The 60948-nt window shown below is 45.8% G+C and overlaps 3 protein-coding genes across 3 annotated transcripts in view; 2 read left to right on the plus strand and 1 right to left on the minus strand.

Moving 5' to 3' along the window:
• The window catches only part of LOC135387094 (uncharacterized), a 5936-nt gene extending 4307 nt beyond the window's left edge, over positions 1–1629 (plus strand). The window contains exon 1 of the mRNA XM_064616483.1: positions 1–1629. This exon is cut by the window's left edge and continues 4307 nt beyond it. The gene's annotated coding sequence lies outside the window, so the exon portion shown is untranslated.
• Positions 1630–37383: 35754 nt separating this feature from the next.
• LOC135387095 (uncharacterized) lies at positions 37384–38571 on the plus strand. The gene is made up of 3 exons (XM_064616484.1): positions 37384–37774; positions 37862–38083; positions 38323–38571. The coding sequence occupies exons 1-3, from the start codon at positions 37599–37601 to the stop codon at positions 38468–38470; spliced, it is 546 nt and encodes a 181-aa protein (XP_064472554.1). The 5' UTR covers positions 37384–37598; the 3' UTR covers positions 38471–38571.
• A 575-nt stretch (positions 38572–39146) lies between these two features.
• LOC135388478 (uncharacterized) lies at positions 39147–46994 on the minus strand. Its single transcript, XM_064618059.1, has 16 exons — positions 46354–46994; positions 45661–45697; positions 45435–45518; positions 45060–45218; positions 44703–44988; positions 43837–43902; positions 43722–43778; positions 43382–43658; positions 43244–43312; positions 42938–43102; positions 42323–42509; positions 42010–42255; positions 40746–40917; positions 40531–40673; positions 39621–39768; positions 39147–39537 (listed from the first exon to the last, which is right to left on the minus strand). Exons 1-16 carry the CDS (start codon positions 46660–46662, stop codon positions 39519–39521), a joined length of 2424 nt encoding a protein of 807 aa, XP_064474129.1. The 5' UTR covers positions 46663–46994; the 3' UTR covers positions 39147–39518.
• Positions 46995–60948: the final 13954 nt, after the last annotated feature.

Raw genomic sequence — 60948 nt, forward strand, 5'->3', positions numbered from 1 at the left:
CGACACGGCACCAACTCTGAGCCAACATGTCTGTACAGGTATATTAATTTGCATTACACAACTTATTAGCCCATGTTGCAGTTATATATCATCAAGTAAGGACATCGATATGCAAATTTCTTGTATTATAAGGTTTTTTGTCAAAATTTGTTTAACCGACATCAAGCCGACACTGCCAACTTGCCTGGGGACATCGGTCACAAGTTGGCAGTGTCGGGGTTATGTTGGACCGACATGCCCAACTTGGTACCGACATCGGTCCGATGTCATGTGCTGCTTGGGGAGTGACCCCACCGGGTCTCGAGTCTGGTGGTACTGTGTAAAGCATAGCTGTGCTGCGTGTTTGGATAGCTCTGTCAAGGTAATGTTTATAGTGCCTGAGTAGGATGAAAATTCTATATTCTTAGCTCGCAAGGTTGATTTTATGAGAGTTCAAAAGATATATTATTTCAATTTCAATATTGTAATGTTTGATAGTTTGTTTCGCTATTATTTTCCTGTGTGTTGTTTACATGTTGGCAGATGCATCGTTCAAATCGTTTCTCTGCTATTCATCCGTGCATGTTTATCGTTTTGATTGATTGGTCTTCAACTATTTATCCTTGTGTACCTCTTGTTTACGTGTTGGATTTTGGCTCTCTATTAGCTGTTGAGCCTGTTTCAATAATATTTTCCTGTCTGTTGTTTACACGTTGGCAGATGCACCGTTTATAGTGTTTCTCTGCTATTCAGCGTTAGCTCTGTGCTGTATTAAATTATTCGTCTTGTGCCGTTCAAAGTGTTTCTCTGCTATTCGTCCGTGCATGTTTATCGTTTTGATAGATTGTTTTTCAATTATTAATCCTTTGTGTACCTCTTGTTTACGTGATGGGTTTTGGTTCTCTATTAGCTGTTGATCGTGTTTCTCATTATTTCCGTATGTCTATGCTGTTTACTTAATAAGAAATTGATTAACGGTGTAATGTTGGAATAATCTTCCCTGTTGCGCTCGAAAATGTTCATAAGTGTCAGGTGTACGCCTCCCGTCTTCAATAAATGAGGGCAGATATTATTAGAGCTGATTGTTGGCTAGGAGCATGCTATGTGTTGAAGTTCATTTTTTAATATATTTTCTGTGTTGAATTCATAAAACAAAGTAGGGTTTGTAGTGTCTCTTAGAGTGAAAATTGTATGGGGAAGTCACGAGGATGATTTTATGATAGTTAAAATGATAGATTATTCTCCTCCTCTGTTGTTTTGATTAACCAATGTAGTGTTATAGATTTTATTTCCTCTTGTGTTCGTGTCCCATGGTCTTCCAGGTTCTCTGCTGTTCACATACATCTATCAGCACTTGTAATTAAAGCACCACTATGGTGGTCACGTATAATAATGTTAGACTTTTTATAATAAAACTTTAAATTTTGATTGTAATCATATTGATTAAAAATATCTACTTTGATTAAATGTGTCATAATGGAATACTGGCTATTGTTCTTGAAGTTACATATCGGCACTTGTAATTAAAACTCCACTATGGTGGTAATGTTAGACTTTTTATAATAAAACTATTAATTTTGATTGTAATCGTATTGATTAAAAATATCTGCTTTGATTAAAATGTGCTACAAATTCTGCTTAAATGAAAACTTGCGTGATTATCACTAATAAAATACCCATTCAGTGCTATTGCATTGCTATTTTTGGCTAAGTTTTTCTCCTTCACACAGACTCATAACATAATTCTCGACACTAATGACTTTAATAAATATATTTCCACTTGTACTTTTGTGTATGGCTATCCTTTGCATGTAAACAGCCTATTGCACACCCGTTGTAGATGAAAACAAATTACGATTGAAATCGACACAGATTGATAAATGACGAAAGAAGTCGGCCCAGGCTGAAAAATGTGAGCGACTAAACGCGCACGCAGCCCTCCGGCCACGCTCCGCCCACCGGTAAGAGCCTCTACCCGAGCGCCGCCTGCCGCGCGCGAGGAAAAATACGCGAACGAAGTCGACCAAGGCTCAAAAATGACGAAAGAAGTTGGCCCAGGCTGAAAAATGTGAGCTAGTAAGCGCGCACGAAGCCCTCCCCCCGCCGATAAGCGCTCGGACAACCTCGGAGTCGGAGAACAAGGAGCAGTCTAAACAAGGACAACGACACAAGAAGACACACAAACAGAGGCTCCTTCTTGTGTCTTCTTGTGTCGTTGTCCTTGTTTAGACTGCTCCTTGTTCTCCGAGTCATGTACCAACAAGCCCATCAAGCTACTCTAGTCACTACTCGGACAACCCTCCGCACAGGCGCCGCGCGGGGAAAAATACGTGCAGGGCTCAGGGGGTCCATGTTTCTAACTGGACCACCCGAAGCCTGGACCCCACCTCCTACTACTAAAATATCACATGAGCGGGGACTGAACTCGGAACGGAACTGAAAACCACTTTAACCAAAATTTTTTTTCAGGAACCAGAACGTAACTGCAATACCCTGTCGGCAATTAAATGAAACCGTAACCCAAGCCAAAAAACTTGATTTCGGTTAGCAGTTCATCGAATCAGTTTAGTCGTGAATGCAAACCTCAGATGCCATATCTGTATAGCTTTACAACTCTGATTAGTCGTGTAGCATGTGCTTCTGTTAAAGCGGATCTCTTCGTCATGTGTTTTTCATTCAGAAGCTGTATGCATCCTATGGCCTTGCACTCCTAATTGGATGACATGCGCATCGTATGACATGTATTGCGTTCGTCGCTTATGAGTTTTGAACTGTATTGTGGTGATAATTTAGGACACCACACATTGCACATTGTTTGTTTTCACATCTGTTTGCTTAACCACTGAACACACAAAGTTTTCTTGCCTTGTAGCTTGTTACAGCACGAGCGAAATGAATGTGCATGAGACAATAGGAGACCGTAGCAAGTAATTTTACGGAGAATGTCGCAAACGGCAAATGTATGTTGAAGAACGAGTTCGCTCTTTCTTGGACGTGCCAGATGGCAGTGTACCATCCTTTCAGAGCGCAACAGATAAATATGTTCATTTTTAGCTGTCTGCACTTTGTAGCTCATTTTGCGACATTCACACAGCCTGTCATATGCGTCCTAATGCAACGAAAAAAATAAACAAATACCAGTTCAACTGTTTGGTTAGTGGTAACGGCAAACATTAAAACGGCGAATCTGGTAACCGCAACCTCCTTCAGAGTTCTGAGCCGTAACCGAACCTAAATTTGTTTCACTTGCAGTCCCTGCATGAGAGTGCAAACCTTGCTTTCATCATGTCTAGGGTACCAAGAATACGTGCTACATGAACATCTCCATCACCAACGTTCATCGAGCGTGTATAGCGTCCAGAATACCGTTCAACAATGTTGAGATTTTGAACCACCTGCATTGAGCAATTGGCGAGCACGGCATGCTGGCGTGGGTAGACTTTTATAGGGTAACACCCTGTGTATAATCACTAGGGGTGTTCACAAAACACATTTGCAAGAACCGCGCAGCATGTGTAACATATATGTCTCACAACAACCTTCTAAGGAACTAACACCCTTTTGCAGAAACAAATACGCGCCAGCTCTGTTCCCGTATCTGTCATTCCAAGCCACAGCTAAACCGTACTACACGACGTCGTCGGTCACATATAGCTGCCAGGGACGCTGAAATTCGTGGTCGAACCAAATATCACAAGGTTCCGACAGACGATGTCTTGTACAAAGTTCATAGATAACACCTTGTTAATTATAGTCAAATTTGTCTACACTGCAGCAGCCTCTCCGACGCACATATCACTTTCTTTACTCGTTCTTCTGACCGATAATTACCTAATCACAGACCAACAGAAACCGCACCACACACGCAACCACCATTTTGATTGGATTGCATTGGTTTGGATGGTTTCGATGTCAATCCTAATGAGCGCACAGATACCGAGTTTGCTTGTTTTAGCGCTGTTCGTAACTTCTCGGAATAAAAATATCTCTTTCAATTGTAGTATACAAATTTTGCCCCCTATTCAGGCAGTTTATATGGTGCAGATGGTGCACAACAATTTATTTACTGCGGCTCAGTGGCGTTTCCCCTTCCGGCTGCTTATAACTTTTGGCGGTTCTCTTTGTGTCGTGTGTGCTCGCCGTGGTAGTTCGTACTCATCGCGACGTTGTTATTTTAACCTTGTCTGTTTTTGGAAGTTGCTGTGGTACAGCCACCTACTGTTCTCTTGTCGCAATGTCCGACGAACGTAAGCCTGGATTTGTTTGAAATGATAGATGACATGAAAAGCAGGGGCGCGTCTTGAATTGAACAGCTTCTGGAAGTATGCTGTTGCGAGCCGCTGAGGAGGTAGGTGGCCAGATCCCCAGACAAATCGAGGCAGAGGCCGGTTGAGAGAGAGACGACGTGTATATATTTACATGATTGTACAGACAAAGACAACCCGTAGGTTGCAGGTGGCGGCTTAAATAGCCAGCGCGTAGTGGGAATGAGGTTGCAGCCTTGAAGGATTCCGGGAAGCCGTCCTCGTTTTCCCTTTTCATTAGGGAGTGGAAGGATTCCAGTGATCCTCGGGAAGATGTCCGCTCGCGTACCCCGGGAAGCTCAATATGGCGATATCTCAAGTCGCAACAATGCCCAAGTCTTCGAAAAGAACATTGTATCGCCGCGTTCAAAAAGGCGTTGAGCGATCTCGCGAGCTATTATCCGCTACGCATGATAATGTTCCTACTGAGATTACTAATGTTGAGATTGCTAATGCTCCACCTGAGATTAATACTGTGCCATAAATGCCACCGTCAGTTTCGCGAGGCGACAGTGAGGATGAGAGAGGAGTTTCGGAACTCGAATCGATAGAATCAACGGGTGGCTCCCAATTCATTCAGCATGTCCATCCAAGCAACGGCAATGTCGTTGCGTCGGGTTCGGAGGCAGCTGCAACTTCTAGTATCCGAGTGCCATTCGCCACTACTGGAAGGTCCGGAACTGGAACAATATTGGAAGAGTTAAGGACATGGGCTCTCTCGGGTGTACAACAGAAATACGTGATTTCAATGCTGAAACTATTGCAAAAACACTCCGTTTTCATGGGCCTTCCAAGTGGTGCTCGAAGCTTGTTGAACACCCCACGGCAGAACAACATCGTAAAAATGTCTAATGGGAAATACTGTCATTTCGGGCTTAGGTCAGGATCGGAGTATGTACTCTCTGCAACAGAAAATGTCCGCAGCACGATTATACTGCATGTGAACATTGATGGTCTCCCCCTGACAAAGAGTACGAGAGACCAGTTCTGGCCTATTTTGTGCAGGGTAGTTAACTGTGGTGAAGGCATGGCTCTATTCCCATTTGGGGTCTATTACGGGACATCCAAAGCGTTAAGTGCAAATGTATTTCTGAGTCCATTCGTCACGGAGCTTCTAGAGTTGTATAGGGATGGCATCCAATTGCGAGAGAAGACGGTGAATGTTGAGGTTGGTGCATTTGTCTGTGATGCACCAGCCAAGTGATACATCCTAGCTATCAAAGGCCACTCGGGCTACTATAGTTGCACGAAGTGCACTGTTGTGGGCCAGTACGAACAAGACAGGGTGCGCTTTCCTGATACAAATGCACCCCTTAGAACAGACGCGGGCTTTCGCGCGCGCGAACTGGAGGAGCATCATTTAGGAACATCGAAACTAGAGGAGCTTCCCATTGATCTCTTAGACAAGGTGCCACTTGACTATATGCATCTCGTATGCCTAGGTGTGCAGAAAAAGCTTCCGTCCTTATGGTTCAAAGGAAGCAAAGGACATCGTCTCAGTCCTGCTCTGCGTGAGACGATTTCTGTGAAGCATGTGTCGCTGGCCCCTTCATGCCAGTTGATTTCGCCAGGAAACCTAGGTCCATCTCGGAACTTGATAGATGGAAAGCTACAGAGTTGCACATGTTTCTTCTGTATACAGGTTCATTGTCACTGGCATCGTCTTTGCCCAGAAGTCATTACAAACACTTCTTGGAGCTCCATGTCGCAATTTCAATACTGGTGAGTCCAAGTCTGTGCAAAGAGCATGCTGACTATGCAGAAAGGCTCTTCCAGCACGTTGTAAAGACTCATGCTAGAACCTACGAGGAAGAGTCAGTTTCTCACAACGTCCACAGTCTGGTCCACTTAGTTGCCGACGTTAGACGACATGGGCCACTTGACTGTTGCAGTGCGTTCCCTTTTGAAAGTTTCATGCAGGTGCTCAAACGATATCTTCGCGTGCCTGAGAGGCCCCTGGAGCAGCTCCATAACAGGATAATGGAAGAAAGGTGCATTCCTTCTATGAGGCCTCCTTGTGTGACATTCGTCTGTCACATGAGATCAAAGGCTCAGAAATTCCTGCAGGGTGCACTCCTCCACTTTACAGGCGACTTGTGGTAGCCGGACGTTTTCAATTGCAGAGCAACTCTAGTGACTCCACATGCTTTTTGTTTCATGGAAGCCTTGTCAGGATTGAAGGGGTTGCTCTCAGTTCTTTGACGGGGCTACCATGTATTCTGGGCAGAAAATTCAGATGCGTCGAAGATTTATACGTGCATCCATGTGCTTCCTCTCTACTGGGAATTCATGTCGTATCACGTCCTTCAAAGGTCTTGCCTTTGAGCTCTGTGCGAATGAAGTGTACGCTCATGCCATTCAGAACAACTTCCTATGTGGCATTCCCACTCCCTCGCACTGAAGAGCAGTGATGTCACCACGTAGAGATCTACATACATTAGCCCCATTAAGCCTGTCTCTATCAATGTACTGTCTGTGACATGACTCTCTGAACTCCACCGTTCGTGGAAGATCAGTCTTCCATCGGAAGTATTGCAAGCTGTAGACCTACGTTCCCGTATGGCACTGTGTGTCCTCGCATATAGGGAGAGCTAATCATGTAATGTACTGAATCACCCACAAGCGTACGCTGACTTCTCAATAGTGGGATAGCTGCGTCACGTTCAGCATTTCCTATTGGAGACTACTTTGGCCATGAGCTGTAGACTTTAGGCAGCTATTTCTCAGACAGTACAATGGTGAACAAAAGTTTAGGAACCTTGGAGTGGCATACTAGAAGTGAATGGGACCATGCACTTTCAAACAGGTCATTCATTATTGTGCGTCTTGTCTCATTTGTTCCAAGACACAGCGTGAATGAAGAAATATGCTAGACTGGTATTCTGTAAACTTTCGTTCAGTTTTATAATTGGTGTAGCATAGAGGTAGCCTGTGAAGGATCATGGTGCACGCAAAGCACAAAACAGTGGGCACAAAGCAGCACATGGTTAACCCTTTAACAGTACTTTTGGAGGTGAAATTCTTACATAAAGTGTACGCTTTGTAGCCTTTGCTTGAATCTGCACTTTTCCTGCAGCTCCTGCGAGTTACAAAATCATTAAATTTACGAATGAAGACAATCAGGTGGCAGTGGTGCTCTTCTTCATGGGTGGTGGGAAGCTCATGTTTTTGGCCACCGGAGAAAGAAGAGAAAAAAGTCGGTTTCTATGTGCGTAAGAACAAAACCTCCGGCATGCATTGGGAGTTCTTGGACTGCGAGGAAATGGAATCGTATGGTAATTTGTTTAGGTAGTGCTTCGTTGCTCTCTCAATTCTAACAGCTGCTGCCATTTTAATTCAACAGAAACCTATGAAGAAGCACAGAAAATGCTCCCACTTGCGGCAAAGTATTCCCACCTGAATGGCGAGCAAGAGTACGGGAGAGGGAAAAGGAAAAGGATCAGAAAGCTGCCATTTGATGACGATGGTTCTCCGCCTGTGACCCCACCTCGCAGACAAAACTCGAGCTGTAATCGTTTTGTCATCGCTCTCATAACCCTGCTTTCTTTCCCTCTTGCCGTCTGGGAAAATGGAAAAGGGAGAAAAAATAGTAGCAAGCTAGTGTACTGGGGCACAGTGTTATTGTGTCATCATATGCGTGATAACAATTTAGTCATATCTTTGCAACAGGCACCTCAATGCGTATGCCAGAGAGTTCGGATGAAGAGGTTTCACCGATTCCAACACCACCCCGTAGCCAAAACATCCAAAAACGTAAGCACGTCATTTCCTGTAATCATTGTAGACACCTAAGTCCAAGTTACATTATCTATTAACAGGCTGCAGATTTTCATTCCGAATAATTTACACTTTACATTTTTGCATTTGTTTCTTGTTATTACAACATGTATTTAGGTAAAGACTACAAGAGGCCTCCATTGAACTTCAGCCAGTCAATGAGCCAGCCTTCTTCCTCTGCAGGCTGTGAGTCATGATTATGTATTGTTACAAGCTCACACTTTTACCACTTTTGAAATATGTCTCTTTGCTGTCTCGTTGAAAGGAAACAATATATGGTTCACATTAGTAGTTTGCATGCAACCTGATTTGTGTGTGTGTGTGTTTTTTTTTTCATGCTTTGCTAAAAAATCTTACCAGTGCTCCTTTGTGTATCAGGCACCTCACATTCAGAGTAAGAACCATGCAGGAATAGTGACAAAAGTAAATTTGCTTGTACCTGTTTATGCATTCAGTTATTTTTGCTCATCTAACTGTATTGCTCTTTACAGGTATGCCCAGATGCTGTACCAGTTCTAGCTACATACCATATTTATTCTCCAATTGAAGAATTTGCTTTGCAGTTTCAAAGCACCGACAGCGAGGACATGGGCAGACAACACAACTAGTCAAAAAGCCTACATTTTACGCCTGCAGAAACCAACATGAATCACATCATCGTAATTACATTTTCCTGGGTTATCAGTTAGGTTCTTAAAGGGGCACGAAACTGATAGTCGTGCTTTGTCTAAAAAACTATGCAGTGTGGAAGCACGGTTTTCACTCTACCTAAATACGTGGAAGACTTTGTGCAGCTCAAGCACTTTAACTATTTAAAAAGCAGACGAAAGAGCGAAATCGGTGCAAGTCTCGCCCTCGTGTAATGTGTCAGCAAACGTCACTCGGCTACAGCAAACTGGGTAGGCTCATCTCCGAATGACGTTCTGCGTCGTCAACGAATCCTGGACCCCCACAAGGTCAGCCGCAGGGGAGAACCTGCCGAAATTGTTTGCAGTAGCATTGTTGCGGAAAAAAAAGATAATCTTAAAGAAATCTTATTTCTGTTAGTGAAGACGGACAGACAAGATGTACAAATAATATGTTGTGGAAGGACATTCCTCGTGAATGTAGTGTAGTGGCTCTGAAAAAAAAAAACTTATTCAAAAATGGTTGCCCGCACGAAACGTAAAAATGGCTTCGCTCCTATTGTTGTGAGACTTGCAAGGCGGAGCAAGTTCAAGAAAGAGTGTGTAACGAGTTTATGTAATTACTGCGCTACTGTGTTGTTGCCGACCTTCATAATTTAAGAAAATATGTTTCAGAGTTAAATGGACATATTCCTACTGATACATCATTGCTCTTATATCTGTTTAGTGCCCCTTTAAGTACCAGTAGGTGCAGTGGACCGTGCTTCATGACGATTTCTAATCCTTATCACCCCTAATTTTTCCTATAGTTAGAAATCTTGGTTTTCGCATCTTATTTTTACTCAGATTTGGATTCAGTTTTTTGGAGATTGTTTTTCATTTCCGTTCAGAAAAAAAAAATTCTAGGCTGTTGAAGGGCTAGGAAGGGCTGTTGAAGGAGCTTGAGACAACATACGTACATTCTGTGTTACTGACAAATGTTTTATATAATCTATGATATCCAGCAGTTTCCTGAAAGCATGAAACAAACTAACTGACTGTGACAGTTATAAGACTGCGACTTCGCTGCTGAAATCACAAATACAAGACACCTTAAAAACCAGTTCTTCAATGAATTTAAATTTAAGTAAATTTTACCAGCATATGTTTATAGGACCCAGAGCCATAACTATATGCCATATTGTTATTGGGATGTATTCCCATAAATTAATACATATCGGGTGTTCCACATAAATGCCCCAGCTGAATAATTCGTAAACGGTTGTTACTACCAGGGAAATTTCTAATTAGTAAAGCTCCTTGAGACATCGGTTATGAGCAGAGCTCGTTAATTAAAGGGACGGTCTGGTACAACCTGCCCCGTTCATAAAGTGTAGCATTTGATTGCGCTCTTGAAAATGCAATGCTGAAAATTTACCAGAAAGGCACGTCACGACTATTAAATTGATAAAGGTTGCAGAGCATACCATGATCTGCATTGGCAACAATAAGAATGGCTATGTCATGCATGATGTGCAGCAGAGTGAAGCACAGGCTTTGTTTAGCTGAAGGCCCTGATATGTAACAGAGTTTCTAGAAGAGGTCTGAAGTACAATTTTAAAGTTAGAATTTTTATTGAACGAGTGACCACATGCAAATGAGCCGCTTACTGCTCAGGTCACAGACGATGTCTCAAGAGTCTTTACCAAATAGTAGTTTCTTGGATAGTGCCACTGGTTTACGAATTATTCAGCTGGGAGATTTATGTGGAACACCAGGTATATGATTAGCATATGATGGAGTGCATTGTTAGCTAATTTTAGCATGAGTACCAATGCAGTACACTGATCCCTATTATTCAAATTGCTAAAACTTTTGGTGCTAGAACTCAAAATTAAACACACACAGATCACATGTGTGCAGCTTTTGTCCAAATTTTAATAAATTTTAGCATCAAAATTTCTCAGAGATCAATATGCATATGCTTTTGAGACCCATATGTGCGATGCAGCCTGTACCATATTGTTTTGTGTCGTCCCGTGTTTCCATTCACATGCAGATGATATACACGAAGATGTGACTGAACTTTTCGAAATCACTAAATCGCAATGTGCTGTGAGGCCACAGAACATTCATGGTATGTATCGATTCAGATTATGAGTCCCGCTGTTGTCTGTGGAAGAAAGTACAATGTACCTTGCTATGCTAAGTCACAAAAGTTTTTGGAGTTGTAACTGTGTTCCTCCACACTATGAGCTCACAGATATTATTTTCCGTCTGAACTGGGCAATTTGCCTTTCACCGCGGAAAAATGCAGAATTCATAGTTCCCTGCTGCGGAATTCAGGATTTGCCGCAGCCGAAAAAGAAGGCCCTTATTTATGACCTATCTTCATGATAAATGTTTGCATACCTATGCAAAGCATTATATCCCTCTAGTTTCAGTATTTTGAATTTTCAGATGACAGTGTACCAACAACTTCCAAGGATCACAAACAAAGTCTTACTCACCCAGAGAAACACTGCACATGTACACAGACTGTGCACGTTTATTGTTCTGTAAACAATACATGTCTTTCCTGTTGAATGTAATTGTTTCCATCCAGCAGCTCTTCATAGTACTGGACATTTGTGTGTACCACTCATCTTGCAATGACTTATTTTACAAACATGTTCCTCATGTGTATGAATATTCATACAGAAAAAATATTTTTCAGTGTTTGAAAAGATGGTACTGCGAACTCTGCATACTCAATCACTGCGGCAGCTTCAACACACTGACCTGCTAGACACCATTCTATCGCACTTGCAAGAACCAAAGGCTGCAGATGACACATGCATCATCGGACAACCATTTACAGACTTCGAAAGTTTTATGAAGTTTGCGGAAGAACTGCTGGCATCCCAGAGGATGAAAGAACAGTTGGTGTGTTCTATTGTAATACTGAACTTCAGTGGTTAATTATGTCAGTGGACGTGACACTTGCCTCTTAATGATAGAAAGAATTCCATAAATCTCATACATTAATGGACATGCTGTGCCATACATAGGCTTCAGATTTATCCGATAAACTCCCTCGCACGTTTTTTTGCCAAAAATAGGATTTGTCCGAGTCTATGATTTTTCCATGGCCCACATGGCGGCCTTATGGACCAATGCGTAAACGAGTAAAAACTATTGAATGGAGACGATTTTTAAAACTCGGTATGCTTCCCAAAATTGTGTTTTTTGACAGCCAAAGCTTGTTGTTTTCTCGTGTAGCCCACTCTCGTTGTCATTTAACATTAATTTTCCTCCTCAGGACTGACCTAAGGTCTTGAGAGGGACTCTCCAAAAGGCTCACTTCAGAAGAGAGCGCAGCGGCAGCTGCTGCATCTGCGAGTTCATTACCGGGTATCCCAACGTGGCTGGGCCCCAGCAAAAACCTAAACAAAGACCTTTTTTTATTACCTTGGTCGCAAGATATCGGGCTCTTAATACAAGATGATTTTTCTGTTTGTGTATCGTACAGGTGGCTTTAAGAGAACTCAGTGAATCGCTGTAGATGATCGAAGACTTGATCTGACGGTCTAAGACGAAGCTAAGCGCCATGATTATTGCATATAGCTCTGCAGTAAAAACTGATGCAGAGGTTGGTAGCCGCTGTGACTTCGTGCAAGACTCAGTAACCATTGCACAAGAAACGGATGTGTGTGTCTTTGACCCATCGGTATAAAAAGCAGTGTGATCTCCAAAGCTTTCGGCTACATAATTGAATTCTTGTTGGATCACACAAGGCGGAGTGCCATGTTTGTTATATTTAGCTAAATAGTAATTGCATTCTGGCAGTACGTCCCACGGAGGAGCTCCCACACAAGCCTGCAAGATTGGGGTGTGATACTCAATGAACTCATACGTTTCGATTCCCTGTAGCACATGCATACTGAAAGGAGGTATAACCGTGGGTTTGCTGAGAAAGAACTGTTTAAACCGTGTCTCCCTCACAGACTGAAGCGCAGGATGTTCCGGATAGCCTCTCACTCTAAGCGCATATGATGCTGAGAGGTAGAACCTACGTCTCTCCAACGACCACTCCTTGGATTCGACATATAGGCGCGCAACTGGTGATGTACGAAAGGCACCAGTTATTAAGCGTAACCCTGGTGGTGTAGTGGGTTCAAAATCTTGAGAGCAGATTCGCGGGCAGATCCATACACAATCCACCCGTAGTCCAATCTTGACCTCACTGTCGAAATTCTATGCAACGTGTCACGATCTGCGCCCCAGGATCTGTGTGACAGCACCTTTAAGAGACTTAGGGACTTGATGCATTTAGTTTTAAGGCTCTTAATATGCGGTAGGAAAGTAAGTTTGCTATCAAACGTGGCCCCAAGAAATTTGTGTTCACTCTTAACAGTGAGGTCCTGCCCATTCAGCTTAAGAGTAGGTGGAGGAAGCATTCCTCTGACCCTGGAGAAGTGAACACAGACAGTTTTCTCGTGCGAGAACTTAAACCCATTCTTGAGGGACCATGTGGTCAGCTTGTTTAGAGAACATATATTTCTAAAAACATAGGGCGTCTTTTTTAGGCGATAATCATTTTTCATAAAAAAAAGAACTATAAGGGCTATAGACATGCTTTTTTTACTTCTATCATCTCTGGGCCGGCCGACGTTGTTGGCCATATGTTGCTCGACCGTCAAATGACTGATAACCTAAAAATCGTTATATATAAAGTAATAAATCTCTCAATTTCGTAATAAATCTCCAAATTTTGGATGCTTCCTACGTCGTCCATTCTCAAGTATGCCTTTGTGACTTCGACATTCTTCATTGTTTTCCTCGTCAAAAAATCGTTCATTAACTTTTTAATTATAAAAGCTACGAAGTTGTCCCAATGAGAACATCTGATCCTTTTTGGGTGACCTGATATCGTAGCCGTTTGCAGAAAACAAATCCGTTCGGTAGATCGTCCGCAAAAAACCATGAAGGAACACCTTTTTTTTCTATATTTTATTCATTGAGCATCTTCCAAGACCCATCTTTCCTTTGCCCCAAAGAGAGAGGGTGAAAGTGCGTCCTGGAAAAAGATTGACAGAAAAGGAAACACAAGAAAAGGGCAGTTCCAATAGCGTCACCCGATACATGTGTTTTTGTTTTGTTTCCGCAAGTTAAAGCTCATCTTCGACGCGTGAGGCGGCACTGTGGCGGCATCTTTGACGCATGAGGCTCCTTTACAATCTCACATTGGAGGTGAAGGAAAGACGCGTCTCCGAAGGTGCGCAATGAACAAAATCAAGAAAAAAATGGTGCTCGTTCCCGAATTTTTGCGTACGATCTATCGAACGGTTTTTTGTTCTGAAAACAGCTCCGGCATCAGGTGACCGAAGGGAGCAGATGTGCTCATTGGGACAACTTCGTAACTTGTATAATTAAAAAAATAATTATTGAAAATTTATGACAACATTGCCTTAGGCGATTGTTAATGCCCTCCTAAGGAGTGCCCTTCAGCTATGATATATTGCAATTGATTTCATCTCTGAAAAAGTTCGAAATATGTTCGCATTTAGCTGGGACACCCTGTATAGTAAACACTGTGAACAATGATAATTCCTGTGTATTCACACGAGCGCCTCTTCTGACTACGCAGCGACTGAACGAGGAGGAGGAGGAGGAGGTATCAACATAATCACGCAAAATCATCCAACCATTTGGTCGCGGGCGGGGCTTATCGTACAGCAGAATCTGGGAAGCGGGCATGTTTTTATTTTATTTTTTGCGAGATATGAAAGAGCCCTGTGCAACATCACTGCGCTCAACAGCTCCGTCCGTCAGGAAGAACCACACAGACAGGTTGTCCGCGGGGCACAGAATCTGACGACTGACGCGCAGTGCCTTCCAGGAGGACGAAAAAAAATGCTACCTTCTGTTGCCAATGTGACAAGCTGCTATTTTTGATTTAATACACCTGGTAGAGCAACACCCGATTTTGAGGAAACTTGCCAATGAGCAATACTGAAATGTACCAAGGAAACATGCCATGTGGGAAAAGTTTTCTTTTGAAATGAAAAAGAGACACCCGGATGTCAAAGCATCGGTAGGTATGTACATCAACACACTTTTTGGGTCTCCATATTCAGGGCGCAGTCGTTGTATCAGCTGACAACCCGTTAATTATTAAGAACGAGTTGGCAGCATGCTCGAGTTCCAAACCAAAACGTATCGGCTCAGGGTGCTGTCAGCTTCGTTACGTTCTGACAAGCATCAACCAAAACGAACTGTTGTAATAAAGGGGGCCACTTTTCCGCAGTGTCACTATTCCTACGTGTTTCCCATCAATCGCGGCCACACAGTTTGGGAGCTGCCACAGCGCTTCACAGTAACGCGATTTATCCAGCCTGTTCCTCTGAATAACGTGGCAGATAACGTGGCGAGATACAAGCCCTCCAACACACTCCTGAGCTTAGCACCGACATCAGAGAGCTCAGAGTTGCGTCCATTCCTATTGACAGCCGTAAGCACGTGACTTCTCCTGCACTGCCTCACTGGCAGCGGCGTGCACTGTGATGTTAGAGCCGCATGAGTTTCGGTATTCATGATGCCAATTTTCTCCGATTCTATTACTCTTTCCGCTGTGAAACCTTCCATGCGGGTTCATACTGGTGCAAAGAACCGTCTTTTACGTTTATCTGGGATAACGTGAAATGACCTGTCTCAACCCCTTTCAGCATTTACGCTAAGGGTTTCAAAGTTCTCTAGCGGATGTGATGACTTCAGGGCCATATAGTTCACCAGTTTTCGGGGAGATATTGGGTGATACCCATCTATTGCTACTTTGAGGAGCTACTGCGATTTGCTAATGTCAGGCGTAATGGTGTATAACCCCAAAAAGGTAGGCCCTTCTAATATCATGTTACACACAAATACACGGGGTTGATGCCTGTATATAAAACTTCAAACTGATCTAGTATGGCAGCTGTATAGACAAACACAATGCACAAACCCGGTGGCAAAAGTCAGTTGCAGTGTCCTCATTTTGCCAATGTGTTGTGAGTAGTATGGGATCAACTCAAGAAGCCGGCAAGTCACACAGTCATCTGGACGCCATTAATTAGCAATTAGAGCAATTTGGAACCCCCCACAGTAATTAGAATCATTCAGGGAGTCATTACACTAATTGGGGAGCATCTAAGACGTGTCCAGACCACTGTGTGAGTTGCCGGCTACTTGAGCTGATAAAAAATAAAAAATAGGTAGAAAATAAAATGAAAAGATAGAAATATAGTGGAGAGAAGGACTTTAGTTGAAGATCAACGGCGCCATCTTGAAGAAAGCGGTCCGGAACGGCCGCTGACCGTCGCTGGGCGACGGAGCACAGAGGCAGGTTGCAAAGCATCGCAGCTATGACCACCAGTTCCGGGCATCCTGTGACATCATCATGGCATGTCTGGGCAAGTTAGGACAGCTCTGGACATGCAAGGAGAAAAACACTCGTAATACGGAGGCTGGGAAAGCAAGAGTATGCAAACCATCAATAGCTAACAAGAAAATAGAATTAGTTACACAACAAATGATCCTACCACAACAGGAGTGCAGAACGATGCAACTGTTCTATCCGACAGCCAGGCAGAGAACTGACTCGTAATGGTTCTTTTCTCCTGTATAAAGCCCCGCACCTGCACACCCTAGCGGTTACTTTCTCAACTAATCTCACAACAAAATTATTAAGAATCACACCAGCGCTACTCCCATTCCCAAGGCAGAAGAAGATAGAAAATGGCGGGGATGCCCGGACAACAGCAACCAGCACCCGACGTTAACTGGCACGAAAATCGCAAACAAAGTGGGAAGAAAGTTGGCGAAAGCATTAGTAACACAAGAAACCAGCTCACCACAGCAGGAGCGCAGACCGATACGACTGCTCTCCACGACAGCCAGCGAAAAACTGCTGAAACGCCGCTCCGCGGCCGCTACGCATGCGCACTCATAGCGCCCTCTGGGCCGACCACCTCATAGAGGCTAAGAGAGAAGAGCATTCCTGCGCCCCCTGCTGGCCGTTCTCATTGGTCGTGACGTCATCCCATTGTCTCAGGGCTACCCTGTTTTTTTCCACTAATGCTCCTTTGGGACAACAGCAACCAGCACCCGACGTGCACTGGCACGAAAATCCCAAACAAAGCGGGAACAAAGTTGGTGAAAGCATTAGTTACACAACAAATCAGCTCACCACAGCACGAGCGCAGACCGGTGCGACCGCTCTCCGCGACAGCCAGCGAGAAACTGACTGCGACGCCGCTCTGCGGCCGCTACGCATGCACGCTCCTAGCGCCCTCTGGGGCGACCACCTCCGAGAGGCTAAGAGAGAAGAGCATTCCTGCGCCCCCTGCTGGCTGTTCTCATTGGTCGTGACGTCATCCTATTGTCTCAGGGCTACACTGTTTTTTTTTTTCACACAGTCGACACAACTGGACAAGGTCAATCTACAATGACGTCATCATGCACCTGCGTGGCTCAAGGAGGCGTGTGCTCTAGACAGGGGCCCTATTACTTATTGAATCACTATCCCAAGATTATTTCCTTTATACTTCTATAACGATTGAATAGGAAACTATTGCAGAAGAGCACCATGCATGAAAGCTGATCGTAGGAATTCCAAAGTCTTACTAAATGAGACTTGCAAAAGAACAAAATATCCTAACACGTAACTCCATCGACGGCTAATAAGAGGACTAGGCACTCAACAAATCAACACAGAGTACGGGTAACAAGGAGCGCAGAACTCGGGGCAGCACTATCGTCAAGACAACAATGTTCCTTGTCAAAAAATAAAAAATACAAAGCGTGAACAAAGGAAAGCATGCATATCGGGGCATTTCAGAACACGTCAGGCCAAATTGCACAACTGCTGGGCAACAGAGGAAAACAAACACTTGAACAGAGTGAAAAGACAGTCACCATCATTTTTCACGTTCACAGCATCCCCCATTGGAAATCCGCTCGTCACAAAATCCACCTGCATCGTCGAACACCATTCGCCAGTGACGAACCACACATCCGCACCCCATCAGAGGCAGACAGAGCCCCAGCGAAACTAAGCTCTTCCACTGACGGCCAACGCAATTGCTAGGAGCAGAATTGACGTGTCCAGACCCGCCAGTGTCCAAGAGAGAAGTGAATCCTTGCGCCCCCTGCAGGCCGTTCTCATTGGTCGCGACGTCACCCTATTATCTCACGGCTACACTGTTTTTTTCCACTAATGCTCCTCTAGACAAGGTCAACCTGAAACAATAGTGTTGCTGTATGACGCCATCATGCAGGTGCGTGACTCAAGGACGCTTACACTGTAGACAGGGGACCTGTTATTCATTGAATCACTATCCCTAGATTATTTCCTTTATTCTACTATAATGATTGCATAGGGAACTATTGCAGAAAAACACCATAGACAAGAGCAGATTGTAGCATTTCATTCCCAAAGTCTCAGGAAAAAAAAAGGTTCAGCAAGACATCTCCATCCCAGCCAAGAGCCATGCACCTAACTGAATAATGACGCTTTGTTCCTCCTGAATAAAGTCACACACCTATCCCTCTCGCGCTTACTCTCTGAACTAAATGAATCGCAAAAATTATTAAGAATAGCTCTACTTCCATTCAAGGCAGCACTATCGTCATCGTCAAGAATATTCCTTGTACAAAAAGAAAAAAACTACATGTAGAAGGAAAGCATGTCAGAACAGGCCCAGGCATGTCAGCGCATGTTTGTCAGACAACAAGGGGGAAAAAAGCGAAAAGAAACAAAGAAGAAAACCAGTATCAAACTATTTCTAAGCACACGCACTCCTCTTATTCAAAAACAGTGCTCATCATAAATCCGTCCAGGGCAATACACACCATTTTTGTATTGCTACACTTTTTTCCAGTAATGGTCAATGCATTGCTACAGACTGTGTGACGTCATCACATCCTGTCTGAAGAAGAAGACAGCGGCAAAGACTCCTATTATTTATTGAATCGCAAGATTATTTCCTTTGTGCTACTCTTAATGACATTCATTCTCTCATTAAAATTCAACAAAAAGCACCCTGCATATTAACGATTTTCACCCCAAAGGCTCATCATGGTCATTAGAATTACAGTAAACTGCCACTGCTCTTTTAAAATAATAAGTGAAACCACTCAACATCACCTCCAGGCTTATGTAATACATGACCCTTTCTATGCTCACACATTCGTTGTCTGAGGCTACACCTGCGAGCAAAAAGGCGCGAAAGCCGGGTGGGCAAAGTTCCATTCGCGCATTGCGTGCAAAAAGACGCGAAAGCCGGGAGCAGAGTTCCATTCGCGCACGCCAAAGCACAAGACACAGAACGCCTTTACGGGAACATGATGGCATTCCTACCATATTAATGATTTTCTATCTTGCATTGCAGTTTAGAAAAGCTACTACAAAACTATAATTTTAGGAGCCCATTAAAATTCTACTTTCTATGGAACCTATAATTGCCCTAGTACTTGGATCGCAATTAATGAAGCGCTCCAATTTTTTCTCTCTTCCCATTTCAGCCTTGTCATGCAGTGAAGCAGACTCACATCCAAAGTAATTAATTTACACTGAGGGTCCCGTGCTTCAGCAATTCCTATCCTGCGCTCAGATGCAAGCATTCCTTCAGGGATACTTTTAACAGCTGACTTCCTCAACATACTCAACTGTACCATGCGACTTTCTTCTGCGTAAAATCGGTGATTTGAGGAAGAGAGCAGCGAAAAATGCAAAAATTCAGACTTTATGGTATTAAGCTGTTCGAGTAGAAGTGACTTCCCTGCTCGCTTAAGATAAATTGTGTATCCCTGTCCTGTGCTTTCTTCACGCAGGGACAATGCAAATGAGTATTAGCATTATGCAATAATTATCTGATAGCAGAAATGGGTGTCTTTGTCACAGTTTATTAGCGTGTGCGTCGTTATTTTTTTTTTCTCTTATAGCTATATATGCGAGCAAAAGTGCGTGTAATTTTTCGCTGATTGCTCTTTTCTTATTTTCTCTACTTTTATGTAGAAGAAAGCCTCCTGCGTAAAAGCTGAATAGTGTTCTATCAGTGGAAGTGGGGTTGTTTGTTTGATTTTGTTGGGTGTTAGATATCTTGACGAAGTAAGCAGTGCTTAATTTTGCAGGTTTTTGAGCAGAAATGCTGGTATCTGAGAACGGAGTAGAAATTTCTATATTTCTCTGCTCCCTAAGAAAATTTGTACGTCGTTTTCCAAGCAGACCGCGTTTAGTTTACGCGAAATAGAAAAATGAAGTTGTGTATGCTCTATGATGATGATGATCCGCTGCAGGCTTAGGCCTTTTCCCCGATGAGTAGTGTTTTGTATACGATGTCGCATATCTGGACTTGTTCAGTAGTGTTGCAATTTTTACCCTTCGCTAATATCTTGTTGATATCGTCTTGTGTTAGACGTTGAGCTTCGTAGCGATGTGCGGTAACGCTACGATTATTCCTGAGCGCACCGTGTGTTTAATGCGTTGTCCTCTGTGCGTGCGTGCATGCGTGTGCCTTTTTCCTGATTTGTGACGTCATCATGGCATGCCTGGACTTGTTCAGCAGTGTTGCAGTTCTTCCCGCTGCTAGTATCTCGTTGGTGTCAGGTTGTGCTAGCCGCGTGGCGATGTGTGGTGACCTGTGGTCTTAAGCCTTTTCCCTGCTCACCTAAGGAAAATTGTGTATCCCTGTCCTGTGCTTTCTTTACGCAAGGGCAATGCGTCTGTGTGTGTGGCACTATCAGATACCAGACATGAGTGACTTTTTCTTAATTTATTAGCATATGCTTCAGGTTTTTTGAGTCAAGCACAAGTGCGCGAAATTTTCCGCTGCTCTCTTCCTCAAATCACCGATTTTACGCAGAAGAAAGTCGCATGGTACAGCTGAGAAGAGGGTTTCTCTGATTGTTTGTTAGATGTTGTTAGGAGCTCGGTATGTTGAGGAAATCAGCTGTTAAAGGTATCCATGAAGAAATGCTTGCACCTGAGCGCAGGATAGGAATTCCTGATGCACGGGACCCTCAGTGTAAATTAATTACTTTGGATGTGAGTCTGCTTCACTGCATGACAAGGCTGAAATGGGAAGAGAGAAAAAATTGGAGCGCTTCATTAATTGCGATCCAAGTACTAGGGCAATTATAGATTCCATAGAAAGTAGAATCTTAATGGGCTCCTAAAATTATAGTTTTGTAGTAGTTTTTCTAAACTGCAATATAAGGTAGAAAATCATTAATATGGTAGGAATGCCATCATGTTACTGTAAAGGCGTTCTGTGTCTTGTGCTTTGGCGTGCGCGAATGGAACTCTGTTCCCGGCTTTCGCGCCTTTTTGCACGCAATGCGCGAATGGAACTTTGCCCACCCGGCTTTCGCGCCTTTTTGCTCGCAGGTGTAGCCTCAGACAACGAATGTGTAAGCATAGAAAGGGTCATGTATTACATAAGCCTGGAGGTGATGTTGAGTGGTTTCACTTATTATTTTAAAAGAGCAGTGGTAGTTTACTGTAATTCTAATGACCATGATGAGCCTTTGGGGTGAAAATCGTTAATATGCAGGGTGCTTTTTGTTGAATTTTAATGAGAGAATGAATGTCATTAAGAGTAGGACAAAGGAAATAATCTTGCGATTCAATCATAGGTGGGGAGTAACGCGTTACAAAGTAGTGCGTTACCGGTAACACGTTACATTCGGGTAGTGAAATATGGTAACGCATTACATTTGGGAGAAAAGTAATGAGTAACGTAACGTCATTACATTTTTACGAACTAACGCGTAACAGCGTTATGCGTTACTGCGTGTTTGGGAACATTGCTGCATCGTCTAAACTTGAAAGCTTGAGCGAGGACCGTGCCTGTAGGCTCCGGGAAAATCTCCTATTTTTTCTATTCATCTTCAACAATGACAAGAAGGTCACATCGGCACCCGCGAAGAACGCAAAAGGACTATTGACCTACCCTGGTTGAGATGTCACCTTTGTTTACCACCTCTATTTTTCACTCCCTTTGGTATTTTTCGGACGAATGGGGTAAAAGCGACAGAAAAATATCCTCTACCGTCTGAACAAGTAACAAAGTACCAAGGAATTCGCTGTTTGGATTTATACTGTGTGAGATAAAAGGTCACCGTCTCTATCAACCTTCACAAGCAGCACGCACGTGTCATTAGGAGTCTGCTCAGCCACTGCCACACACATGAAAATTTTGAGCGTCAACTACTTCTGCGTTGCAATAAATCATGCAAGTAAGTTTTGTTCATGCGTGACCCTTGTTCGTGCACAACATTGCGTGTATTGATCTGCGGAACGCACTTGTGTGACTCAACCGAATATGGTAGATATTATAACGACAACTAGCGAAGTAATGCAAAAGTAACGGCATTACTTATCAGAAATAACGGCGTTAGTAACGTGTTACCTACTATCGCAACAGTAACGAATAACGTAACGCGTTACTTTTTGAAAAAGTAGTGAGTAACGGTAGTGCACTACAAAATAAAAGTAACTTCCCCACCTATGGATTCAATAAATAATAGGAGTCTTTGCCACTGTCTTCTTCTTCAGACAGGATGTGATGACGTCACGCAGTCTGTAGCAATGCATTGACCGTTACTGGAAAAAAGTGTAGCAATAGAAAAATGGTGTGTATTGCCCTGGACGGATTTATGATGAGCACTGTTTTTGAATAAGAGGAGTGCGTGTGCTTAGAAATAGTTTGATACTGGTTTCCTTCTTTGTTTCTTTTCGCTTTTTTCCCCCTTGTTGTCTGACAAACATGCGCTGACATGCCTGGGCCTGTTCTGACATGCTTTCCTTCTACATGTAGTTTTTTTCTTTTTGTACAAGGAATATTCTTGACGATGACGATAGTGCTGCCTTGAATGGAAGTAGAGCTATTCTTAATAATTTTGCGATTCATTTAGTTCAGAGAGTAACCGCGAGAGGGATAGGTGTGTGACTTTATTCAGGAGGAACAAAGCGTCATTATTCAGTTAGGTGCATGGCTCTTGGCTGGGATGGACATGTCTTGCTGAACCTTTTTTTTCCTGTAGAGTAAGACTTTGGGAATGAAATGCTACAATCTCCTCTTGTCTATGGTGTTTTTCTGCAATAGTTCCCAATGCAATCATTATAGTAGAATAAAGGAAATAATCTAGGGATAGTGATTCAATAAATAACAGGTCCCCTGTCTACAGCATAAGCGTCCTTGAGTTACGCACCTGCATGATGGCGTCATACTGCAACACTATTGTTTCAGGGTTGATCTTGTCTAGAGGAGCATTAGTGGAAAAAAACAGTGTAGCCGTGAGATAATAGGGTGACGTCACGACCAACGATTGCTCCTAGCAATTGCGTTGGCCGTCAGTGGAAGAGCTTAGTTTCGCTGGGGTTCTGTCTGCCTCTGATGGGGTGCGGATGTGTGGTTCGTCACTGGTGAATGGTGTTCGACGATGCAGGTGGATTTTGTGACGAGCGGATTTCCAATGGGGGAATGCTGTGAACGTGAAAAATGATGGTGACTGTCTTTTCACTCTGTTCAAGTATTTGTTTTCCTCTGTTGCCCAGCAGTTGTGCAATTTGGCCTGACGTGTTCTGAAATGCCCCGATATGCATGCTTTCCTTTGTTGACGCTTTGTATTTTTTATTTTTTGACAAGGAACATTGTTGTCTTGACGATAGTGCTGCCCTGAGTTCTTCGCTCCTTGTTACCCGTACTCTGTGTTGATTTGTTGAGTGCCTAGTCCTCTTATTAGCCGTCGATGGAGTTACGTGTTAGGATATTTTGTTCTTTTGCAAGTCTCATTTAGTAAGACTTTGGAATTCCTACGATCAGCTTTCATGCATTGTGCTCTTCTGCAATAGTTTCCTATTCAATCGTTATAGAAGTATAAAGGAAATAATCTTGGGATAGTGATTCAATAAGTAATAGGGCCCCTGTATAGAGCGCACGCCTCCTTGAGCCACGCAGGTGCATGATGACGTCATTGTAGATTGACCTTGTCCAGTTGTGTCGACTGTGTGAAAAAAAAAAAACAGTGTAGCCCTGAGACAACAGGATGACATCACGACCAATGAGAAGAGCCAGCAGGGGGCGCAGGAATGCTCTTCTCTCTTAGCCTCTCAGAGGTGGTCGCCCCAGAGGGCGCTAGGAGCGCGCATGCGTAGCGGCCGCAGAGCGGCGTCGCAGTCAGTTTCTCGCTGGCTGTCGCGGAGAGCGGTCGCACCGGTCTGCGCTCCTGCTGTGGTGAGCTGATTTGTTGTGTAACTAAAGCTTTCACCAACTTTGTTCCCGCTTTGTTTGGGATTTTCGTGCCAGTGCACGTCGGGTGCTGGTTGCTGTTGTCCCAAAGGAGCATTAGTGGAAAAAAACAGGGTAGCCCTGAGACAATAGGATGACGTCACGACCAATGAGAACGGCCAGCAGGGGGCGCAGGAATGCTCTTCTCTCTTAGCCTCTGGGAGGTGGTCGGCCCAGAGGGCGCTATGAGCGCGCATGCGTAGCGGCCGCGGAGCGGCGTTTCAGCAGTTTCTCGCTGGCTGTCGCGGAGAGCAGTCGTATCGGTCTGCGCTCCTGCTGTGGTGAGCTGATTTCTTGTGTTACTAATGCTTTCGCCAACTTTCTTCCCGCTTTGTTTGCGATTTTCGTGCCAGTTAACGTCGGGTGCTGGTTGCTGTTGTCCGGGCATCCCCGCCATTTTCTATCTTCTTCTGCCTTGGGAATGGGAGTAGCGCTGGTGTGATTCTTAATAATTTTGTTGTGAGATTAGTTGAGAAAGTAACCGCTAGGGTGTGCAGGTGCGGGGCTTTATACAGGAGAAAAGAACCATTACGAGTCAGTTCTCTGCCTGGCTGTCGGATAGAACAGTCGCATCGTTCTGCACTCCTGTTGTGTAACTAATTCTATTTTCTTGTTAGCTATTGATGGTTTGCATACTCTTGCTTTCCCAGCCTCTGTATTACGAGTGTTTTTCTCCTTGCATGTCCAGAGCTGTCCTAACTTGCCCAGACATGCCATGATGATGTCACAGGATGCCCGGAACTGGTGGTCATAGCTGCGATGCTTTGCAACCTGCCTCTGTGCTCCGTCGCCCAGCGACGGTCAGCGGCCGTTCCGGACCGCTTTCTTCAAGATGGCGCCGTTGATCTTCAACTAAACTCCTTCTCTCCACTCTATTTCTATCTTTCCATTTTATTTTCTACCTATTTTTAATTTTTTATCAGCTCAAGTAGCCGGCAACTCACACAGTGGTCTGGACACGTCTTAGATGCTCCCCAATTAGTGTAATGACTCCCTGAATGATTCTAATTACTGGGGGTTCCAAATTGCTCTAATTGCTAATTAATGGCGTCCAGATGACTGTGTGACTTGCCGGCCTCTTGAGCTGATCCCATACTACTGTTGTGTACATCAGGCGTCTACATGCATCAATCCCCATGAATATCGGTGTCAAACGACAACTGCTACCTGCCTTTCAAAACATGAAGACTGCTGAGGAGAGGCGAATATATGGTGAGAAATGGCTCGTCTGTCATAAAATACTGCCATTTTGATTGCTTTTTAACTTATCATGGCCAATATTACTTATAGGTAGGCATTATAAGTAGACACAAGAAATTTCCACCTACATTGACTAATTATGAGTACGGTGTTCATTAATAATAATTTGTGCCTTCGTCGAGAGACAATAATGATCATGAGCGACGCCACAGTGTCGGTCTGTGGATTAATTTTGCCCAGATGAGGGTTCTTTGGGAAATATTGATTGATTGATTGGGGTTTTTTGGCGCAAAAGCTCTTTAGGAAATCTGAACGGAAACCAGAGGAAATCTTAACGCAGGGCACACCGTATTCAAAGCCCCTTCTAACGGAGCAAAACTTCCCTTGGTGTTCCTTTCCCGGGAATTCGGATCTACCTGGACACAGTCATTTTTCCAACGGACGTCCCCCACATCACCGAGTGGTCACGGTTTGCACTTCCCACAAATTTCCGTTGTTTGTCATCACACGAAGTTACATGGAGATGCCCGGACATTGCACGGACTTACTTACGTACGTGCTCAGTGCCCTGTATTTTATCATTATTATCGATACTGTTTTATTGAGCCGTTGCTTAAGCGGACAGATTCTTACTAGGTCTGTAGGTATTTTGTTTCAGCTTCGGACGCTGCACCTTTCTTTCTCTCTTGCTTGTTTTTCCTCCAGTATGTTCCCTCCCCCGCACTCGTCGTTCCGTCCACTGGGCTCCTGTCCTGGCACCCTCTTCTTCTTCTTTGTAAGGGGTAAGAGTTGTCAGCCACAGTCAAGTGGCTTGCTACTCTCCTCTCGCACGCTTCGCCTACTCGCTAGCGAACCGGCCGTCATCGTTATCCGCTATCGTCATGCGCCGGTGCCGGGCTGCGGCCGCGCAAAAAATAAATCGCTCCATCTCCGATCACCTATCATGAAGCTTGTGTAGTTCCATCACATTCTATGAGTGAAGGTGTGAGTGTTATAAATTCTTCAGCAAGCACTATAAATAAATAAGAAGAATCAGTAAGTGCTATGCTCAATTTTTTTGAATGATGATTTAAAAAAAACTGAGGGCAAAAACATAAAGATTCAGGCAAATTTTCAAATAATTTAACCAATCTTCTTAGGGTCGCTAAAAGGAACTATTACTTTGGTGAAATTGAAAAATATAAAAGCGACCCCAGGAAGAGTTGGAGTGTCATCAACAATTTTCTAAGCAGAAATAAGACTCATGCATTCCCCCCTCCTCCCCCGAAATGTCCTCGGGTGAAAATCTTTTAAAAGGTGTCAGTGAAAGCGCCAACGCTTTCAGTGTCCATTTCGCTACAATACCCAGTCAGACTTGTACAACTTCGCCATTTGTACCGCCATATGCTTGTTTGTAGGCGTCATAATTCTTTCTACTTGCGACCCACTTACCCTGAGGAGGTAACGAATGTGATACAGATCTGCGTAATATCGCTCCTGGTCTTGGTGGTATTTGCTCGAGTCACATGAAGCTTGTAAAGCACACTCTTGCACCCGTATTAGCTCACATTTTTAACCTAATGTTTAAGACCGGCACTTTCCCTGTTGTTTTTAAACTTGCTAGGATTACACCGGTCTACAAAAAAGGTAAGCCTACCCTTATCGCTAACTATCGTCCCATTGCCATCCTGCCATTTTGCGCCACTCGTCCGTCGTCAATTAAATAGCTATTGCATTTGTTGTCCAGCTTACACACTAATATCTAACTATCTTTCGAATCGCACCCAGGTGGTTAAAATTGATGATGACTTATCTTCTCACGTCACAATCAATAGAGGTGTTCCCCAGGGCTCTATTCTAGATTCCTTGCTGTTTTTACTATATCTCAATTACTTACCCAGCTCCACCATTCACTCACAGTGCATCATGTACGCTGATGACACCACCATCTTCTTAGCTGAAAATGACATTAACTAACTAAAGGCTAAACTAAATGAGGACCTTATTAATGTTGTTGACTGGCGCAGCACCAACAAACTAACTACTACTAATAAAAAAAACTGAATTCATTCTCTTTCATAGCCCTCAGCTACGCTCTTTTTCTCTCTCACCTACGTTCCTGGGAGTAACATTAGATACCCATTTGAAGTTTACATCACACATCTCAAACATATGTCGTCGCGTTGCTTTCGGCCTCCATGCGCTACCCAAGGTCAGATTTTTTTCCACTCTATATACTTGTGACATTATATTACGCTTTCATACATTCCCACCTGTCTTACTGCATCACATCATAGGGATCCACATATATCTCTCATCTTTCGTCTCTAAACCGCTTACAAAGAACAGCTATTCGCATCATTACATTCACTCCCACAATATGCAGCTGTCGCCATCTCTTCATATCACTCCGTATTTTGCCACTCATATAGCTGTTTCATTCCGTCTCTTCGACAATCGGTGTCTTCCAGTAGTCATTCTATCTAGATCACCTCGCTTCGGTAATTATCTCGTGCCACGTACAACAACCAACTACGGGAAGCAAACATTCATCTTCGTGGCTGCCAAACTGTGGAACGCCTTGCCTGCTTATCTACAGTCTGTATGTTCATTCCATCGCTTTCGGATCGTCTTAAGGAACCACCTCATGAATTAGTTCCTTATTTTCATCCACATTAGCTTGTTCACCTATTTGTCTTGTTTCTCCCATGGGCATTTGCGCTTACGCTGTTCACCTTCATAAGCGCCACAATTTTGCTGATTATCAGTTGTTTTTGTTTCTTATATTTATTTACTTTGTTTGTTTTTCTTTCTTTTTCTCTCTTGTGCTTTCTCCCTTACCGTGACAGTGTAGTGGACGACGATGACTAAGCTCGCGCCACGGCCCCGCTTTCCATCGGTGGCTCATGCCGCGAAATAAATCAATTTCCTTGCGGCATTCGTTGTGGTAGCCTGCGTTCTTTGGCTGCCAAAATTCTGGTGACTTGAACATAGCTTCGCCCTTCAACAATGCACTCTGGAGACGAGCCTTCCCCACAAACCCCGGCTACAACCCCTCTTCAACCAGACGTGGCTCATGTCGGCATACGCTTACCACCGTTTTGGTCTCGCAGCCCGTTCATCTGGTTTCAGGAAGTCGAGGCACAATTTATCCTTGCGGGTATAGCATCACAGATAACCAGGTACCGTCATCACCTCGCCTCCCTTCCCCCTGAGATCGCCATGGATGTCGCCGACATCATTGCCAACCCTCCGGCGCAGAATCCCTACGACCATCTGAAGAGCTCAATCCTGAGCGAACGCGCCTCCAACAGCTTTTGCACTCCGAAGAACTGGGGAACCGAAGACCCTCCCAGCTATTCCGCGCCATGCAAGTGCTACTGGCCAACAGCGCTGCTTCTCTTGACGACGATCTGCTTCGCGAACTGTCGAGGGTCCCATCCTCAGTGCAAATAGTCCTCGCTACGGCCACTGCCTTACCTCTGGCCCAGCTCGCACAACTGGCTGACAAGGTGACGGAAGTAGCAAACCCGAGCCCTCCCATTGCAGCAGTTTCCGAGTCGTGTCGCCTTTCCACGCCCAGCTGCCAGCCACCGGTTTCAACGGCTTTCCGAGGAGCTTTCGTCTATGCGCGCGGACATTCACCGCCTTTCCGACACAGTCGCCGCGCTCCAGTTCCGTAACAACCACAGCCGTTCCCCAAGTCGTTCTGGCCGATTCAGGAGATTCCGCCGTTCCCCACGGCGTTACTCCCACCGCAGCGTTTCTTCAGCTGATAACCAGAACCCACCACCCTGCTGGTACCACGAACGCTTCGGTCAGGCCGCCATGCGATGCACGCATCCCTGTGGTTAGTCGGGAAACGCTCCCGGGAACCGATGACAGCGACCACCGCTTTCCCTTCTCCCGCCACAAGTCGCCTTTTCTTTGTTGTGGACCGCTCCAGCAAGACTCATTTCCTCGTGGACACTGGAGCTGCCGTCAGCGTTCTAGCTGCCTCATCCAGCGACCGGCGCGGAAACACAGTCTATCACCTTATGGCTGTGAACAACAGCGCCATACCAGTCTACCATGAAAAGCTGCTCACCCTTAATCTTGACCTGCGAAAAGTGTTTCCTTGGGTGTTTCGCGTTGCCGCCGTCTCTCACGCTATCCTCGAAGCATATTTTTGCACCCTTTCGCCCTCTCCGTAGATGTCCCTCCCTTGCTGGCGTCAGTGGAACTTTCCTTCCACCAACTTCGTTGCCAATCTCAGAGCTCCTGCGCCAGTTCCCCACACTCACACAACCTCCTGACTGGACGAAATCGGTCAAGAACGATGTTGTTCACTTCATCGAAACCACGGGCCCACCGGTTTTCTCCCGTTCTCGCCAGCTATCACCTGAGAAACTGAAGATAGGCAAAAGCGGAGTTCCAGCACATGTTGGACATCGGTATCGCCCGGCCATCCTCCGCCAGTTGGCCTTCAGCGCTCCACATGGTGCCTAAAAAGACGAGAGACTGGAGGCCGTGCGGGGACTACCGCGCCCTCAACCTAGTCGCCAAGCCCGACCGCTACCCATTACCTCGACTCCAAGATTTTACTGCTAACCTGCACAGCATGAAGATGTTCTCAAAAATCCACCTAACTAAAGCCTATCATCAGATCCCTGTGCGCCATGTGACATCCCGAAGACTGCAATCACCACCCCAATTGGGCTTTTTGAATTAATTCGCATGCCTTTTGGGCTCCGGAATGCGGCACAGACTTTCCAGCGCTTCATCGACACCGTCACTCAGGACTTGCCCTTCGTCTTCGCATATATTGATGACATCCTTGTCGCAAGCGAGAGCCTTGAACAGCACCCCGAACATCTTCAGCTCATCTTCTCTCGCCTTGCCGACCATGGAATCATCATTAATATTTCGAAAAGCGAATTCGGAGCGCAGTCGCTGGAATTTCTTGGTCATCACATATCCTCGGAGGGCATCGCACCGCTCCCGCAAAAAGTCGCTACCATCGTGAACTTCCCACAGCCCCAGTCTGTTCGCCAGTTGCGCTGTTTTTTAGGCCTCGTCAATTTCTACAGGCGGTTTCTACACCACTGTGCCCACACTCTACGTCCGCTCGAAGCGCTCCTGCACCAATCTGAAACATCACGTCGAGGCAGCAACCAACATGTCACCGGCTCCGGTCCTGCCTGTCGCATATATTCCCTGGTTTGGTCGGATGCCGCTTCCGACGCCTTCAGTGCCATCAAGTCGCTGCTTTCTTCCGCCACTCTGTTGCACCACCCGAGCCCAAATGCACCAACAGTTCTGATGGTCGGTGCCTCCTCTACCGCAGTCGGAGCAGTGCTGCAGCAGAAGTCCAGTGACACTTGGCATCCTCTGGCGTTCTTTTCCAAGGCCCTCAAGCCAACGGAAGCACGCTATAGCACCTTTGGCCGAGAACTCCTTGCTGCGTACCTCTCCGTCAAGCATTTCCGCTACTTTTTGGACGGCAGAGAATTCGCCATACTCACCGATCACAAGCCCTTAACATACGTTTTTCGCTCGGCCAGCAGCAAGTACTCCCCTCGTGAGATTCGGCATCTAACTTTCCTAGCAGAATTCACTACCCGCGTTGACCATGTCTCCGCATCGGCCAACTGGTGTGCCGACGGCCTTAGTCGCATTGCTGCAGTCGAACCCCTCTCTCCTGAAGCTCTAGCGCGTGCTCAGCTCAGCGATCCCGACCCTACCCTTACCCGACCCGACCTTACGCCGATCGCCCACCTCCCTTCATCTTGACGACCTTCACGTTCCCGGCTCCGACCTCCGCCTTTGCTGTGACACAACCACAGTTCCTCCCAGGCCCTATGTCCCTCAGCCTTACCGTCGACCGCTTTTTGACCTTCACCACGGACTCTCCCATCCAGGAATACGAGGCACACAACGCCTTGTTGGATCCCGCTCCATGTCGCCCAAGATGAACGCTGATATTCGCGCTTGGGTTGGTTCCTGTTCCTCCTGGCAGCGTTCCAAGATCTCCCGCTATACGTCCGCCCCTCTCGGCCGCTTTGGTCTCCCTGACGCACGTTTCGATCACGTCCACCTCGACCTTGTAGGCCCATAACCGCCATCTTCCGGCAACCGGTACATTTTGACAGCCGTCGACCGTTTTACCCGCTGACCGGAAGCCGTACCCATCCCTGATTCCACGGCACCCACCGTGGCAGACGCCTTCTTCTCCACCTGGGTTGCACGGTTTGGAGTGCCCTCACGTGTCACCACTGACAGGGGCCCTCAATTTGAGGCCAGACTTTTCGCCGCCTTTCTCGACCTTTTGGGAACGACACACATTCGCACAACATCATACCATCCCTCATCAAACGGCCTGGTAGAAAGGTTCCATTGACAGCTGAAAGCCGCCTTCATGGCGCACGAAAATCCGACCCGCTGGGCATCACTGCTTCCTGTCGTCCTGCTCGGCATTCGTACCACCCTGAAGACTGACATCGGTTGCAGCTCCGCCGAGCTTGTCTACGGTACTGCGCTACGGCTCCCAACCGATTTCTTGTGCCACTCCGAACCCTCTCCCACCCCCCACAGCCCCTACCTAGAAAACCTCCAGCGTTTTTTTTTTTTCACGACCTTCGGCCCACTTCCACATGTGCGTGTCCATATCGACAGCCGTTTGTACCGCAGCTCCTTTCAACAGCGTCCCACGTTTTCCTGCGGCGAGACGCTGTTCGGAGGCTCCTTCAGCGAGCATATTCTGGCCCTCACCCCGTCTTACAGCGAGCTGACAAGTTCTTCAAGATCAGCGTCAACGGGAAGCCGGACTCTGTAAGCGTGGACAGGCTGAAGCCCGCCTTCACCGAACCACCGCTGTCCTCATTTCCCATCTATTTGCCCTTGCACTGTCCCCTTCGCCGGCCCATCATGCCCCCGTCTCGTCCGCCGCCCCGAAGAAACGCATGTCCTGGGCCGATCTCTCCTCACGGAGTCCTGCGGGGGGGGGGGGGGGGGGGCTCTGTAGTGACTAAGCTTGCGCACGCTCCCGCTTTCCATCGGTGGCTCATGCCACGAAATAAATCAGTTTCCTTCCGGTATTCGTTGTGGTAGCTTGCGTTCTGTTGGCTCCCACAACAGTGTATTCCCATATAATGTGACTTGACATAATGTGACTATCTCCTGACTTGTTCTGATGATGTCGCCACGCATGATATTCAGATTGTTTCCGGAAGGCTCCAACTCTAGCTATGCTACGGACCCCCCACTGCATACTGTGTACGGCATAACTAATAATAAAACTGAATCGAACTGAATTGAACCAACAACGTTCTGAAGCTCCTGGAATTTTCGTTTGAGGGATTTGTTCACCTTTTTCGATGCTGTTATCTGCGTAGGGTGATCGGGACCGGACGGTTCCTCAAAACGATTAGAACGCAAGTGCAAACCAGAGATTTGTCCCCACCCCCCACCCGAACACACACACACACACACGCACACCTACATCTGGAGGAGGCCCCCTAGCACTTCGTGAGATTACGCAATATTCTGTCAAAACCATGTAAATACATCCCCTCGCTGAGCTCTCCTCCCGTCCAAGGACGAGATTCTGAGTAAACCAATGGAGCCAATCCCCGACACATTCCAACTCCAGCACATTGTACTGTGCTTCGCGACAGCATCCACATGAAACATATGCATTTCAAATGCACAAGGTTTTGCATGACGAGTACTTCAGAAAATCCTTGCTAAAGTTATCCGTGGCAACGTGGAAGCACGTGCTGCAAGACGGTTTCTTTTCCGTTCCAATTTTAGTCCGCCTCCTACCAAAGATCTTTTTCGGACTCAGTTGCGATGTCGGTCCAATACCTTCCCAGGTTAAAAACTTCTACAATCCCAAGTGCTTTGTAAAATGATTTCCACTTGAAACCTCTTACGTACAAAGTGGTTTAAAAGTGGCGATGGTGGTGAAAGAGCTCGCCATGGTTCAAAACTGGTTTCAAGCGGAAATCCTTTCATAAACCACTTGGGATTGCAGACATTTTTCACCTTGGTTGTTGGGTACACATCCCAAGCTTCGGCTGTGGTTCACTTGACCAGAATATGGCTCATTCTTCACCACGTGTCGCAACACAAGCACGCTCGTCCAGGAGGGCTGCCAAAACGAACATCAAACTGACTATGGCTATCATGATGTCCACTGATTTGCACTGAATGAAACAGGGCCACGGTGGTTTCGGTCGTCACGCTCCTGAGTTTGCCTTGGTCGCTCGCCGGGTTGGCGTTGGCTTGGCGTGGAGTGGCCTGGATGATGCTCGATGAAATCATTTTATGTATCATTTTACTTCCTTCCACATTTGGTTTCGCTCCTCCTTTTAGACCTATTTTTGATAGATGTTGCAAAGTCCTGTAGTGCAGTCAGCAAGTGACATTTCTTGTCGGCGATGGGTGTACAGGTTTCCCCAGGCCCGGGTCTGCTTCAGATTTATGATACCCAAACACCAATGTGTACAATGCATGGTAATTTGTGTGTGGCATAGTGGAGCTTTTCACTTTTATTACGCACGCTGACTTCGACAATATTGTGTTTACTGTGACGGTGTGAAGTCTCGACGATCAGCACTACCTTAACGCACAAGAGAAACATACCACGCCGAAAAGGTACCGGCACTGTATGTTTGATGACACTGTTTCGAATTCACGCACAACACGGATCAGGCACGCGAAGAACTCCGTGAAAGCTTCAGTCGGTTCAAGTGACACCGACAGCGAAACCCCACGCGACGTTTCTGAAGAGGGCAGTGCAGATGCATGTTGCGAAACTGGCGACACACCGAACGAAGAGGACTTAACAGCAAGCCAAGGTTCACACACGGTGAGTCTTTGCCTTTGTACGATTGCGATTGTAAGAAACTTGACTGTCTTTCCAACAGAAATTTTCCAAGCGAAATGGCTATGTACGTGTATACCCTGCTGTGTCACCAACCCCAAGAACTAGAACACATGATTCATTTGTGAACTGTGCTGCTTCTGCAGAGAATATTCAGGAACCTTGTACGGCTAAAGGGTAGGAGTGTGCTGCTGCTCCTAACGTCCTTTTCATTTCCACTAAATTTTGTTGTTGACTATATGATGATGATGATGATGATGATTGGGAGTTTAATGGCGCATTGACAACAAAAATCATAATGCGCCATGTTGACTATATGCATGCTGTGTTTGCATTCTATAGATCAAATAGCATAAATACAGGCGAGCTAGTGAAGTGATTCCATACCATAAAAAAAGCCTGTGTTCGTGCAAAAAAGAGGACAGACAACACATTAAGCACTCAAAACGAATAACTACATTTACTTCATGCAAAACAGGCGAACGTATACACCACATACGTGGGAAATTATTTCTACGTCTCTGTGTGTATGTTCCTCTGTCTTGCGTGAAGCAAATGTCGTTGCTGGTTTTTAGTCTTTCCGTGTCGTCCATTCTATTTTTTGGTAAAATCAGACCTGGATGTATGTCAGAAACCTGTATTAACCTGCTATTGTAAGCTTGTAATAAATTAGTGTTTATGCGCACTGGGGCTGGCAATCGTATGTGTGCTTTCATAAATGTGCTCAACATATAGGTTCGACAATAGATGCTCAACAAATTCATGACAGTTCAGATGAATGAGGTGGGTAATGTACAGGACAAACAGAAACAAAGACCCCGGAGCGACCAGGCAATTGCATCTCATAGTGAAAGACATTGCACTTGTACACAGTGTTTGGGATATTTTCTTTCTTGATTATCTTGCACCAAGGGTTCACAAACTTTGTCCCCAATGCTTAATATATTTGACTCCGTATGCGATACGCTAGAATGAAATGAGAAATTTTATAACCACTAAAACTGTACGCAACTGCAGCTGTGTAGATATGTTCCAATTCTGTAATTTCAAGAGCCTAATTTTTGCTTTATTAAAGGAATCTAAAAGCAGTAAGGATTCACTCCTAATGACCGTATGTTGCGTAAATCTAATCATAAGCTATTCAAACCATCACCTACGGACGCCCTTGTGCATTTTCTCTTCTTGATGGTCCTATTTGACACTTTCAAAGGTGATCTAGCGAAATTCAGATTTGGAGCAAGTTTTCGAGCAGGACAAACTACTTTTCGGAGCACTTTTGGAGCAAATATTACGGCTTGGAGCAGACCTGGAGCAGCTCAAACGTAACAGTTCATTCAACTCTCAACTTCTCACCAATGCGACGGGCTGCAGAAAAAGACTCCTGACTGCTTGTCAAAATCTACTTTGGAATCCCATTGATGACACGAAATAGAACACCCCCGAAAATAATAACTTTTATTGAAACAGCTGCCATATTTAGTCTATCGTACACATACTATGTGCGCACTGCTGCGCGATGAAGAATTGAAACCCATAGCTTGTACGGCCTGCTTTAACTCTTTGTTCAGCTCCAAAGAGAATCGCTAATTACAGTTTTTGAAAGCCGCAGAAGAGTTCCACGCAGTTCAAGAATAATATCCTTGCATAGAGGTCCATCCCGAAAATATGGCAGAAAACATGTCATGCATGCTCTGTGTACCTGTCCGCTGTCCCGTAGCATCCTGCTGACTGAAGTACGCCTGAAGATAATAATAATAATAATTGGGTGTTTACGTCGCGAGACAACTGAGTACGCCTGAAGAGCTTCGAACTGCTCTTCCACGCGACTTAGTGACTCTTGAAGGGTAAACCTTGAAGGGAAACATGCCCCAGGAATACATGAGACACAATTCCAAGTGCATCCTGATGTCCCTTAAATGATTCAGAACGGGCAGCCCTAGTTTTGAGGTAGTAGTAGATGTTCCTGACAAACTCCTCGATGTCCGATCCAAATGCATCTAAGCCCCTTGCGAAACCATTGTGTACCTTGTCCAGGTTGCAGTTACCAACATCTACTGGTGGTGGGAGAGTCCTAACTGGTGCCACTCTATAGACGGTATGCAATATCTAATATTGCACCATCTAATAGCACTCACGGGAAACTACCGGAATTCCGCCATCTTTGAGGCTCCCAACTCGGCTGGAGCCATACACAAAGTTGTCGTAAAACTGTTCTATCGCGTGTTGTGCTTCATACATGTGCTGCTCCACTACGTTATTTGCGTGGCGAGGGGAAGGGTTCAAAAAGAAATGCAAATCAAGTAAGACTGCTTCAAAAGCCTGTATCACAGTAGATTGTGTCTCGAAAGCACTGAGCGCGGTCATTACTGACTGCACCGAGACGCTGAGCTCGTTAACCTAGCGCAACGCTGTTTTGTAATCCCATCCCAGGATAAATTTAGGCAGTTTAGTACACAGTTTCCCTGAGACAGAAGTGGCTGCTAGCCATCAAGGGAAAAGACAAGTTCAGTGTTGAGAGAGCAAAGGTGTGGTCACGGCCCTTCAAAGAGGCTGATATTGTCTCAAACGTGCCGAGTGGAAGACAGATTCTCTATGAATTTGCGGTGTCATTACCCTTCACACTCAAGAAGCAGAACACTGAGAGAAAATCACCTAAACGCGTAGTACTCATGGGAAAACTATCGGTAGTATATACATCGATACGATAAACGGCCGATAGTTTTACGATAATTGATCATCAATATAGCTGCCGTTTTGAACTAAATATTTCTGATGTACACAGTGCACTAATAATTCTCAAATGTACTCTATTAAACTGTTGAAATATCTCCTGGCGTGGGATGACAAAGCAGTGCAAAGACAGCACAGCAACGACCGCGCTCCACCAATGCTTTCTATGCAGTAAGGAATACAAGTATTTGAAGTACTCTCGCCTGGTTTGTATTCCCTATTAAACGCCTCGTCTCACCACGTTAATAATATATAGTGGAACAGCACATGTGTGTGGCATGACACGCGGTAGAACTGGTGCACGAGAGTCGTGTGTATCGCTCAGGCCGCGGTGGCGCCTCAAACATGGCGAAATTCTGGGGGTTCCAGTGCGCGCTACAAGAGGGCGCTGAGTTTTGCATACCGTCTATTGCCAATGCATTTAACGTCCACTTCGTACGAACAGGTAACTTTTGGACCTCAAAACCCCCTTGTCAAAACATCACTAAAAACAGAGACTCCATTTTTCTAATGCCAACCACAACGGCGGAAGGTGTAAAATCATTTTTAGGACTAAGGAACAGCAAAAGCAGGGACATTAAAGGGACTATCGCATCCGTCCCGGTTGATTCCGAAACTATAGCGCCGTTTTACTCGTCGTTCGTCGCCAACAATTACACAAAAAGTCCGACACGAAAAAGTGGAGTAGTTTCTGTGCAGTTTGATGGAAAACATAGCCGTAGCAGACGACGGACGTTGAGGGTTTTCTGGTATTCCCTCTCCGCAAACGTCACGCAGCCGCACCAATCAGGGAGCGACTGTCGGGACGTCGTCTGCCTGGGAAACCGCGTAGAGCCTAGCTGTGATCATGTCGGACGTCGAAAGCGAAAGTTTTTCCTCGTCGCTGCTGGATGAATTCAGTGAGGACAGCTCGGACGACGTGGTGTCAGACGATGATCCGTATTCAACGGACCCACTTCCGCTTCATCCTCCGATCAACAGGGATGCAGTTGTTCGCGAAGTCGCGCAAAACGATGACTTTCGGTAAGTCAGATTATCACATTGTACGCATCGCACCCACTGCAATTGCGCTATCAACCGATTGTTGGACTGGTACTTCAAAAACGACAGGTGTCTGTGCGGCGTCTGCAGTCCGGAGCAACCAGACGAATACTTGTGCTGCACCTCAGTGAGCCAGGTTGCAGCTCTGTGTGACAGTGCTGGCGTGCGGTGCATCACCGAGCACCGTCTGTTCCACGACTTCTGTCTGCGGAGAGAAATGCTGGCGGTGAATGCACGCCAGTACTGCCGCTACGACTATCGGCTGCGGCTGTTGGATCCGACAGACAACAGGTATGTCGTTTCCTAGGGCGGGTACGGTAATAGTCCCTTACAGCAACCACAGCTGTATTTTAACCGATATGTAGGAGTTTCATCTTTTAATGCAACCTTTTAATGCAATGTTCTATAGATATGTTGGAATATACTAGGATATTTGCAGTTGTCTTTTGGTCACCTCTTAGGTATGCGAGTTGGTCATCCTTTTTTGCTGCAGTGTCGCTGAAATTGACTGGCCTTATATCTTTACATAGGTGTCTGAGGTTCACAGCCTACTCTATATTTGCCAGTTGGGTCTGGGGCTACCTCGGACCTAGAAATAGGCGACAAATTCCAGGCTGCGCTGTGCGAGCGATTCGAAGAGAGCACCCGTCGCCTTCATACCAAGGGTTTCTTTCTTAAGAATGGTATGTTTTCAGCATACATATATTATATGCATCTGCTGGCTGATTCCCTTTTCATGGTTATACCTTCATATTAACAAGGCTGTATACTTCAGTGAACATAAAAGGAGTAGGTAAGCTAGAGGGTGTCGACCTGATATTATTGGCATGAGTGTACATTCCTGTACATTTATCGCACTGTAAGGCTTCAAAGCCACATACCTTACTTCCTTTTTTTGAAACATCTAACTCATTAAGCTAATGCTCATAAAAAGATCATGTACCTTTTTTCAAATGTGATGAAAATCAAGAGCCACAAGCTGCTGTGTCGAAAGCAGTACATGCACCACACATACCGAACAACCTCCCGGATAGCACGAATATAAATTCTTTCGTGTTTTTCGTTTTAATATTTCCTTTGCATAACAAAATGCTACAGTGGTATTTAATATCCATGCACAGATGGTGATGATACTGTTGTTCGCAATTTCAGTAGATTCCAGGCTGCTGTCTTCTCGGAACTGCCCATGTGCTGGAATGAAAAAAAAATGTTAACTTGGTTATAATAAAATATAGTTTTGCAATTCAGCATATCCATAAGACTTCTTTTAGTACAACAGGTACTGCTTAAAGGGGCTGCCGCATCCGTCCCAATTGATTGTGCCACTGCAGTGACATTTCTTTCTACGTTGCTCACTGACAATCATGTGGGCAAGAGCGGATGACGGATATTAGAGTATTGGAGCAAACGTCACACACACAAGGCTGATAGCGGCTGAGAGTGACAAATTTGTCTTCAGCTGTTTATGGAAGTGAATTTTGGCCAAGTTAACTGTTAAGCGACGACTAACGTACACACATGGATGCGATAGTCCCTTTAATGATTTTAGTTATGCAGTTATCAAAATGGGTTTGAGAATTAATATGCAATGTCATATGAGGTGGGTTGATCTACAAGCAACGCTTGTCTTTGCGTAAAGCATTGGTTGGCCCTGAAAAGGGCCGTTTGTGGTGTCATATGTCAAGATGGCCAGCTGTCCGTGGTCCTCAGCCGGTGTGGACATGGCCTACTTTCCCTTCTGGAACCTACATGTAAAATCCAGAATAGAGTTAAGTCATCAGGAGCAAGCAGGGTGGGTGCAACTTGGTAGAACCAATATTTTGCGTACCGTGTTTGGTGTTGTTCCACAGCTTGCCTAAGAGTTGGCTTCTCGCCATATGTTGCTGAACGAGCTGGCCGAGTTTCTGCAGCTGCTGACTGCATTTGGTGTTCTTGAATGCGAGTCAGAACCTCTGCAATCAGTGTTGCCGCATAATCTGTTGATGGATAAGCATAGGTTGACAATGAATGTGTTAGGTGAACTTGAAGGACTATGCTTAATACTGGGTGTTTTTATGAAAAAGCTATGGGAGCAGCACAGACATCACTTTTTCAATTGAGTTATACTGCAAGGCGGACATCATTTGGAAGGGGGTATATGTGACCTTTGAGCAAAAGCAAGCAGAACAGGAGAAAATCCACATTGAAAGCCATTCTATCTTTTAAAAATCCTTAAAAGCATGCCGTGAAATATCTATTGCTGAATTTTGGTATGCAGATGATGAGAGACTGAAAAAGTGCTCCTCAAGAGCCATCTACGGCAACAGAAGTGGTTTATTTAGCCAGTAGATCAGCACCTACTCTCATGATTTCCATTACTTCAAATTATGTTGAGCTCTTGCATGAAGTGAGCGCTGTGCTTCCTGCATTCCCCGCCAGCGTGGTTTCAGCTCATTTTCATATCAATATTCAAGGATGGATATTTTAAGGCACATGTGTATTTTAGGATTTGTTAGACCTGAAATAGCTCTAAACAAGGATACCCTCATTCCGCTTGCTTTTGTCTGGAATCACCTAATTAAATTTTTTAAAGTAATCAGGCAAAAATGAGATCTATATATGCTGCTCTCATAGCTTTTCAATAAAAAAATTCTGCAAAGGATAAAACACTCTATAACTAGTGCTATCTTCAAACTAGCCACAATAACTACATCCATGTATTGACACAGAACATGATGCACGCAGTGGTGAAAATATACCATAGGTAGCATTTTCTTTGAGGGGTACGGCCACCCACGTCTTTTTCAGCTTGGATGGCTTCAGTCGGAACTGCTTGGAGCCCTCTCTTTCCACTTGCACACGGTCAGCATTCTCGTTGTAATGGAGTATTGCCAACTGTGTCCTAAAACCCAGTTTTGTAATGTAGATGGTACAAGTTCTGTATGTGTGACATGATTTTATGAAGGTTTAATACCTGGCCACCATCCCCTCGTCAGAAAACGAATAGGATTTCGGAACGAAGTGGTTCAGGACACTGTGGTATGACTCCAGGCCATATGTCTGTTGTTTTGTAGAAAGCATAGGGACATCCCTGAGCAGTGCGGGTGCTGTCAAGATGTCCTTGACCTTTGCGTACGTCTCACTATCTGTAATTGTAAATGATAAGCTTAATTCTATCTGTCAACAAAGTTAACAAAACTACTACTCCATCTTGAGAAAGCGTGAGCGACCGACAACAGAAAAAAAACAAAAAAAAAACAGACACAACAAGCCACTTGTGTTTTGCTTGCTTTCCCTTGTCACTCGCTGGTCAGGCTTCCTGACATTGGAGTTCATCCACCAGCTCGACCACTTATTATGTAAAATTACCTATAAGCTCGATGCTTGGAGATGCAACCACAACATAGCAAACGACAGAACTCGTGGGTGTAAGACAGGGATAAATCAACTTGTCCACTCTTTAGTATTTTTGTTGCTATGTCTACGTACTAGTACATGCCTGCCAAAGAAAATTTAGGACCATAGTGCTATTTATTGGGCCCTCTACAGGAGGGCAAGCAATGAAAAATCCATGTGTGTCAATGGGATGAACAGTCCAATAAGGCTCCTTTCCTACACACGCATAAAAATGGTGTAGCTTAAATTTTGATACAACGCGGAAATTAACTTCAGCTTCCACTCAAAAAACCTACCTCACGTGATTGTGTCAGCAGTGCTAATAAGCACTGTATATAATTTAAAAGAATGCATTCATAAACAGGCACACTCTTGAAAATGGTGTCCTAAGATTAACTGCACAGTGTGACTTATTAAAGTCATACTGTACAGTTAATCTTAGGACACCATTTTCAAGAGTGTGCTGGTTTAATGCCACAATCAGTCTCGTCGGGTCACTTCACCCTACCTGTCATCACCATCGTTCAGCCACTGAGGTCCGAGTTGTGAGAACTGTATTTTTTAAGCACCAAAACCATTTACATGCAGTGCTATATTTAAGAAAGGGTTAAGCAGTTTTCCTGAATTTTGTTCAGTTACAGCTAAAAATGACACTTCCCAAAACAGTGATAACAGGGCATGCATGTAGAGTAGACACACGCATATATGTCACACATTTTGCATTTGTGTTACTCCAGAAAACCCAGATGCAATTACTTTACCAAATATTCATTTAAAGTTTTCTCAGAGATTTCTTGACTTATCGCCTGACTGCACCCATTGGTTTATCTATTTGTACTTACCTTCTTTGAGCCATTCTCGTGGTTCTGAAACTGGGCCATGATAACAAACTGGGTACAGTGGGTTGTCATGCTCATGGACATCGACAATGTGGTTCACTGCCGATACCCACTTCGCCAGACAAAGGTCACCACTTTCCCCACTGTACTTTGGACACCAGTATATGTGTCGGATAAGGCTCTCTATCCAGAACTTCACAACGTGGTGCTTTGTGGAGCGGCTGAGAGACACAAGCTTTTTCTTGATCCCTGTTCAAAGTTACCACATGAGTTTCAATACCGAAAGCAACTTTCCATGCTTGTTGAGAGTGCTCACCTTTCGCAACGTGCCACACGTCAAAACGGTGTTTGATGTGTGGACACAATTCCCTTAACACAGACTTTATTGCAGTGTGGCGGTCAGTCACTATGGTGTCCACAACCATGTCATGTGCTTCAAGGTAGGCAAGGCAGTTCTTTAGACCATGTACCTCCATGGCATTGCTGCTTGAGACTTCTGTTGACTGTTACATAAAACACCAAGATCGACGTATTAGACATGTGATACCCATATACAGGGTAGTGTTGCCCCCTAGAGGTATGGTCATTTGACAACAGAAACAACAGAGCTATGTTTTGATGTGCTCAATTAGGCTGTGGAACTTCAACACTTGTAGGCCTGTACAGCGTCAACACTTCTTCCACTCTCTGAATAGCAGCAATTAGTCCTGAGCTCGTAGTGTTAAGGATTTTAGTACAACATTGTGAGTAAGCTCTGCCAGTTCAGCAATGACAAAATCTAATAAATTAGAACCACATTTTATTAGGGAGAAACTGGATTAAGGCTGAAAATTGGAAGCTTGAGGGTAAATATCGGCTATTATCCGAAAAAGTATGAATTGCATGATGCAATGTTTACGATACTGTTATAGAAAGATTTGGTATGAGATACCTTGACCAATTCAAAGTGGATGATCCTATTGGCAACTGTCTCAAGCAGTGTGTAAGTGCCATAGAGGGCTGTGTGGCCTGGCGAATCACATCGGCCATCTCCCGCAAGGGTCAGGGGCACTGGGCGGAGCCGGTCTAGTAGCTCAGCTTGTCTGCTCAGGAAGACCTACAACAGTTGTAGATAAGATAAGATCACATACTAAAAGGAACATTGGGTGAAAACATTCTGTGACTTTCGAGCTACCGCTAGGATATGTTACTTGTGTTCTTGAACGATAATAGGCACATACTTTATAAATGTACTCACATCATTCACGGCAGGAAAGAGGTGCTGTTTCTGTGTTCTGAAGTACTGCGACAAAGTCAGTGTTGGCACCTGCATCGTATGGAACATGTACAAAATGCCCTGGTTACATTAACACTAGAAAAGTGCCAGTATTTGTACCTTCATCATGGCAAACATACGAAATGCCTTGGTTATGTTCACGCCGGAAAACAGAATCGCACTACAGAGCAGAATGTTTCCGAGTGGCCTGCCTTCCACCCAAGGCTGGCTGGACCATGTACGCAGTTTCCCACAGCTGCAAGCTGTTGCTGCTCTCAGCCATGTGCCCCTTGTTGAGATGTCTGTTTCAGCATCGCTGCTGCCACAAGGACACTGTGACAGGAGCTCTCGCAGACTTGACTCCGCCACCAGGAAGAGACGTTCCTCTGGATTTAGCCTGAAAAGCAATCACATATTTCTATGTCTTAAAACACAGCATACTGGAGCATGCTGTACTTACGTTCGATGCACATGGGATTTAGAATGATGTCCCTCATGTTCCTTCTCATATTCGTCACTAGGAAAAAAATAGTTGCAATGTAAGAATTCCCACGGCTTTCAAGTGCAAAGCTTACTCTTCAGTCTCTGATCCCTCTGTTAATTCAGATGAGTGGACCGTCACGTCCTTCGGATCAGGCTGGCTACATCGAGAAAGAAAAGAAGTTATTCACCTTTGCGAAACGTATATGTGTAATACAATGCTGTGTGTGAAGTAGAAAGCCTTTGCTATTCAGTCTAGGAAGGCATCTATGTCTTGGAATGCACGGCCTATTTGTCAGGGCAGCACACTTTGCGGTGCTGTTTCTAGGATGACTTTTTCATAAAATCCCTGTACATCCTTCCCTGTAGGTCTGTTTCACCAAGGTTAAAATGACCTGTTCCCCAGCGTGGTCATGGTGGCCTAGTTTGTTGGCCACAGCTTCCTTACCCCTTCTGTTCCCATGTATTTTGTTGTTATAACTTCTGTCATGTCTGTGTTACGTGTTATACTGCTGCTATGAGCTATCCATGTGTAGGTCTGTTGTTCTTCCTAAGCTTTTTTATCTTAAAGCTTTATCCACCACCTTGACTGCTGTTGTAACATATGTTGTTAGCATCCGTGGTATTCATTTCAAGGTGGCTCCTATCAATTGATTGGTAGCATGTCCACCTACTGACCCAATTATCATGGGTTCAGCCCCGACACAGATAGTAGCAACTTCATGATAGGGTACAAGCTGTTTAGGCTCACCACCCACATGGATAGTAAAACACATCAAGAGGCAATATTAATCTGTGGGTAGACAAATATGCTGTAACTCTGTCACACTTGCCTCACAATGGTCACAATGTAATTCATATTAACTTAAATGGATGTCATAGCTTTCCTTTTTGTAATCACTAGATCACCAGAGCTATTAACAATTTTCTGTAAATATAATACACTTGTACTACGGCATACCATGTAGATCCCAAGGTTGTATCAAGTTCTTCTCTAGCTGGGGTGGAGCAGTGGACGGGCGAAAGAGGCATGTAAAGCATATCTGTTGGCATCAGTTCCTCAAATGCTGGTGCACCTATATGCTGCATGGAAGCCTGTCCTGCAGAGACCTCCACGCTTTCAATGTTGCTGTCTTCTGGACACCAAGTTGCTAGCTCAGATGATGTCAACAGAAGGGAGCTGGAAGGGGGAAGGCTCATGCCTGTCTGGCTTTCCCTACTTTGCATGTGGAACCCAGTTTGAGTGCCTGCAAACCAAATTGGTAGTAGGCTACGTGTGTAAAAGGTCTGTTCCCTGTAAATGATATTACAATATTACCAAGCGTGGATGTCGGAATAGCTGTTTGTGTTTCCTTGTCCTGAACCCTTTCCGCTACAGATTCTGGCTTGTGCGGTACTAATGTGTAATGGAACCCATATTGGCTGACTATCTGGTAGGGCACAAATGGTTCAAGGGGCAGTCCATCCAGCACTAGCACTGAAGAAATAGAGCAATACCAACATGACACATACAAAAAATGCAGAAAGGCAATTATGCAATACAGCTATGAAAAAACAATATGGGATATGATGTGATTACTGCTCTCCTGTGTTTACAAGGAGGAGCTATGAATCTCAAGAGTAATTGCCTATGCATTCATTTTAACCACCATGAATTTTATCAAGAGTGAGCATAAATGAATTGGGCATGTACCATTTTCCGGACCCGCTGATGACATGGATTGTTGTAGGCTGAAACATTCACCCGCATCGCTTGCTGATTCCATCCTTTCCACGTCTACAATACAAACACGTTATCACACCTATCACTGTAACAGGCTGGTATAGGACAAGTACGACAAAAACATCTTAAACTGGAACAGATAGGCGGGAGCATGAATGTGCGGCAATGCCTAATAAGAGCTTTCTACGGAACGTACCACTTGCACTGGCTTCAGTGAAGCTGGTGGACTGGACCTGTAAACGAAACTATTTACTTGTGGTTCCAATTCATAAGTCAACATCTCATAAGATATGTAATTGATTGGTTTTCACAAATCTGCCTAGAAAAAACATTCCTTGTACAGATACCTCTTATGAAAATGGACTCATATTGTTCCATACCCCACATTACCAGAAGCAATGGGGTAGAGTATCGCCCATGGCGACAAACTCCCCATTCATAATCTCAAAATAAAGTTGTCACTTGTTTTTCGAACATGCAACCTGTATTTCCAGCATGCATTAATGCAGTAGAGAAAATGAAACCTCACGCGCAAATTTGCTCGCTGAATGGGAGCCCACAAAAGGACAAAGTACCGTTCGTGTTCGTATATGACGCGCGGCTAAATGAAAACGTGCATACGCCCCTTCATTATATATGTTCTCATAATAATCCATCCCATCGGTAAGCGACATTTCCAGCAAGCACTACGAGAATGGCAATCTTAGCTCATGGGTTTCCCTTGCAAAACCCACATTGCTTAGTTTTAGGGATCGAACTTCGCCGGCTGCGCCAATGCCGAGAAAAGCGTGTAAACTGCGTTGCAGGCACGCTTTTCAGGGCTAGATCCTATCAATTATTATGTCCTTTTGCGGGGTCCCATTTGACATATACGAGAACTGTGACCCACCTCAGCAGACCGCGGCCGAGTTGGTTCCGGAAATATTGTGGGCACGGCGTCAGCCTTCAGCCGCTTTCGTTTCGGAACTCCAAGTCGGATTTGTAGAACATCCGTTTCCATGTACGCATCCTCCACAAAGTGTGAAGAACAAACGCGGGACACATGTATTTCTCCTCGTACGTCAGGATGTCTGCTGGCGACTACTGCCTCCCATTTTCGCTTCGTGTCACTGTCCCTCGGCTTGTGGAATGTCACTTCTGGGTTAGAGCCCGAAGTGTTCGTACACCCAGGAACGTAACACCGTGTTTCACGCGACATGGTCGCGTCAGAACTCGCAATCACAAGCGGAAGTCGGCGTATTTATCGATGACTTTTCGCGAGGTAAATGGCGACGATGGCGACTCAAACCCGAAGCAGACGAGCTCGGAGACTGTCGTCTGCGCAGCCCTCCCATTCGTGCGGCTGCGTTACGTCATCATGATGTTACTATCGCTGGGCTTCCTTAGCTTCAGAGGCGGCGGGAATATTTAAAATTCGTTTACTCAATATGTACGGCGTTCTCGAAAGAGAAATTTGGCCAACTAGATTGTGAAATGATACCGAACATTATGGTATGGGTCTCATACACACGTTCCCGGATGCGATAGTCCCTTTAATGACAAGCTCGTAAAACCGATCAAAGCCATCGATATCCTTGCACCATGCTGAGTATTTATCTTTTGCGACAGACTTTAGACAGTTCTAGACTTTTGTCAGATTCTGTTGTCATCATCAACCTGCATGTTTTGAAGGGGGCTGTCACGCCTCCGTCCTAAATCGACCGCAGCCCATCGGCTTTAGAAAAAGCCGTGGCTGCTTCTTTTTGGCCAGTTGGACGGGTGACCTCCGTCGCAGCAGGAGACACCTGAGTGTCCCCAGCTTCCTCTTAGGCAGTGTGGTGTAGAGGCTCAATAACCTGCGAGCAGGTTTGAGTCTCCACGGATTTCCTCTGTGGTGCCACTCCCCTGCGCACCACTTCGGAGAAACTGCCTTTCTTTTGAAATTCGTGTTGCGTTCTAGCAGCTCTGTAGGCAATATTCGGCTGTGTTTTCATTTTGATCACGTCTTTTTCATCTTTTCAGCCTGGGCATGATCTTGAGTATACTGGGGCAGTTACCACAACAGTATTCATTGCTCCAGGGCTCTCCTGAGTGGTCTTTGCCAGATCACTTTGGACATGTTAGATGTCCGCGACACGCAAGTGAGCTGTGCGCAAAACGCTGGCATTTGAAGCAACATCTCGGATTTGGAACATAGGGCCTAACATTACAGCTCAGGTAACCTGCCTTTACGTTGGAGGGTATCGTGTGTAAGTTGAAGTACAGAATAATGTGCTTGGTGGCAATGTCCTTGCCGTCCCTCCTCATCATGATCCTTTCTGCGCATACTACACCCTGATCGCTCAAACCATATTCAATCTCAGGCTCTGTGCGTTCGGGAGGTTCGTCCTCTGAGATCAAGCACTTCGTTATATTTAATGTACGATGTGTTGTAACATGTACGAGTACATCGCCAATGTTCTTAAATGTTTGCAATGCAGTGCTTTGATGCTGACTTTAAATGACCTCAGCGTTATTTTTTTGCTTTATATGATTTGCCGAAGACTTTTTTCAGTTCCTTGGCTACACCAAAGGAGAGATGTTCGTCAGTGATTTTCCATCTTCATTTGATTGAATGACTAGAAACTTGGGGGACCAAGTGTGTGGAGTAAGGTTAAGAAAATTCTGTGTAAGCCTTTCGGTGCGGGACCTTTTCAGGCGTCAATATGCGTTTTTTTTTAGTTTTGCTTACCCATATGACGAAAAACTACTATACAGCGCAGTAGATGTGTTGCACACCAAGGGAACGTGCCCAGCACCCTAACACGTACCTCTGCACCATACCCTCGTGCAGTTTCCAAAAGAGTAAAAAGACCGCACAAAGTTGGCCCTCGCCGCCAAGGAAGGCGAAAAGGAAAAATGAGAAAGGAGGAGACAGAAGAAGGAAGTAATGGCGATGTAGTAGGGGATGGCGACTAAGCTGGGTAGTCCTAACCGGGCCATTTCAGGACCACCCGTCGATGGGAAGCTTGGGCTGAAGCAGTGTATTGCTTTCCTAGAGGGGCCCGTTAGCGTCCAATGCAACCTCTGGGCCCGCTCAATTGCCAGGATCCCTCTTTCCTCAGACAAGGGAAAGACACACAGCTCGGCGTGGGGGCCAACATCTCCAGGGAAAGGGGGCCGAAATCTCTCACAGGAGCTCCCGTGTTTTCAATGACGAGCGTAATGAAGCATTGTCTTGGTGGAGCACACAATTTTGTTCACGCCACAGTTCTGGACGTTTTCGCTCAACGTCCTCCCTCATGCGACTCAAAATTGTGCACTACAGTAGTTCAGAGTTGAAGGAAACGACAAAAATGCAATAGTTTCCGCCGTGCTGCTTCTGGATAGAAGTCAAAACGTGCGTTCCACCCAAAACACGTTGTTCGGCTGATTGATCCATCGCCATAGGCCTGCTGAACCATCCAAAACGCCTCCGTCGCAGATTTCTTAAGTATGACACGAAACTTGACGTTTGTTCTCCCATTCAGCACCTCGCAATAAAGTTGTTGACGTGTAGTCAAGTAGAAAGTGAAGTTCAGGAATGATTTTCTTGGGTACCCTGCAGTAAACGCTGTCAAAAAGTGTTGCATCTTATCTTGAAGGTACGCAACATGGTCGCGTGGCAGTTCATCAGCAAACACCAAATTCACCACACTTCTCACTTTGAGGTAAATTTCCCAGTGCTCAATAATGTCTCCAAATATGATAGCAAATTAATAAGAGAAACGCCAATTTTGAGATGCAGTGCCTTTACATGCTGCTTCACCTGACACGTATCCTCTTGTTAGCGGCTTTGGCGTGTTGCTCCCGGTCATGTAGCCCATAGTCAAAAGCAGCTACTGTGTCGAAGCCTGAGTAGTTCGTGACATTGTCGCCGATAAATCCACTCAGAACCTGTTGAAGCACATGACGAATGGCTACCTCAACAACATCGTGCATCACGTCGGGAGATAGCTGCAGCGTAACATCAAAGTGCGTCACGTCCAGCAGTGTTGACGGTTCTTAAACCACATGGGCTCTACCAGAGGCGGGGAGATTTCATTTTCCCGGGGGGGGGGGGGAGGGCAAGGGCGCACCGCGAAGTAAGTACTCTGGCGGAGGGGAGGGGGGCATATGTTTATTAAGGAAAAAAAAGGAAAGGTAAGTCAGATGGATGTCGGCTTGTTATTCAAAAAAAAAGTGAAAGGGGGAAGACAAAAAAGGCAAAGGAAAAAAGAAGGAAAGAAAAGGAAAAGAAAAATGAAGAACACAAAACTAAAGCTGAAGAATCACACACTCTGGCGGGATCCTATGATGTATGCAGAACTGGTATAGAAATAAGACAAGATAATAAAAAAAACGCATATTGACGCCTGAAAAGGTCCCGCACCGAGAGGCTTACACAGAATTTTCTTAACCTTACTCCACAACCTTGGTTCCCCAAGTTTCTAGTCATTCAATCAAATGAAGACGGAAAATCACTGACGAACATCTCTCCTTTGGCTGTAGCCAAGGAACTGAAAAAAGTCATCGGCAAATCATATAAAGCAAAAAAAAATAACGCTGAGGTCATTTAAAGTCAGCATCAAAGCACTGCATTGCAAACATTGAAGAACATTGGCGATGTACTCGTACATGTTACAACACATCGTACATTGAATATAACGAAGGGCTTGATCTCAGAGGACGAGCCTCCCGAATGCACAGAGCCTGAGATTGAATATGGTTTGAGCGATCAGGGTGTAGTATGCGCAGAAAGGATCATGATGAGGAGAGACGGCAAGGACATTGCAGCCAAGCACATTATTCTGTACTTCAACTTACACACGATACCCTCCAACGTAAAGGCAGGTTACCTGAGCTGTAATGTTAGGCCCTATGTTCCAAATCCGAGATGTTGCTTCAAATGCCAGCGTTTTGCGCACAGCTCACTTGCATGTCGCGGACATCTGACATGTCCAAAGTGATCTGGCAAAGACCATTCAGGAGAGCCCTGGAGCAATGAATACTGTTGTGGTAACTGCCCCAGTATACTCAAGATCATGCCCAGGCTGAAAAGATGAAAAAGACGTGATCAAAATCAAAACACAGCCGAATATTTCCTACAGAGCTGCTAAACGCAACACGAATTTCAAAAGAAAGGCAGTTTCTCCGAAGTGGTGCGCAGGGGAGTGGCACCACAGAGGAAATCCGTGGAGACTCAAACCTGCTCGCAGGCTATTGAGCCTCTACACCACACTCCCTAAGAGGAAGCAGGGGACACTCAGGTGTCTCCTGCTGCGACGGAGGTCCCCCGTCCAACTGGCCAAAAAGAAGCAGCCATGGCTTTTTCTAAAGCCGATGGGCTGCGGTCGATTTAGGACGGAGGCGTGACAGCCCCCTTCAAAACATGCAGGTTGATGATGACAACAGAATCTGGCAAAAGTCTAGAACTGTCTAAAGTCTGTCGCAAAAGATAAATACTCAGCATGGTGCAAGGATATCGATGGCTTTGATCGGTTTTACGTGATTGTCATTAATGTCCCTACTTTTGCTGTTCCTTAGTCCTAAAAATGATTTTACACCTTCCGCCGTTGTGGTTGGCATTAGAAAAATTGAATCTCTGTTTATAGCGATGTATCGACAAGGGGGTTTTGAGGTCCAAAAGGTTACCTGTTCGTACGAAGTGGACGTTAAATGCATTGGTAAGAGAGTGGCACCAGTTAGGACTCTCCCACCAAGTGAAAGTTGCTTGACTGTGTTTCGTGAACTGAAGAAGCACACTGAATGCGCTGCAAGGTACAGAGACAAGGACGGGAAACTCCAGCCACCCAAAGATATCCAGTCCCAGTTGGACTTCTCTGGTTGCGCAACAGAACGAGATGCCTTGACGAAAGCAGAAATAATTTTTGCATTGTCTACTATTTCCAGGTCAGTTCCTTTCACACTGGGACACACTTCAACAGCAGTTTTCCAGTGCAAGTTCCCGGACAGCAAAATCGCTAAGGGTTGCAGGTGCGGTAGGACGAAGTTGTCCCGCATTGTGACTGACGGACTAGGTCCGTAGTTCTATCTCAGGTGGTAGACGGACTGTGTCATCCAGGCGTGTTTTTCTCAATACTAGTAGATGAAACCCCTCAGCCTGAACAAAGGGCCCAGCAGCTAGATATACTCGTGAGGCACCGCTCTGACAGGCAGCAAGAGGTCGTCACTGCCACCTGCAGTCATTCACCCTTGGACGTGCTACTGCAGGTATAATTGTGGACTGCCTAGACGATGCTGTGGCAAAACTACCGAAGCAGGGATTCATTTGTTCTTAGTGATCGGCCAAATGTAATGAAGAGTGTCAAGAACAAACTCCAGGACTCCGTGCCATCAACTTTGGTAGATGTTGGTAACTCCAACCTGCACAAGGTACACAATGGTTTCGCAAGGGGCTTAGATGCATTTGGATCGGACATCGAGGAGTTTGTCAGGAACATCTACTGCTACCTCAAAACTAGGGCTGCCCGTTCTGAATCATTTAAGGGACATCAGGATGCACTTGGAATTGCGTCTCATGCATTCCTGAGGCATGTTTCCCTTCAAGGTTTACCCTTCAAGAGTCACTAAGTCGTGTGGAAGAGCAGTTAGAAGCTCTTCAGGCGTACTTCAGTCAGCAGGATGCTACGGGACAGCGGACAGGTACACAGAGCATGCATGACATGTTTCTGCCATATTTTCGGGAAGGACCTCTATGCAAGGATATTATTCTTGAAGAACTGCGTGGAACTCTTCTGCGGCTTTCAAAAACTGTAATTAGCGATTCTCTTTGGAGCTGAACAAAGAGTTAAAGCAGGTCGTACAAGCTATGGGTTTCACATCTTCATCGCGCAGCAGTGCGCACATAGTATGTGTACGATTGACTAAATATGGCAGCTGTTTCAATAAAAGTTATTATTTTAGGGGGTGTTCTATTTCGTGTCATCAATAGGATTCCAAAGTAGATTTTGACAAGCAGCCAGGAGTCTTTTTCTGCAGCCCGTCGCATTGGTGAGAAGTTGAGAGTTGAATGAACTGTTACGTTTGAGCTGCTCCAGGTCTGCTCGAAGCCGTAATATTTGCTCCAAAAGTGCTCCAAAAAGTAGTTTGTCCTGCTCGAAAAATTGCACCAAATCTGAATTTCGCTAGATCACCTTTGAAAGTGTCAAATAGGACCACCAAGTAGAGAAAATGCACAAGGGCGTCCGTAGGTGATGCTTTGAATAGCTTATGATTAGATTTACGCAACATACGGTCATTAGGAGTGAATCCTTACTGCTTTTAGATTCCTTTAGTAAAGCAAAAATTAGGCTCCTGAAATTACAGAATTGGAACATATCTACACAGCTGCAGTTGCGTACAGTTTTAGTACTTTCTTTTCTTAGTTCTTCTCTTCTTTTTTTTTAGTAATTTCTCATTTCATTCTAGCGTGTCGCATACGGAGTCAAATATATTAAGCATTGGGGACAAAGTTTGTGAACCCTTGCTGCAAGATAATCAAGAAAGAAAATACCCCAAACACTGTGTACAAGTGCAATGTCTTTCACTATGAGATGCAATTGCTTGGTCGCTCCGGGGTCTTTGTTTCTGTTTGTCCTGTACATTACCCACCTCATTCACCTGAACTGTAATGAATTTGTTGAGCATCTATTGTCGAACCTATATGTTGAGCACATTTATGAAAGCACACACACGATTGCCAACCCCAGTGCATATAATCAATAATTTATTACAAGCTTACAATAGCAGGTCAATATAGGTTTCTGACATACATCCAGGTCTGATTTTACCAAAAAATAGAATGGACGACACGGAAAGACTAAAAACCAGCAACGACATTTGCTTCACGCAAGACAGAGGAACATACACACAGAGACGTAGAAATAATTTCCCACGTATGTGGTGTATACGTTCGCCTGTTTTGCATGAAGTAAATGTAGTTATTCGTTTTGAGTGCTTAATGTGTTGTCTGTCCTCTTTTTTGCACGAACACAGGCTTTTTTTATGGTATGGAATCACTTCACCAGCTCGCCTATATTTATGCTATTTGATCTATAGAATGCAAACACAGCATGCATATAATCAAGAACAAAATTTAGTGGAAACGAAAAGGACGTTAGGAGTAGCAGCACACTCCTACCCTTTAAGCCGTACAAGGTTCCTGAATATTCACTGCAGAAGCAGCACAGTTCACAAATGAATCATGTGTTCTAGTTCTTGGGGTTGGTGACACAGCAGGGTATACCCGTACATAGCCATTTACCTTGGAAAATTTCTGTTGGAAAGACAGTCAAGTTTCTTACAATCGCAATCGTACAAAGGCAAAGACTCACCGTGTGTGAACCTGGGCTTGCTGTTAAGTCTTCTTCGTTCGGTGTGTCGCCAGTTTCGCAACATGCATCTGCACTGCCCTCTTCAGAAACGTCGCGTGGGGTTTCGCTGTCGGTGTCACTTGAATCGACTGAAGCTTTCTTCGCTGAAGCTTTCTTCGACTGAAGCTTTCGCTTCGCGTGCCTGATCCGTGTCGTGCGTGAATTCGGAACAGTGTCATCAAACATACAGTGCCGGTACCTTTTCGGCGTGGTATGTTTCTCTTGTGCGTTAAGGTAGTGCTGATCGTCGAGACTTCACACCGTCACAGTAAACACAATATTGTCGAAGTCAGCGTGCGTAATAAAAGTGAAAAGCTCCACTATGCCACACACATTGTACCAAGCATTGTATACATTGGTGTTTGGGTATCATAAATCTGAAGCAGACCCGGGCCTGGGGAAACCTGTACACCCATCGCCGACAAGAAATGTCACTTGCTGACTGCACTACAGGACTTTGCAACATCTATCAAAAATAGGCCTAAAAGGTGGAGCGAAACTGTGGAAGGAAGTAAAATTATACATAAAATGATTTCATCGAGCATCATCCAGGCCACTCCACGCCAAGCCAACGCCAAGCCGGCGAGCGACCAAGCCAACGCAAACTCAAGAGCGTGACGACCGTAACCACCGTGACCCTGTTTCATTCAGTGCAAATCAGTGGACATCATGATAGCCATAGTTAGTTTGATGTTGTTCGTTTTGGCAGCCCTCCTGGACGAGCGTGCTTGTGTTGCGTCACGTAGTGAAGAATGAGCCATATTCTGGTCAAGTGAACCACAGCCGAAGCTTGGGATGTGTACCCAACAACCAAGGTGAAATGTGTCTGCAATCCCAAGTGGTTTATGAAAGGATTTCCGCTTGAAACCACTTTTGAACCCAGATGTCTAGAACCTTTAGTCCAGATGTAGGCGAGCTCTTTCACCACCATCGCCACTTTTAAACCACTTTGTACGTAAGAGGTTTCAAGTGGACATCATTTTACAAACCACTTGGGATTGTAGAAATTTTTCACCTGGGAAGGTATTGGACCGACATCGCAACTGAGTCCGAAAAAGATCTTTGGCAGGAGGCGGACTAAAATTGGAACGGAAAAGAAACAGTCTTGCAGTACGTGCTTCCACGTTGCCACGGATAGCTTTAGCAAGGATTTTCTGAAGTACTCGTCATGCAATACCTTGTGCATTTGAAATGCATATGTTTCGTGTGGATGCTGTCGCGAAGCACAGTACAATGTGCTGGGGTTGGAAGTGTCGGGGTTTGGCTCCATTGGTTTACTCAGAATCTCGTCCTCGGACGGGAGGAGAGCTCAGCGAGGGGATGTATTTACATGGTTTTGACAGAATATTGCGTAATCTCATGAAGTGCTAGGGGGCCTCCTCCCGCGTGCGTGCGTGCGTGCGTGCGTGCGTGTGTGTGTGTGTGTGTGTGTGTGTGTGTGTGTGTGTGTGTGTGTGTGTGTGTTCGGGTGAGGGGTGGGGACAAATCTCTGGTTTGCACTTACGTTCTAATCGTTTTGAGGAACCGTCCGGTCCCGATCACCCTGCGCAGATAACAGCGTTGAAGAAGGTGAACAAATCCCTAAAAAAAATTGCAGGAGCTTCACTACGTTGTTGGTTCAATTCAGTTCGATTCAGTTTTATTAGTAGTTATGCCATACATAGTATACAGTGGGGGGTCCGTAGCATAGCTAGAGTTCGAGCCTCCCGGAAACAATCTGAATATCATGCGTGGCGACAACATCAGAACAAGTCAGGAGATAGTCACATTATGTCAAGTCACTCTATATAGGAATATACTGTTGTGGGAGCCAAAAGAACGCAAGCTACCACAACGAATGCCGGAAGGAAACTGATTTATTTCGTGGCATGAGCCACCGATGGAAAGCGGGGGCGTGGCTCAAGCTTAGTCACTAAAGGGCCCCCCCGCAGGACTCCGTGAGGAGCGCTCGGCCCAGGAGACGAGTTTCTTCGGAGCGGTGGACGAGAGGGGGGTATGATGGACCGGCGAAGGGGACAGTGCAAGGGCAAAGAAAGGGGAAATGAGGACAGCGGTGGTTCGGTGAAGGCGGGGTTCAGCCTGTCCACGCTTACAGAGTCCCGCTTCCCGTTGACGCTGATCTTGAAGAACTTGTCAGCTCGCTGTAAGACGGGGTGGGGGCCAGAATATGCTTGCTGAAGGGCCTCCGAACAGCGTCTCGCCGTAGGAAAACGTGGGACGCTGTTGAAAGGAGCTGCGGTACAAACGGCTGCCGATATGGACACGCACATGTGGAAGTGGGCCGAAGGTCGTGAAAAAAAAAAAAAAAGCGCTGGAGGTTTTCTAGGTAGGGGGTGTAGGTTCGGAGTGGCACAAGACATCGGTTGGGAGCCGTAGCGCAGTACCGTAGACAAGCTCGGCGGAGCTACAACCGATGTCAGTCTTCAGGGTGGTCCGAATGCCGAGCAGGAGGACAGGAAGCAGTGATGCCCAGCGGGTCGGATTTTCGTGCGCCATGAGGGCGGCTTTCAGCTGTCGATGGAACCTTTCTACCAGGCCGTTTGATGAGGGATGGTATGATGTTGTGCGAATGTGTGTCGTTCCCAAAAGGTCGAGAAAGGCGGCGAAAAGTCTGGCCTCAAATTGAGGGCCCCGGTCAGTGGTGACACGTGAGGGCACTCCAAACCGTGCAACCCAGGTGGAGAAGAAGGCGTCTGCCACGGTGGGTGCTGTGGAATCAGGGATGGGTACGGCTTCCGGTCAGCGGGTAAAACGGTCGACGGCTATCAAAATGTACCGGTTGCCGGAAGATGGCGGTTATGGGCCTACAAGGTCGACGTGGACGTGATCGAAACGTGCGTCAGGGAGAGCAAAGCGGCCGAGAGGGGCGGACGTATAGCGGGAGATCTTGGAACGCTGCCAGGAGGAACAGGAACCAACCCAAGCGCGAATATCAGCGTTCATCTTGGGCCACATGGAGCGGGATCCAACAAGGCGTTGTGTGCCTCGTATTCCTGGATGGGAGAGTCCGTGGTGAAGGTCAAAAAGCGCTCGACGGTAAGGCTGAGGGACATAGGGCCTGGGAGGAACTGTGGTTGTGTCACAGCAAAGGCGGAGGTCGGAGCCGGGAACGTGAAGGTCTTCAAGATGAAGGGAGGTGGGCGATCGGCGTAAGGTCGGGTCGGGTAAGGGTAGGGTCGGGATCGCTGAGCTGAGCACGCGGTAGAGCTTCAGGAGAGAGGGGTTCGACTGCAGCAATGCGACTAAGGCCGTCGGCACACCAGTTGGCCGATGCGGAGACATGCTCAACGCGAGTAGTGAATTCTGCTAGGAAAGTTAGATGCCGAATCTCACGAGGGGAGTACTTGCTGTTGGCCGAGCGAAAAGCGTATGTTAAGGGCTTGTGATCGGTGAGTATGGTGAATTCTCTGCCGTCCAAAAAGTAGCGGAAATGCTTGACGGAGAGGTACGCAGCAAGGAGTTCTCGGCAAAAGGTGCTATAGGGTGCTTCCGTTGGCTTGCGGGCCTTGGAAAAGAACGCCAGAGGATGCCAAGTGTCACTGGACTTCTGCTGCAGCACTGCTCCGACTGCGGTAGAGGAGGCATCGACCATCAGAACTGTTGGTGCATTTGGGCTCGTGTGGTGCAACAGAGTGGCGGAAGAAAGCAGCGACTTGATGGCACTGAAGGCGTCGGAAGCGGCATCCGACCAAACCAGGGAATATGCGCGACTGGCAGGACCGGAGCCGGTCACATGTTGGTTGCTGCCTCGACGTGATGTTTCAGATTGGTGCAGGAGCGCTTCGAGCGGACGTAGAGTGCGGGCACATTGGTGTAGAAACCGCTTGTAGAAATTCACGTGACCTAAAAAACGGCGCAACTGGCGAACAGACTGGGGCTGTGGGAAGTTCACGATGGCAGCGACTTTTTGCAGGAGCAGTGCGATGCCCTCCGAGGACATGTGATGACCAAGAAATTCCAGCGACTGCGCTCCGAATTCGCATTTCGCAATATTAATGACGATTCCATGGTCGGCAAGGCGAGAGAAGATGAGCTGAAGATGTTCGGGGTGCTGTTCAAGGCTCTCGCTTGCGACAAGGATGTCATCAATATATGCGAAGACGAAGGGCAAGTCCCGAGTGACGGTGTCGATGAAGCACTGGAAAGTCTGTGCCGCATTCCGGAGCCCAAAAGCCATGCGAATGAATTCAAAAAGCCCAAATGGGGTGGTGATTGCGGTCTTCGGGATGTCACATGGCGCTACAGGGATCTGATGATAGGCTTTAGTTACGTGGATTTTTGAGAACATCTTCATGATGTGCAGGTTAGCAGTAAAATCTTGGAGTCGAGGTAATGGGTAGCGGTCGGGCTTGGTGACCAGGTTGAGGCCGCGGTAGTCCCCGCACGGCCTCCAGTCTCCCGTCTTTTTAGGCACCATGTGGAGCGCTGAAGACCAACTGGCGGAGGATGGACGGGCGATACCGATGTCCAACATGTGCTGTAACTCCGGTTTGGCTATCTCCAGTTTCTCAGGTGATAGCTGGCGAGAACAGGAGAAAACCGGTGGGCCTGTGGTTTCGATGAAGTGAACAACATCGTGCTTGACCGATTTCGTCCAGTCAGGAGGTTGTGTGAGTGTGGGGAACTGGCGCAGGAGCTCTGAGATTGGCAACGAAGTTGGGAAGGGAAGTTCCACTGACGCCAGCAAGGTGGGGAGCGGCAGGGATCGCGTGGGCCGGTAGCCGGGTCTGGGTATCAACCAGAAGACATCTAGGGAGATGGCGAAATGGTGCAAAAATCTGCTCCGAGGATAGCGTGAGAGACGGCGACAACGCGAAACACCCAAGGAAACACTTTTCGCAGGTCAAGATTAAGGGTGAGCAGCTTTTCATGGTAGACTGGTATGACGCTGTTGTTCACAGCCATAAGGTGATAGACTGTGTTTCCGCGCCGGTCGCTGGATGAGGCAGCTAGAACGCTGACGGCAGCTCCAGTGTCCACGAGGAAATGAGTCTTGCTGGAGCGGTCCACAACAAAGAAAAGGCGTGTGTGTGTGGCGGGAGAAGGGAAAGCGGTGGTCGCTGTCATCGGTTCCCGGGAGCGTTTCCCGACTAACCACAGGGATGCGTGCATCGCATGGCGGCCTGACCGAAGCGTTCGTGGTACCAGCAGGGTGGTGGGTTCTGGTTATCAGCTGAAGAAACGCTGCGGTGGGAGTAACGTCGTGGGGAACGGCGGAATCTTCTGAATCGGCCAGAACGACTTGGGGAGCGGCAGTGGTTGTCACGGAACTGGAGCGCGGCGACTGTGTCGGAAAGGCGGTGAATGTCCGCGCGCATAGACGAAAGCTCCTCGGCGTAGTGGACGGGGCCGTTGAAACCTGTGACTGGCAGCGGGGATTGGAAAGGCGACACGACTCGGAAACTGCTACAATGGGAGGGCTCGGGTTTGCTACTTCCGTCACCTTGTCAGCCAGTTGTGCGAGCTGGGCCAGAGGTAAGGCACTGGCCGTAGCGAGGATTATTTGCACTGAGGATGGGAGCCTCGACAGAAACAGTTCGCGAAGCAGATCGTCGTCAAGAGAAGCAGCTCTGTTGGCCAGTAGGACTTGCATGGCGCGGAATAGCTGGGAGGGTCTTCGGTTCCCCAGTTCTTCGGAGTGCAAAAGCTGTTGGAGGCGCGTTCGCTCAGGATTGAGCTCTTCAGATGGTCGTAGGGATTCTGCGCCGGATGGTTGGCAATGATGTCGGCGACATCCATGGCGATCTCAGGGGGAAGGGAGGCGAGGAGATGACGGTACGTGGTTATCTGTTATGCTATACCAGCAAGGATAAATTGTGCCTCGACTTGCTGAAACCAGATGAACGGGCTGCGAGACCAAAACGGTGGTAAGCGTATGCCCACATGAGCCACGCCCGGTTGAAGAGGGGTTCTAGCCGGGGTCTGTGGGGAAGGCTCGTCTCCAGAGTGCATTGTTGAAGGGCGAAGCTACGTTCAAGTCACCAGAATTGTGGGAGCCAAAAGAACGCAGGCTACCACAACGAATGCCGCAAGGAAACTGATTTATTTCGTGGCATGAGCACCGATGGAAAGCGGGGGCGTGGCGCGAGCTGAGTCATCGTCGTCCACTACACTGTCACGGTAAGGGAGAAAGCACAAGAGGGAAAAAGAAAGAAAAACAAACAAACGAAATAAATAAACATAAGAAACAAAAACAACTGAGAATCAGCAAAATTGTGGCGCTTATGAAGGTGAACAGCGTAAGCGCAAATGCCCATGGGAGAAACAAGACAAATAGGTGAAAAAGCTAATGTGTATGAAAATAAGGAGCTAATTCATGAGGTAGTTCCTTAAGACGATCCGAAAGCGATGGAATGAACATACAGACTGTAGATAAGCAGGCAAGGCGTTCCACAGTTTGGCAGCCACGAAGATGAATGTTTGCTTCCCGTAGTTGGTTGTTGTACGTGGCACGAGATAATTACCGAAGCGAGGTGATCTAGATAGAATGACTACTGGAAGACACCGATTGTCGAAGAGACGGAATGAAACAGCTGTATGAGTGGCAAAATACGGAGTGATATGAAGAGATGGCGACAGCTGCATATTGTGGGAGTGAATGTAATGATGCGAATAGCTGTTCTTTGTAAGCGGTTTAGAGACGAAAGATGAGAGATATATGTGGATCCCTATGATGTGATGCAGTAAGACAGGTGGGAATGTATGAAAGCGTAATATAATGTCACAAGAATATAAAGTGGAAAAAAATCTGACCTTGGATAGCGCATGGAGGCCGAAAGCAACGCGACGACATATGTTTGAGATGTGTGATGTAAACTTCAAATGGGTATCTAATGCTACTCCCAGGAACGTAGGTGAGAGAGAGAAAAAGAGCGTAGCTGAGGGCTATGAAAGAGAATGAATTAAGTTTTTTTTTATTAGTAGTAGTTAGTTTGTTGGTGCTGCGCCAGTCAACAACATTAATAAGGTCCTCATTTAGTTTAGCCTTTAGTTAGTTAATGTCATTTTCAGGTAAGAAGATGGTGGTATCATCACCGTACATGATGCATTGTGAGTGAATGGTGGAGCTAGGTAAGTAATTGACATATAGTAAAAACAGCAATGAATCTAGAATAGAGCCCTGGGGAACACCT

The sequence above is a fragment of the Ornithodoros turicata genome, chromosome 3 (genome assembly GCF_037126465.1).
Source record: "Ornithodoros turicata isolate Travis chromosome 3, ASM3712646v1, whole genome shotgun sequence".
Taxonomy (NCBI): Eukaryota; Metazoa; Arthropoda; class Arachnida; order Ixodida; family Argasidae; genus Ornithodoros; species Ornithodoros turicata.

Coding starts and splice junctions, on each gene's coding strand:
- LOC135387095 (XM_064616484.1), top strand. CDS start 37,599: ATGTCGGACGTCGAAAGCGAAAGTTTTTCCTCGTCGCTGCTGGATGAA. Junction 37,775..37,861: donor GCGCAAAACGATGACTTTCG/GTAAGTCAGATT, acceptor CAAAAACGACAG/GTGTCTGTGCGGCGTCTGCA. Junction 38,084..38,322: donor TTGGATCCGACAGACAACAG/GTATGTCGTTTC, acceptor ATCTTTACATAG/GTGTCTGAGGTTCACAGCCT.
- LOC135388478 (XM_064618059.1), bottom strand. CDS start 46,662: ATGTCGCGTGAAACACGGTGTTACGTTCCTGGGTGTACGAACACTTCG. Junction 43,103..43,243: donor TCTTTCCTGCCGTGAATGAT/GTGAGTACATTT, acceptor CAACTGTTGTAG/GTCTTCCTGAGCAGACAAGC. Junction 40,918..42,009: donor ACGAGAATGGCTCAAAGAAG/GTAAGTACAAAT, acceptor TTACAATTACAG/ATAGTGAGACGTACGCAAAG.